This window comes from Sphaeramia orbicularis, chromosome 15 (assembly GCF_902148855.1).
Source record: "Sphaeramia orbicularis chromosome 15, fSphaOr1.1, whole genome shotgun sequence".
NCBI classification, from domain to species: Eukaryota; Metazoa; Chordata; class Actinopteri; order Kurtiformes; family Apogonidae; genus Sphaeramia; species Sphaeramia orbicularis.
In genome coordinates, this window is record NC_043971.1 from 20091457 (window position 1) to 20163545 (window position 72089).

The following is a 72089-nucleotide window of genomic DNA, read 5'->3' on the forward strand; positions in this document are numbered from 1 at the left end:
ATTTTTGATGAATTTTGATGGTCTAATAATTTTTTTCCACGTCTGTATATATATAAATAAATATGCATGAGAAACAAAGTGATGTGAATAGAATAAATAGGTGATTACTACTTTCTTTTAAAGTGTTTTAATTGAAAATATGAAGATATATAAGCATCACTCTTTAACCCACTCTGTAAAGTATGTTTAACATAACATAGGAATGATAAAAAAAAAAAAAAAAAAGATAAAAGACAGGCACAGGATTTTAACAAGAAGTCTGACTTGAGTGAATGTTTACATGCACAAAATATTCAGTTTTGTCCCCCATTCCAACAAAAGACAAAATTCCTTAATCTCTTTGCATGGCCGATAAAAATGAGAATCCTTGTTTACATGCAGCTGTGCATCTACATGTTAAAAGAATTCACTGGTGGATGTTCCGCTGTGTGAACTCAGTCGCCATATTCCTTCAAAAATCTTCTGGGAAAAATCAGTTTTTCAATATTTCTTACATCCAACTCTGTCATAATGTTTAGCTTTTCCTTGAATTCATCCATTTCTATCTGAATGCATCTTTCCCTCTGCTCCAGCTGATTGTAAACAATGGCTTCGTGTTGCAATTTGCAGTAAAACATGCAAATTACATTCATTTTCTCATAAAGAATCCTTACAAACGTCTGATAATATCAGCATATTCTACATGTCACAGCCCCAAAACGCTCCATTCAGAGAAAAATCCTAATTCAGATCATCCAAACAGAATACCCTGTTTACATAACACCTGTCAAACTCAGAATATTGTCAGATTCTGAAAAATAATGTGCATGTAAACATACTTCGTGAGACAAATGTGAATCTGGTGACAGTATGTTAAGTTGGTGTCTGACAAAACAGTCTCACTACAAACTTTAGACATTTATTTTTCTGAGCACCAGCAGGAAAATGACCATGTGATACTATCAGAACCGCTACTAAATGGACCTTGTGGTGAGGTTGTTTTGGCATCTACTTCATAAGTCAAGAATAAACATTTCCTGTTAACTTCACTATATGGTTTATCTCCATATGTGTTTGAATAATGCAATAAATTAGTTAGCAGTCAATTCAGATTATATTCACTAGATAAATTTGATACCTAGAGCATTATCCATAAGCACACTTTGCACTCTAATGGGTTTTGTTTATTATTTTAAAGTACTGATTTATCTTCTAATTGCAGATACTGGATAAAGCTGCAGTAAATATTTTTTAATGGAGGAAAACCAGCTCTAAATCTGAGCATATATAGTAAACTATCCTTTGGTAAGGTTGCTTAATATTGCAGACTGGGGGCCCTGCTAAGCAACTGTGCAGCAAAATGCAAAAATTGCTATTAAAGCTTACTCAAAGAATCTACGCCGGGCAAAATTAAGCATTACGCAACAGCGCAGACAGGAGTGAGATAAAGCCAGACACCAGGTACAGTACATGCTCTAGTTACACATTAAGGTCCATCGAAAGCACGACCTGCAGGCTGCGCAGAGACATCACCGAGTGTGATGAAACCGTTGGCTTGCCAACACACCGGCAGCAGCGTTCATCTTTGGACTTCAGTTCTTCAAAGTGTGACTCGACCAAGAAAGATTTGCTTTGGAGGGAAAGTCTGAGCATTATTGTGCAGTGTTAACCAGTGTGCAATATTCTTCTCCTTTAACTATGATTAAAGGATTATTACCATGATTAGCATTGTGTGCAAAACAATGCAGAATATACAGTTTGTGGCTATGGCTTTTTTTTCATCTCAAGTGAATGCTTAACTATTCTAAATAAGAAGATACATAAACCTTCTAGCAGCATCAGCTAACACACTAAAGTGAGAATTGAGAGGGATTCTTAAATGTCAATCCACCCTCAGTTTTTTGTGTGTGGTGCTTCCTGTAGATGGAGTCCCGTTGACATGTCCGTTTGTCGATACAGAGGAGCCATTCTGGTGTTCCTTTAAGGAAATGCTTTTCTTATTGTAAGCCTAGAGAAGGAAGAAGAAAAGAAAACAAATAGTACAACTGCGTTATTCACACAGATTTAAGGACTGAATGCACAGTACAGTCTAATTTTAACAGCTGATGGCAGAACAGTTTCAGACACTTGTTGGTAGCATCAGTTCATGCTACTTTGTGTCTCTATATCAGTGGTTCCAACCTTTTTTGGCTCGTGACCCCATTTTGACATCACAAATTTCTGGTGACCCCAGAAATTCAAAATGAAGACTTTTTTTTTCCCACTACAATGAATTTGTTTTTGATCATGTAATAGTTTGCTATACTATGTTGCAAATAAACATTAATTTTAGTCGACATTTAGTCTATATGTATTATAATGGACAGAGGCAGAAAAGCCAGGTGTAGATTACTGCACAAAGTGAGAATTTTATTTTCCTTGGTCAGGATATGTACAGTCAGTCCAGCTTGGATTTACAAAGCTGACAATTAATACTGAACAAACAATAACTCAAACTATGAATTATGAAAGAGCTGCAGCATCTGAAACTGACCACAATGAAAAATTTGAAAGATATACAGTACCACAGTGCTTCAGTTTCAGCTTGTCATGTCTTATGTACTGTGATTGATGACCAGTTTGGCATGGTTAACTGTAAAATCTAGATTGAAATATTTTTTATTATCATTTATTCATAACATTATAGCAACACAAACTCCAGAAATTATTCACAGAAAACTGTCATTTTTTGCTGATAAACATAATTATTGTACAAGACAAACCAGTGAAAAATGGTGTGTTCTGCCTTTAGGCAGAACAAATCAGTTACAGTGAACTGTTTTTTGTCAGGCCATGGTTGCATGGGATGGATTGACAGGGTTTCTGTTATTAGAAAATAACAAAAAATGTTTTCAAAAGAAATTAAAACTTTTCTTGTTTACACAGCAGGCATGAAATGGAAAGAGTATTGATAATATTGAAAGATGTCCTATGATTTGTATCAGACAGCTATTGTTTGGTGAAGGAGTACAAATCTATAGTACTTATTTTATTTTTATTGCATTGGGCTGTTGTATATGTGCCATCTGTGTGTGTGTGTGTGTGTGGGCGTGAATGGTGTAAGATGAATGTAAATAATTAAAATTGTAATGCAATGTAGAGGAGACCCAAGGAAGAATAGCAACTGATGATTCAGTTGCTGATGGGGATCTTAATAAATGAAATGAAATGATTGTTTCTTTCAACTCACCATATATTTTTTATTTGTACTTTTCACTAGAAAAGTTTGTAGTAATCACTAGAAATTTCAAGCGACCCCCACGGTTGAAAAAACCCTGCTCTATATGACTGAATCCAATAAAAGTTGATCACATTTACCATCAACTCAAGCTCAAAATGTAAAAACATACCTGAACGTAGAAGTTTGTGAACAGGATAATGAGCGTGACCATGTAACTTATTTGGAAGTACAGCCATCCCATGGGGAAGCCACACGGCCATATGACAGCACACATGGTCTGAGACACCGTTAAAAAGAACTGGACCTGTACAGGAAACATGATACACCTGCATGAGAAGGTGACAGGGAGAGTGCATGCCAAGATATTGATCCGGAGCTTAAAATAGATGATAGATAGAAAGATAAAGAAACATTACAAACAAAAACATTAAAAACAACATTCAAGTGCCATCATACTAAAAAGGAGGAGGGGGTCTGCTAAAAAAAAGCAAAGTGTTCATTTTTGATTATTCAAGGTGGTTATTGCAGAGGGGATGAAGGATTTTTATAGATGTTTTTGCGGGCCAGTGGAACCTTATAGTAGCAGCTGGAAGCAGTGGTGGAGGGGGTGAGAGAGGTCCTCTGTGATCAGGAAGGCCACCCTGATCACAGACCGGCTGTACAGTTCTGAGAGGGGGGTTTATGGTGCTCCAGTGATTTTGCTGGCCTGGTTAACTGTGCGGAAGAGTTTGGTCTTGTGTTTGGATGAGAGGAAACTGTACCATGAAGAGATGTTGAAGGTGAGTGTGGATTCAGTGGATGGATATGGTGTGGATTAATATCTCAAATGAACGACAAACGGCTTCCACTCAGTCGTACAGCTGGAGCAGGTGCTGCAGGAAACAATCACTGCACATCTACTTTTAAACAGCACTATCAGCGCCATCTGTAGTAAAAATCCTCACATAGACCAAAGGCTGTGTCATCACTTCCCTCTTTAAAGGAGGATAATGATAGATGATGCATCAGGATGAACCCACCAGCTGTAACTGTGTGATGTACTTCTTCCACCAGAGGTAAGGTCTCATGCTGGGGATGGCTGAGAGGCCGTAGTAGGAATACATCACGACATGGACGAAGCTGTTGAGGGAGGCGCCGAAGTATGCTGACCAGACACAGAAAAGACTTAAAAAGTTAGTCAGTGATCAGCTGAGTGACTGGCATTCAGATGAAAATAAGAGTAACAAACTTCATTAACAATACCTTAAACCAGGGGTGGGGTGTCAAAGTCATTTTGGTTCAGGGGCCATATTTAGCCCAACTTGATCTGATGCGGGCCAGACCAGTAAAATAATGACTTAATAAACTATGTATAATGACAAATCCAAGTTTTTCTTTTTATTTTAGTACAAAAAAACCCTAATTATATTATGAAAATATTTACATTTTACAAAAAAGATGTGAATAACCTGAAAAAACAGAAATGTCATTTGAAAAATTAGTGCAATTTTAACAATATTATGCCTCAACTTATTATTTTTACATGTACATTTACACACAGTGTTACATAAACATTTGGTAACAGGCAGAATATTGTTAAAAGTTTGGAGTTTGGAACTAAAATTTGAGCAGTTTCTACAATATTACATCTCTTATTATTAACAAAACTACAGATCACAGTGGATCTACAAATGCAAAAAACATTTAGTGACAGGCTGAATATTGTTAAAATTGCACATTTCGAGTTCATCTTTGTTTTCATTTATGTATTTCTTTGCATTTTATTGTGAAAGAATAATTTTGTAAATGTTAATATTTTCACAGTTTAATGTTATTTTTTTCACTGAAATTTTTCCACGTAATTTTTCACAAAGAAAATTTGTAGTTGTCATTATTTATGGGTTCATTGTGTTGTTATTTTTTTACTTTAGATCACATTGGTCTGTATGTGGAACCTGAACCAAAATGATTTGGACAACCTTGACTGTTCAGGTAAATTTTTGCACTTTCATCCTGCGGGCCGGAATGGAACTGTTGGCGGGCCAGATTTGGCCCCCGGGCCGCATGTTTGACATCTGTGCCTTAAACATTTACGCAAAACACTGATAAAAAGTCTGAAATATGTTCATAGATCAGATGTCACAAATGATTCTGAAGAAACTGAACATGTAGCAAAATTAACCCTAAAAGACCTGAACCATCTACTAATCTAAAATCATTAATGACTTTTGAACCAATAATCTTATTAATACATTTCATAATTCAGGCAAAAGAGAGTTTATCAGCTTGTCAGGGGTATCAGATAGACCGATTTGGATGTTCAAAGGCTCAACTCTATAATTTTCTGAAACACTGATTCACCAATAAAACCCACTTAATTTGAAAAATTAAAAAGTTACTTTCTCCAGTTTTCTCTTTTTTGTAATAATGAGATCTGCATTTACTCTGATCGTTTATGAACATCTACAAGATCATTGAATTAACCTATAAAGACCCAGTGCAACTTTTATGGCAGCTGCTAGATGGATTTTTCTTTTTTTTAAATGATATTATTTTATGTATTTTACATTATTCAGTGTAAATAATGTATTTTCCCCTATATTTAACTAAATGGTCATGTAGATGTTCATGAAAACCCAGAGTAGATTCAAAGGTTATTAAATAAAAAACAGAGAAACCTGAAGAAAAAGTGACTTTTTCAGCAAAATATATCATTAACTGAACATAAAAACAAGCCTCAAAAACCACTGTGATTGATCCAACTCCGTTGGTTTTAGTGGTGAATCATTGTTGTAGAAGATAATTGTGTTTCCATGGTAACTACAGAGCCTCTGAACATCCAAATGGGTCATATCTGATGACTATTTAAAGCTTAGAAACTACATTTTACATCAATTATTTACTTATATTGATAGGATTAGCGGATCAACAGATGTTAAACACTTGAGATCAGTAGATGCTTTTGGGCACCAGTGGCTCTTTATGGGTTAAATATAGGAAAATACCCAATTTTCACTGAAAAATGCAGAGAATAAAATAATAAATGTTGATAAATCATTAAAGGATGGTGAAATTTTAAGAAAAATTCATTTGAAAGTTGCCACAGAAATAGTTCTAGCAGTTTTATACAACTTTACCGGAAAAAAAAAAAATACTCTGAAGGACACAGCACAGGCAGCAGAGTTCAGGTCAATAAGTGTCACTTTGTGTCCTTTAAGGCTTTGTGGGCGAAACAGGCCATTATCAAGGCTAATGGGTTTAACATTAGAGGACCTGAATAATTTAGCTTGCCAGGTGGTCAAACAGTAAATGTGGTTACTGGAATAATTTAAGTCACTGGAGGGAGAGGTTGTTTTTTTTAAGCACTCACAATGGCCGCAGGGTACCCAGTTCATAACAAACCACCAGATATTCAGCATGCTGGCATGGTGGTAGATGTGAAGAACAGTGATCTGGTGATTATTCTTTCGTAGAATAAAGAAGAAGGTATCCATAAACTCAATGAGCTTGGAGAAGTAGTACCACCACAGCACATTTATGATCTGAAGAGATAGAGCAAAGCAAATAGAGTTAAGGAGAGAAATGCAGAATAAACGAAATACCTCCAAAAGAACAGCTGTATTTACATTTCAGAGTGCAAATAGGACCATTCCAAAAGGTCTCCAAAAATTCTAATACATACTTTATTATGTGCCAAGTGATAAGCAGACATTTACCCATATGCCTTTGAAAGTTCAGGATGAACCATAAAACAATTCAGTCGTCTACAGCAGTGAGACATTGATAACATTTTTAATCACCGCAGAACTGCAGAGCTTTGCACATTTTACTGTAAGCCTTGTTTTCACCTCTGCTGCAGTGCTCTGAAGAGAGTCATGATGACATGAGTCGGATTAAATTGACTCTGCAGTTTATCTGTGGGGATTTACAGGTACTGGCTAGTAGAAATCAGAGCAGCAGATTTAGGGGGAAAAAAAACATTTTGCTTGTTTGCTTTTGTACGCAAACACAATGTACTGTCTGCAACACAACACTGGGATATCCTACTGTTAAATAGCAAAAACAATCCTCAGCTAATAGTTCTCATAATTATATACACAGTAAAAGGTAAACCATAATTCTGACTCACCTTATTATCCACTTCCTGCGCACTGCGAGTGTCCTGACAGTAGAAATTGTATCCACCATAAAACACTGCAGTAACAAGCTGAAAATAAAGGAATGAAAAAAGGCCAAATAAACATTTCTACATACTTGAACACAATGTGACACACAAATACATTTTAAAAGGCTAACATGTCAGATTAACCATCTGACTTGCAGATCAAATGAGCCTACTTTCATCTGGAAGTTATTATATATTTTACGATTTTTTGACTGCATTCAACACAATCCAACCCTCCATGCTCATAGACAAGCTCCAAAGGATGGAGTCGATCCATCATGGGTTTCGAAGATCACAAACTACATGACAGGAAGACCACAATTCATTAGGCTGGAGAACTGTGCCTCCAGGACAGTAATGAGCTGCACTGGAGCTCCACAAGGGACCGTTTTGGCTCCCTTCATTATTGTACACAGTGGATTTAAATACAACTCTGACTGCTGTCATGTCCAAAAATACTCTGAATAAGCAGGAAGGTGAGTAAAAAGGACCTGACTAAAGCCTTCTGCCCATTTCTGAACATCTCCACAACCAAAGAAATGATGATATTTCTGGAAGTCTAGACACCTCTTCCACCAGTTAAGGTTCATGGTGTCAACACTGATGTGGTACTGACATAAAAATATCGCAACAGAACAGGATGGACTGGTCCTGGGACATAGATGCACTCTAGTAAAAAGGGACACGCTTAGTCATTTTTACTAAACTGTTTACATGTCGATTCCCTGGACTAGCGGAGAGTTGTTGGCTGATGTGCCCTTGAGCAAAGCATTTAACCCCCCCATTTGCTCCCCAGGTGGCTGACATGGTGAGCCCACTGCTCCTAGCATGTAGTGTGTGTGATGCATGATCTAGTGATGGGTTAAAGGCAGAAGTCAAATTTTGGTGTGGTGCATGTTTACATGAGTGAACCCCCACTAACAAAATAAAGATTCTATTCTATCTAAAGAGACTCAAGTTCTTTGTCAAACTGGTAACAAAAGCTGCCTCAGTGTTTTGAGAAAAGCTTGACTCACTGGGGGCTGTGGTGGTGCCCAGGAAGTTGGAAGATATCCTAGACCAGGGATCACTAACCCTGGTTCTCAAGAGCTACTATCCTGCATGTTTTAGATCAGGGGTGTCGAAATCCAGTCCTCGAGGGCCAGTTATCCTCCATGTTTTAGATATTTCCCTCTTTCAGTAGTAATTAGCGGATACAGAATATTTGACATCAGTAACTTAGTAACTTTAAAATCACAAATTTCTGGCGACCCCAGACATTCAAAACAGAGACATTTTTTGCTAAAATTAATTTGTTTTTGATCATGTAATAGTTTGCTATACTATGTTGCAAATAAACGTGAATGTTAGACAGCATTTAAGCTATATAATGTACATTATTATGGACAGAGGCAGAAAAGCCAGGTGTAGATTACTGCACAAAGTGAGAATTTTATTTTCCTTGGTCAGGATATGTACAGTCAGTCCAGCTTGTATTTACAAAGCTGACAATTAATACTGAACAAACAAGAACTCAAACTATGAATTATGAAAGAGCTGCAGCATCTGAAACTGACCACAATGAACATTTGACAGATAAACAGTACCACAGTGCTTCAGTTTCAGCTTCAGAGTTTGTCATGTCTTTTATGTATTGTGATTGTCTCTCTCAATTCACCATATATTTTTTATTAGCAAGTTTTTTTTTTTTTTTTATCTTTTACTAGAAATTTCAGGTGACCCCATTTGAATTCCAGGCGACCCCACGTGGGGTCCCAACCCCAAGATTGAAAAACACTGGACTAAGGTGTTGTACAGTCATTGGAGGGTTGTTAAAATTTCAGTCTTCCATCTTATTGAGGTGAATCATTCACTGCAGATGCTTCTGTTTAGTCATAATCACAGTTATAATAGTTTTGGGTTTTCATTATAGTTTAGTTTTATTCAGTTTTGACTTTTTTTCCTCCAATTCAGTTAGTTTTAACTCGTTTTAGAGTAGGTTTGCTAGTTTTTATTAGTTCATTTTTTTTCTGAATGCTTAGTTTTAGTATTAATTTTAGTTTTGTCGGATCTTTTATCGTCTTCACTGTCATATTCAAATAAATCCCAGACAGGACTCAGCTGCTTTCTCCCAACTTCAGTCTCCATGTTGCCAGGTAAAAAAGATTAGTAGACGACTCTAAACGAGAGGTGATGGATTATGAAGTGTCATATGGTGCCGCTAGCTAAATTTTCTAGAGCGAAATAAGTTGATTTCGTATCAATCTGACATTGACAAAGACAAAAACAAAAGGAATTTTATCCATAATTTTTATAAGTTTTAGTTAGTTTTATAAGCACACAACACAGTTTCAGTTAGTTATCAGTTAGTTTCAGTTAGTTTTTCTTTTATTTATAGTTTTTATTTATTTCAGTTCACAAAAATGTTTTTTCAATTCTAGTTTTCGTCGTTTTGTTAGTTTTCATTAATGATAATAACCTTGGTCAGAATGTGGTCAGGTGTGCTGGAAGAGGGAAACATCTAAAACAGGGGTGTCAAAATCCGGTCCTCAAGGGCCGGTATCCTGCATGTTTTAGATATTCCCCTCCTCTAGCCACACCTGGTTCAATTAATGATCAGCTCATCATCCAGCTCTGCAGAAGCCTGATAAAGAGGTAATGGCTTCCAGGTGTGGCTGGAAGAAGGAAAAATCTAAAAAGATGCAGGATACCGAACCTGGAGGACTGGATTTGAATGACCCTGCTCTACACCACATTCTGACTAAACACAGAAGCAGCTGCAGTGAATGATTCACCTCGATAAGATGGAAGACTGAAGGTTTAACAAACCCCTCATTCCCACTGCATGACTGTACAACACCTTAGACAAAGGACGAATAAACCAAGTTACTGATGTCAAATATTTTGTATCTACTAATTACTTGTTTTCATTTTATTTTGCTTTCCTTTTCTTTTATTCAGCTGATGGACATTGAATTTCCTCCTATGGATCATTAAAGCTTATCTGTACCTGTAGATAACAAATCAGACATCTGACAATCTGTCGGGTTGTGATGACTGATGATAAGTGACCTGATTTAAAGTCAAAACACTATAAACTCACTTTGTTGCTCAGAAGTGGTGATGCTGGCAGTTTCAGGTCATCTGGTAACATTAAGTCGATAATTACGCTAATGATTTTTTTATTCAGCCTGTACAAATATAAAATGCAATATATCTGCAATACTCAGTGCTGAATCAAAGAACCATTTTTTTAATAATCACAGTTTTTTATATGCATACTTATTTTATCTTCTATATTCTGTAGTTTTTATATGCCTATTTATTCTATCTTGTATATATCATCCTGTAAATACAATGCCTGTTTATATTTATTGCTGCTGCTGCCTGCTGAGCCAACTGCATTAATATTTAATTTTTGATGTAAAATCTGGAATGACAAATAAAGTCTAAGTCTAAATGTAGTACTACTTTCCATAATTTTGAAAGGGTTTTTTAGTGATTTATTCATTCATTCCTTTATTTTTAAAACATGAGGGGTCAGAAAGTGTTTTGAGCTTTAGTCCAACCAGTTATTTTTTATTACTAAATGATGAAGGCTTATTTTCATGGAGCTTACAACCCACAGATGAAAATACACAGTATAGAACAGTGGCATGCCCCTTTAAAGAACATTCAAATGCACAAGATGGTGTAGGTCAGTGCTGATTCACCAAATCAATATCGATCCACTGTCTTCATACGCTTCTGTGAAAGGATTTATAAACTTACTTAAGAGCCAACAAGCTGCCACTAGTTAAGAATCGGCGTCAGCTTGAAGTAAAATCACACACTTTATCGTGTAAACAGTAACAGAACAGCCTAACCTCACTAACTGAGTGCTGATTTGTTCTGCAAATCTAGTCTGACACCCTATAATAAGCACAATTCATCACAATCACTTTTAATCACAATCATTATGAGATTAACCGCTGTAGCCTGGAAAGTTGACAACAAAAACTGCCATGTGTCCTTTGATTTATATCAGGTGGAATTGATTTTGGACTGCTAAAAGTTCACCCCAGTGCCAGGGCATTGTCAGTACAGGGTACAACCTTTAATGAATCACAGCCCATAGTCCTGTGGGACCTTATGCAATGCAGACAAAAAGACAAGAAAGCTGCTTCTGCCAGCTGGGATCGAAAGGACAGTACAGATATTTAGACATGTGCAAAACTACAATGGGTACGGTTACGTGATGTTTTTTAAATCCGATTTATTTTTCCAGAAGAAATTAATCTGGAGCTAAAGTACTTTCTCTTCTGTTTACATGGAAATGTTAAACCCAAATAAAGGTTTACATGAGAAATGTTAATTCGGTTCTCGGAGCCCTTCTGTTAGCTTAGCTTAGCATAGTCACTGCATTTCCATGGTCACACGTAGCCAGTTTTTTAAAGGTGATTTGTTGTCTTTTGTAAGTGATTTTGTGAAATCCGATTCTCCCTAATTATTTCTTTAGATCCGCGACTTACTGCACTCATACAATCTTGGGACTGTTGTGTTGATGGAAGTTGGAAAATCTTTTTGTTGGAAGGGATGCATGCGCTAAATTAGCTTTGCTTTACCGTTTTAGCTTTGCATTAGTTTTTATTTCCCAAGATTTTATTAGTGCAGTAAGTCACATCGCCATGATTTGAGCCTCAATTTGTGATCATATCGACCCCACCAGACTAAAGTAATGATCAGGGAGAATTGAATTTCACAAAATCACTTATAAAATACTACGAATCACCTATAAGAGCCTGGCTACGTCTGACCATAGGAATGAAGCAATTATGCTAAGCTAGGCTAAGCTAAGCTAACGGAAGGGCTGCAAGAACAAGGCAATTGGTGCACTGCAGTGCAAACTGTTTTGCCCACTTATCGAACTCATTAGTGCATGACAAATGAATGAATAAAAAACAAGTGGTGAACTCTTCCTTCAGGGTTTTCGAGGCTGGTAGATCCCATCAGAATAGCCCACTGGAATGGTTTGGGTTGACTAGACTGCATTGCATATTCTTCCGCCAGTGCAGAATGTGTGCGTCATCGTGACAGGACAAGACAACGAGCATGTGCAGAACGGCAGGAATAAAGTCCAAACGGAATAAAGGGTTTACATGTTCGAGGAATAATTTAGCCCAGATTCAAAAGTGGATTAAACCAGTGACTTTAATCAGGTTTAAATTTTATCCGAACTTTTCTTTTTCAACTGGAATAAGGTGTTTACATGGGCATCTGAAATAGGATCTAACCTTTAATCAGATTAAACCAGGAATAAAAGTTGTCATGGAAACGCACGGACTGTCTGGTTCTTATAACAAGCTAATTACAAAACAAGACACAACTGCTATAAGTACAGAGGATTACTGATTAAACTGATTCAGCCTAAATGAGTGAATTCAGCTGACACCTTAAATGTTTACATCAGTGCATAGCTCACTTTCACTTATTTAGTCACAGCTGTGTATAAAAAAAGACATTTTCCAGCAAACAATAGGCGGCTGTGCTGATGTCTGTGAGGGCATATGATGCATTTGATGACTAAAACAATGAGTCTGTCAGATTCCAACTGTGTCCCTCTCACACCCTGAGAGCACTGTCATGGTAGCTTACTGAGACTGTGTTTTGCACGGGCATCAATATGCATTTGGGTCCGATCAAGCCAAAGTGAATATCAACATGAAAAAGTACATTTGCATACATCATTTATAAAGCGGGCTCATTTTTTAGCTAAAGATCTCTATTTTATGGAACCGTAATTCTTTTTAAAATACTTGTAGCACTTGTAGAAAAAAGTTACAAAAGATTTGATCAATTGCACTTTTTACACCATAGCCTCAGACATAAAAATATAGCTCGAATTTGACGCTAAATATTATATCTATAAATTTATTCAATCTGTCACATTTAAAAAGGCCATCTGTGAACTGTTACCAAGAAACTACTTTATTTATAAAATATCAGTATGGACCACCACAAGTTGTAAATAACACGGTTAGTATTAAATACATTAAATAAAGAATTGTGATTATATCTGACTGGTTGTTTTAAAAAATAAGTCAACATTTTGGGTGATACATACAATGGTAAAGAGTCGTCCACGTGTTACTATGGCAACCTGTCCACATGTTACCACATTCTCATGTCAATAAAACAGAGACTTCTCAATATTTTACTCCAAAATTTATTCTCAGCATAGTTGAACATAATATCCAAAAGGTTTTGTCCTACTTGATATCAGTTTCTGTCAAGAACCGCATGTTTTGAACGTTTGCGTAAAGCTTAAAAAAATTGATGTCTGTTTCGAGTCCACATGTTACCAAGCAGTAATTTGGTATTTTTCACCTAAAAATTTTATCTCCCCAAATTTTGTTATATACATTATGTTAAAGTGCTTATAAATACCTAGTCAAATATGCATAATACATGCATGTAAGTTACATGAAAGAGACAGTTGAACACAAAATGTGTCCAGGTGTTACCTTTTGATCGGACCTATTATCGACTTTTGATAATCCATTGCCTAGAAAAACAAGCAGCCACAGCCTGATCATTCTTGTTGACCCTCATGGGGGTGATGTCAGGTCACATGAAAATTTTGTGGAAAGGACCAACATGATGGTAGAAAAACTGGTTTGCAGCTTATACAACTTTTTTTTGGAGATCTATAAAGATTTAAGAAAATGCCTCATGGTTAAAAGACTCAAAATGATAAACAGCAGAAAAAAATGTGGCAATCTCAGAGTTTGATAAGGACCTTTTTCAAAATTAGATGGTACATGTTAAAAAAATTAAGGGTATTGCAAATGCTAGCATCAGATCAGCTTCCATGTGAACACTCTGATAAGAATATTTTCAACTGGAGTGAAGAAAAATGCATTTGTCCATGTAATCACATTCAGGTCAGCTCCCTCATCTAATACAATTATGTTAATGAAACACATAGAGTGAGCTTCCAGATCTGGTTCAGAACCCTCCCTATTATTTTCCTCTGTGTGAAGTGAGGCGTCACATCGATTTCTCAGGCCCACTTTAACACATCTTGCAGTGCGTGAGTGTTTACCTCATAGAACATGTAGAAAGACAGGAGCGTGAGGCCCAGATTGTAGAGTACCAGGAGGCCTCTGCAGGAGTAAGGCTGCCTGTGTTTCATGTACTTGGGCCCCATCCACACGATCAGAAGGTACATGACTGTGAGTGCAAAGGTTGGTGGGTAGTTGTCCAGCAGTAGCCATCCTCGCACCCGCTGATCTAAAATACGGTGATAAAGAATCCAGTTTTTACAGCTAGATCAGGGTGGCCTCACTTGCAACCGCAGCTGAACTTGAGAAATGAAAAGCGGCAGCGCGTACTCAGGAATGTTTGCTCAACATCTACAAAAGTTAACGGCAGGAAGGTGGAAAAAAAAAACAAATGGCATGTGCATGTGGATGTTCCTGGATTCTATACAGCATGTAATGACCGACTTAGGTCAAAGGTTTGAGGAAATATTTACCTTTACTGCTGCCATCAGTGTTAATTTAACTGTAATTCTCTGGTGAGTTTATCAAGTCATTGCAGAATGGTGCAACATTTTGGGAGACAACACACACACACACACACACAAACACACACACACACCAAGAGAAACCTATTTCAGCAGCTACTAAGAGGAAAATAATGACTTACCTCTGGGACCCATCCATGACTCTAAGTAGGTGTTTAGTTTGTGATTAAATGTCTCCATTTGTCACCTGAAAATAATGCATGAAAAGGATCATTTTAACTTAAAGAAACAGAGCCTTTTTAAGCCTTAATGTTATAAATATGCCAACAACATTAAGTCACAGTCATTAGTTCACTACATGGTCATAATGACATATGATATGTTCTAGTTATTCAGTGTAAAGCTGTGAATATTTTCTGGTAATGCAGAAGAAACATTAGCGTCCCACTAGAGTTGCTTTTGCTGCATGAAAAAAAATCAGTTCAAGATTCGATCTCTTGGCTGTTGGACAAGTCCTTGGTTGCTTTGTGTTTTCAGTGAAGTAGAGAGAATGAACCAAAACTAATGTTACAACGCTGGAAAAAAAATCAAAATCTTACCAAGTGTATTTTTCTCATTTCTAGTCAAAATATCTCATCACAATTAAAATAAGACATAATCACCTAAAAAGTAACTTTTCAGTGAGATATTAGGACTTATTTTTACACAATAGATCTTGAAAATCTTATTTCAAGAAATTTTATCAAGATAATTTCACAATTTTTACATTGGCAGTTTTATTTTTTAGCTTAATTTAAGATTTTTTTTTTTGCTTAATTCAGGCAAAAAAAATCTGCCAATGGAACAAGTGAAAGTTATCTTTTTAGGTGATTATGTCTTATTTTAAGTGTGATGGGATATTTTGACTAGAAATGAGAAAAATACACTTGGTAAGATTTGGATTTTTTTCCAGTGAATGACCTCAACCACAGCTACTACATCAACTACAAGTTAAAAGTAGACTGCAGACCTCACCTAATCACTTAAAAAGATCATTTTCACTTGTTCTATTGGCAGATTTTTTTTTGCCTGAATTAAGCAAAAAAAATCTTGAATTAAAAAAAAAAAAAATCTGCCAATGGAACAAGTGAAAATTATCTTGGTAAGATTTCTTGAAATAAGATTTTCAAGATCTATTGTCCAAAAATGCGTTCTTATACCTCACTGAAAAATTACTCTTTAGGTGATAATGTCTTATTTTAAGTGTGATGAGATATTTTGACAAGAAATGAAAAAAATACACTTGGTAAGATTTTGATTTTTTTTCCAGTGAATGATTTCAACCACAGCTACCACATCAACTACAACAAGTTAAAAGTAGACTGCAGACCTCCTCCAAGGCCAATAGTCCACATTCTTAATCAACTACATGCAAACACAAATAGCTTTGTTTTCTCCTATTTATCACTTTGTGCCTCTGGTTACAAACATCTTTGCTCTAATTTGTCACTTAACGGTTAGTTCAGTTCCTTTAAATTACATGCTTGGTGAACCTGCAGAAACATAAACATTCTGTTCGTGTTTTTTCATTGTGTGTGTTTATGAATAAGTTAATCCACTCTTTATTTTGTACATGTTTGAGTCTTGAGGAGAGATTAGAAAGATGACCACAACAAGAATGTGGAGAGGATGACGGCAGCATGATATCAGAAAGATCTAGAACAGGCTACTACTGGTAACGATAAAAAAAGATTAGCTGTGCGACAGGGCTAATGAGGTCAACAGTTCAACTCTGATGACACTGCCACACCCAGTAAAGCCCCTCCCACCCACACTCCTTTCATTTTTACGGCAGCTCAATCCTGATACATGCCTTTAAATTCCTAATGACTGAACCTGCCTTCTACTCCAACCCTGACCCTAACCCTGTGTACCCCCCCACCACAGCAGCTACACCCTCCCACACACCTGAAGACCTGGCACTATCAGTAACAAGAGTGAGGATGAAACTGTGGAAACTGTGCCCTGGGAGGGTAGCTGACCCAGATAAGGTGCGTTTGAGGCTACCTAAGGACTGTTCTTTAAGTCGGTTGGAGGGGGCCCCAGCTCTGTGGAAAACATGTATTATACCAGTTCCCAGGGTATGACATTTCCTAAGACCCCATGACCCCCTGCAGTCTGCACACAAAGAACACACTGGAATGGATAATACTGTTCTCTACATGCTACACCAAACCCTACTCTCATCTGGACGACTCTGGCAGTTACGTGAGGATTATGCGCTTTCATTTTTCCAAGCATATTCGATCCAATCCAATTGAATGTTCCAACTCGAAGTGACTAGTTCCTTTGTTTACTAGCTCACAGACTATTTGACAGGAAGACCAAATGTTATCAGCTTGGGGAACTGGGTTGCTGGGACAGTAGTGAGCAGCACTGGACCTCCTCAAAGGACTACCATGTTGGCTTTTAGGAGCCAGAAGTGACCATATGTGGACCAAATAGGTCACAGGTGTCAAACATGCGGCCCGGGGGCCAAATCTGGCTCGCCAAAGGTTCCATTCCAGCCCGCAGGATGAAAGTGCAAAAATGAACTTGAACAGTCAAGGTTATCCAAATCATTTTGATTCAGGTTCCACATACAGACCAATGTGATCTACAGTAAAAACAAGAAAAGCACTCGGAGGGTGCAGACCTCCGCCAAGACAGCTCTGCCTCCCGTGCATGTTTGTTTGTTTGTTTGTGATCAACACCAAAATTTAATCACTTCTTCCTTGTGCCAGTATCAACATTTCTTGAAAATTTCATGAAAATCCATCCATGACTTTTTGAGTTATCTTGCTAACAAACAAACAAACACGCACACACGCACACAAAGCAAAGCTATCACAATACCTCCTGACGGAGGCAATAACACAATAACCCATAAATAATGACAATGACAAGTTTTCTTTGTGAAAAATTATGTGGAAAAAATTTAAGTGAAAAAAATAACATTACAATGTGAAAATATTAACATTTACAAAACTATTCTTTCACAATAAAATGCAAATAAATACATAAATAAAACAAAGATGAACAACGTGAAATGTGCAATTTTAAGAATATTCTGCCTGTTACTATATGTTTGGTGCATTTATAGATCCACTGTGATCTGTGGTTGTGTTAATAATAAGAGATGGAATATTGTAGAAATTGTTCAAATTTTAGCTCCAAACTCCAAAATTTTAACAATATTCTGCCTGTTACCAAATGTTTATGTAACAGTGTGTGTAAATGCACATGTATAAATAATATGTTGAGGCATAATATTGTTAAAATTGCACTAATTTTTCAAATGAAATTTCTGTTTTTTCAGGTTATTCACAGCTTTTTTGGAAAATGTAAATATTTTCATAATTTAATTGGGTTTTTTCATACTAAAACAAAATGAAAAACTTGGATTTGTCATTATTTATAGCTTATTAAGTCTTTATTTTACTGATCTGGCCCGCTTGAGATCAAATTGGGCTAAATATGGCCCCTGAACCAAAATGAGTTTGACACCCCTGAAATAGGTGGAACCATGGGAACCTGAGAGGTCAGAAGTGAGCTAATGCTAGGTGCTAGGTCACTGGTCTTGTAAAGAGGTAAAACTTCATAAAGAACTGTATAATAAAGTCCACTTTACAGTCTTGTTGGGTGGAAGATTTTAACCATAAGACGGGCACATGAGCAGTCATACCTCTCAGTCAAAGTCCAACACGGCAGACACAAAAGACATCTACTTAGCCTCAGATCTAATTATTCATTCATTCATTTACTGAACTGCTTAGTTCTTGAGAGGGTTGCAGGGATAGCAGAGCCTATCCCAGCTACAAACAGGAAAAGGTGGAATATGACCTAAAAGTGTTGCCAGTTCATTACAGGATGGACATCTAATTAAGTACACATTTAAAGATGAACCACTTAAAAGGGTTGAAATAAAATGGGTGAGACTAGATTGAGTCCTGGAAAAAACTGAGTTTAGTGTAAGTCTATGGTAGCGAGGGCTGTTCAGAGCCAGACCTAGTGTTCATCAGCTTTACATTAGCTTTATTTTGGAGCTGAGATCTCTGCCCTTTGGTTTAGGCCAAACACCACTTGGCATTTCAGCCACATAGGTAACATGGGCCCTATTAAAGAGGCTGATCTGGTTTAGTGGGTAGATTTTGGGGTTGAAAGACTAGGGTTCAATTCTTGCAGGTTTTAAACCAACTGAAATACAGGTGGAGTTCAAGGAGTTTACCGTCATGACCTGTCAGTTACACACATTATCAGCTGACTCACACATCAAACACTGCTGTGATCATATTCATACACCTTTTTTCATATCATTTGTCTTTTGCACCCTCATTCTTATTTATCAGCAGCTACAACACTATCTAAAGTAAACATACTTCTGATTTCATAGGTTCATTAGTCTTTACATTCAACCACACTAAACATGCACATTTAATTTATTTGGAATCATTAATATTTTTAATGGTTACCTTGAAGGTGCATCAGTAACATTCCAGTTTATTTCAGTTTCCTGCTGGTGTAAATGTTGACTGCTAAAAGAACTGCAGTAAGTCCAGGAGGAGAGTTAAATGATTTCACCTGAGCATGGACCATACCAATGGTTTACTAAATAGAAGGGGTGGCATTATCAGAGTCTGTTGAGCTCTGTAATAAAGATTATTTTGCTATGTGTTATAAATTTAATGTATTTTACTTGATTAAGTTGCTGGGGAGCTGTTTGGAAGTTGTGTCTATTGTAACTGTCTTTTTTTTTTTTTTTTTTTTTTTAAATCTATCCCTGCCTTGTGTTTGTTTATGGTTTGGCCTGTAACTATATAAGTCTTCCCTTGTGTATTTCTATTTGAGAGCAGTTACTTGATGTTATGAGGTTTAGTTTTTATTTCAGTTGATTTTTTTGTACAATATGGTACGTGCATTTCTGTAAAATAAATCATTCTTTTTTTTGCAAGTTTCAACCTGTGTCTCAGTCACAGGAGAGCATTTGAGGTGAACTACAAAATACACAATCCTTTTCAGAGTTTGTGACGGACAGGAAAGCATTTTGCATTACAAATAGTTTTCGTCATATTCAGATATGAGCCGAGTTCATCTGCATGGCTCCTTGAGTCTTAAACAGCAGTCCTGTAGAATTGAGAATAAACTCTACTGGATATTTTTTTTTTTTTTTTTTTTTTTTACAAAAAGAAGGTAAATTAATACATGACTAGTATTGCCACATTAGGCACAAACTAGACAAGCAGGGATGCACAAAACACCACCACATATCAATTGAGATAAAACCATTCAACAGTGATTTTTAATGCTTTCAGATTTTTAACTTTAAAGAGATCTAAGGGACTTGACTTTTCATATATTACGTTGATAGGAAGCTACAGGACAGACTGTTATATGGCAAGGGGGTGGGATTAAATAAGTTATACTTCCTCCCACTCCTTTTCGAATGTGCAAATGAAGTCATGTATATATATGTTTTGTTTCTGTTTTTTTGTTTTCTTCCATGACTTCTCACTACCTGTTTTATTTTTAAGAACTAAGTAAGATTACTTTGTCTTGTTGCATATTTAAAATAAACTAAACTAAAAAAAAAAATGCTTTCAGATTGTTAACATAGATCTGTAACGCACCCATACAAAGGCCGTGTTGTGACATTTCCTTCAAAAAGTCGTATTTTTCTACAGAGGTTACTTCCATATCTACTGCTTTACTCATACACAGTCCATGTATTTTGCTGAAGCCATAGACTCATTGGCTGCACTTGTGACACTCAGATCAACTATGTGATATGAAGCAGAAGACCGTTTACATGACTGAGGGAACGCCTGGATAATCGCAGCATGGTCATTTTTCCTCATACCGTGCAATAACATTCTAAGGTGTTATCCAGAGCCTGTTTTGTCCACTCCTTTCTCATGGAAATTTAAGCAGCAGAGCATAAAGCACATAGTGACATTTAAAACTGTCCTACAGAAAAAGCAGCAATCTGGTTTTATTTGATTAAATGTTCTCGAAGCTGAGCACAACTTCCCCGCAGCTGATTTTCTTTCGGATACTCTGATAAATCTCAGGCGGCCATAATTTATCATCTTAGACATATTTGCACAACCATGCAACCCTTTACAGTGTTTGCAGGAACGTGTATCAGGCTTTGGACTCGTTTTACCTGTTTCTGTGTCTATTTCCACATGTCTAATAGTCTCTTATATAATCTACACATGCTTTGAGTTTTTTTCTAAAGCACAATTCAGATTTTTTGGTGGAATCTGATTTTTGTGTGTGCTCATTCATATTATATATTAAATGCGACTTCTATCAGTTTTGAGTATGAACTGAATGCGACCCTGAAGTGACCCGCATGCGCAAAAGAGGTCCTGATGTTATATGTGACCACGCAGGCACGCACTGTGTTTACAGAAGTAACACTCCTGGGACGCAGAATTGTGACTTTTGTTGCATATCAATGGCGTAAAGGTCGGATAAACGCGACCTAGCTGTTTAGACTGCAGTTGAATTGCAAAATATCAGATACGCATCAGATTTAGGACCACATATGAAAGTGGCCTGGGCCAGATTTGAAAAAATCAGATTTGTGCTGTTCAAACTGTCTTTAACAGATCAGATACAGGTCACATATGGGCAAAAAATCTGATTTGAGCCACATTTGCCTGCAGTTTGAACTGGGGCCTGACCGATTAATCGGCCGGGCCGATTATAGCATGCCACCGATTAATCAACATCGGCCAATATGTAGCCGATGTATTAACTTTTTTGCTGCGCGGAGATTCTGTCGCTCGCTGCTTATGTGCTGCCCAGAGAGTTAGAGGAACAGTAAAGCGAGTTAGTTTCACTTTCACCCCTGCTCGGACAATGACGCTATCACCCACACACCCCTGAAAATCACGGACCCCTCCCCCGTCTTATGAAGTATTCACCCCCCACACGCACACACCCATGTCCGTGCAGTTCCTGTCTACTTCACAGTTTCATTCTGCAGGCAGGCATGGGTATTAATAGTGTAGGGGAGACCGGGGACAGTTATAACACAGGTCAGTTGTAACTCTTGCAATTGCTCCAATCAGGAACAACTTAGGACTCATCCAATTCACTCTGCACATGCTCAGTTTAGTCCTTAGTCCACATGGGCAGTTGTAGTGCCATGAGGCAGACACACCAAAATTTGTGAGAGAAAACATAATTTTGTGGTAAGTCATATTTTTTGCTCTAATTATTTTTGTGATTGCATAGTTTTCATTTGAAAGTTGTGTAAATTATCTTTGTCAGATAAACAAAGATTTATGCAACTGTTAATCCACCTGTCCACAATTATCTAATAAAAGATTATTGTATCCTGTGTAGATCAGAGTTCTTATTTCATATATCGGCCATATATCGGTTATCGGCCAATATCGGATATCGGCCGATATATTGGATATCGGCTTTTTTTAGCCCCCAATATCGGTATCAGCATCAGCCCCAAAAATCCCATATCGGTCAGGCTCTAGTTTGAACATAGCCTAATAGTTTCTAATGTAATTTACACATACTTTCAGTTTTTTTCTACCTATGAAACTATTAGGCTACGTTCAAACTGCAGGTAAATGTGGCAGAAATCCAATTTTTTTGCTCATATGTGACCTGTATCCGATCTGTTTGTACAGCACAAATCTGATTTTTTTCAAATCCAACCTAGGCCACTTTCATATGTGGTCCTAAATCCAATATGTATCTAATATTTTGCAATCTGACGTCAGTCTGAATGGTCAGGTTGCATATATCCGACCTTCACGTCATTGAAATGAGACAAACGTCACAATTCTGCGTCCCTCTACATTTACTTCCATAAACACAGTGCGTGCCTGCGTGGTCACATATTACGCCAGGACCTCTTTTGCGCATGCGGGTCACTTTAGGGTCACATTCAGTTCATACTCAAAACTGATAGAAGTCGCATTTAATGTGTAATATGAACGAGCACACAAAAAAATCGGATTTCACTCAAAAATACGAATTATGCATTAAGACCTGCTGTCTGAATGTAGCCTAAGACTAATCTAAGACTAACTGCTGACTAACGGGGCTTTTTGGAGTCATTTTTATCTTTATAACAACTAAACCGTTTCTGAAATTTGGATGTTTGCATGAAAGATAAGGAGTATCCAAGATATTCAGACACTAGAACCACCTGTAAATGCTGCTGAATATTTGGGTATAACCATGTTATTCCATCCCATAAACAGGAGTAACTAATAACCTAATAAATGTAAGTAAATACATGTATTGCAGCACACATTTGAGGTGCTGGTTTATCTGAGTATTTTTGTTTTCTGCAGCTTTATACTTCTGCTCCACATGTTCCTGTTTGTGATTATGATCTTGTATTTCGCAGCTCTACCTTGAGGCCTTCTGCATTGCACAGCACCTGCCTGAGACTCTGTATTTTTGTCCCATATTATAACTCTAACACCTACTTGCTCCTCCAAAATTGGAGTACGTCTTTGTTCTATATTTCTAGTGATGCGTTTAAAGGCTACACATCTGTCAGGTCATGCACAGATACACCAGTGGACAGCTTCTCTACACCTACATATACATGGCACGAAACTAAATACTTTAGCTTGTTTCTCTACAGAGACCTTTTAGGACACAGAGAATATAATAAATCAATCTGATAGCCTTATATTTTGACTGCACACAGTTCATAAACTGTTTGACTTACACCGTATTTGTTTTGCGCACAAAAATAAAGCGACAATAAGGCGGCAATAAAGTTTTATCATGTTAACAGAGTAACCTTGGACTCTACAGGCGGAAATGTGAGCAGGTCTATCAAATTTAGCTAAAGCATCTCAATTCAATCTGCATATGGCTCTTGAATGCCTTTGCAGTCATATGATATTGAAATATAGATATAAGCACTGAGAAGGACACCCGTGATGTGTTTAAATACATTTCTTTTAATTAATTCAATCCTGTATTGCTGTTTTTTTTTTTTTATCGTAAACTCTAAATCACAGGTGTCAAACATGCGGCCCGGGGGCCAAATCCGGCCCGCCAAAGGGTCCAATCTGGCCCATGGGATAAATATGTGAAATGCAAAAATTACACTAAGATATTAACAATCATTTTAGTTCAGGTTCCACATTCAGAACAATTCAATCTCAAGTGGGTCAAACCAGTAAAATACTATCATTATAATCTATAAATACTCACAACTCCAATTTTTTTCTCATAGTAAATGTAAATATTTTCATGTATTTACACTAAAACAAAGTATAATTTAAAAAAAAGTGAATAACTTGAACAAATATGAGCAACCTGAAATGTTTTAAGAGAAATAAGCACAGCGTTAACAATATTGTGCCTGATATTAAATATTTTTGTGTATTTGTAGACCCGCTGTGATCTGTAAGTTATAATGAACATGTGAAAATGATCAACTGAAGCAGAATATTGTTAAAATTACACTTATTGTTTGAGTTTGTTCATGTTCTTCACATTGTTTGAAAGAATAGTTTGTAGATGTAAATATTTTCTTTGTGTAATTTGACTTTTTTCACTCTAAAACACAGAGAAAATTTTGGAGTTGACCTTATTTATATATTATTATGTTATTATTTTACTGGTTCAGCCCACTGCAGATCAAATTTAGCTGAACGAGGCCCCTGAACTAAAATGACTTTGACACCTATGCTCTAAATCTTACAGCGCTAAATCTTTGTAATCAAGGTAATAATAATAATAGCAAATAACTAATATTTTATCTATGATCGGTTGTTTACAGGGAAAAAAATATGGCTTATTCTGATCAACCCCAGTGGAGTAATCTCTATGCTCTGATTATCAAAGATGCATTAGGCTGTACCAAAACATGATAATCTGCAGGGCCTTAATCAGAGCATGATGAGCCACAACAGCAGAGCAAGTTAGCAGCCAGTGTCGGGACTAATGCAGGGTAAATTCATGCAAAATGTGCCATTAACTGTCAAAAAAGAGCAGCGTCGTCCCTGAACAGCAGCGAGACCTGAGTCTAGTCACCACCGCCAGAAAAACACCAGGGTTTCATCACTGTGGCTGATTTATTCAAGCAAATTCTGCACTTTGAGAAGAGTGGACAATAGAATACATAACATGAGAGTTTATGAAGTATGTGTAGCTTCTATGGGTTTCAGATGTCTGGTTGTTTCAGACATATTAGTGTGCGTGACTGTCATATGAAAGTATGCAGATTGTATATGATTTTTGCCTCTGTGTAGTGTGACTGCATGACTGGATACTGATTATGAGTAGAATGACAAGTATGTAGCTTCGATAAACAAGTGCCCTATAGGCCTTCCGCAGAGTTTCATGGCAGGAGGAGTCACAGTATGCGGGTGTATGTAGGGTAAATGTGAAGTACAAGCAAACGGAATTATTGCAGATTGTGGTGTTTCTTTGCACTGTCATACTTTTTGTAACATTAGATTTTTTTTTTTTAAAGTACATTATTTTGAAATGCATTACAGTATTTTCAATGTAACCTTTATTTCAGGATAGCTACATGTGGTATTGTCAGTTTTTGTTTTTTGTTTTTTATCACAATTATAGTAAACTCTTGGTACGATTGGGGTAATAGAAAGTGTAAGAAAGTATTGATAAAATATTGTGATGTTATGTTTTGTGAAATTAAACTGATTCTTGCATTTTTGTTCTTATTGCACTAGAGATATTGCTATGATGGGATTAAATGTGCTTATACAGATTTTATGAAGATTATGGTGTTTTGTTTTGTTTTTTTGCACTATGACAGTTTTCCTAACATTAGATTTTTAAAAAGATTTGGATAATAATAAAACACAGAATTTATGAGTGTAAGAAAGTATCGATAAACCCAATTATTGCGATATGATGTTTTGCGAAATTAAACTAGTTCATGCATTTTTCTTTTATTTTACACAGATTTTATGCAGATGATGTTGTTTCATTGAGGTATGCTAGTTTTCCTAACATTAGATATTAAGTCTTGGTAAAATTGGGGCAATGATAAGTCACAATATGCAGGGGTGTAAGAAAGTATCAATAAACTTCATTATTGCCACATTACATTTTAATAAAAGTATGTTATTTTATAATACATTTCAGAATATTGAATCATAACCCTTGTATCATGATAGAAGCTTCATGTAGTATTGTCAGGTTTTTGCCACAAATAGTATTATGTAATACTGTAGATAAAAGACTGTTGATTAAATTGTATTAATAATAAGTAACAGTATGCAGAGGTGTAAGAAAATATTGATGAAATTGATTAATGGATTGTGAAATTAAACTAATTATTGCATTTTGTTGTATTTTTTTATGTATAGCTTCTGTTTCTTTGCACTATGACATTAGATTTTAATAAAAGTACATTATGTTGTATCTTAGTATATTGAATCATAACCCTTTTAGCAGCTACATATGGTATAGCCATGGTCTTGCCACAAATAGTAATATATAATATTGAAGATTCTTGGTAAAATGGGGCTAATTATAAGTCAAGTATGTAGCAAAGTAAGAAAATATCGATAAACTTGATCACTGCAATATGAAATTAAATTCTTGCATTTTTATTCTATGACATGATAAACTTATTTCTTAAATAGATTCTATGCAGATGGATTTACTTATAAGTATATGGTCTTTTAGGATGCATCTCAGTATACTGGGTCATCATATTCCCTGCATCAGTATCTACAGTTGCAGAAAAAATTAATAGACCATCAAAAGTCATCAAAAACAATGGTTATGCAATCAAGTACTAACTCCTGTGTGTATCATGTGACTAAAACAGACAGAAAAGAAAACATGGAATGCCTAAAAGTACTGTTTTTGTCAGTACAATGTCATAGATATTGATGTAAGAACTGAAGTGATTTTGGTTATCATCAAGAAAACCATGGAAAATGAATAGATATTAGCTCTGAAATTAAACTACTATGAACTATTTTTGTTGTTATCATTATATTTGTACAAAAAAGTACCTTTAGTTGTACCAGGCATTAAAATGAACAAGAAACTGAAGAAAACAAGGGTGGCCTAATATTTTTTTCTGCGACTGTACATGATATTGTCAAGTTTTTGACACAAATAGTGTCATTAACTCCACAAACGTAATAAAAATGTGTAGTTTTTAACATAATACTCCCACACATGTAATAACAGTCATCTTCCACATTTTCCCACAGTGTGCTCCTATACTCTCTATTGTTATCATAATCATATCCATATATTTTATTTACATGGTTCAAACATAGACTTCTATTATACTTAAGGAGAATAAATAATATCAGTTCATACTGAAGCTTTTATAATAAAACCTTTACAACATTTTGGCCCATTCTGTTTTGTTCCTCCACTTATATTTGTAATTAAACACCTATTAATCTGCAATTAGTATCACGTGGTGTAACTGCCACATTTGATCATTCTAAAAAAGGCAAGAATATATGGGAAGAAAAAGAAAGATGAATGAGTATTCATGCATGCATGACTTAAATGTATGTGAGGTACTCATTTATTACATTTGTGGGAACTTATTACAGTTTTGGAAACTGAAGATTTTCACCCACAAAAGTAATAAATATTGTGTTTGTCAGAAATGAGGTATTACGTTTGTGGATGGCAACTTTTATTATATTTTATTTGTGGGATTATTACATTAAAATCTGCACATTTTTATTACATTTACGGTTTATTACATTTGTGGGGTTAACAAGTGTTATATAATAATATTAAAATAAGAAAAAAAAATGTCTGGAAGGTTTGTAATTTTGCAGTTTGTGCATGTGATTTTTCAGACTAAAACTATTATGTAAAAGAAGTTTGTCTCTGTCATTGCTGTTAAATATGGACTCACCATCTTTTTTTTAGAACAGAACAGAATAGAATAGAATAGAATAGAATAGACTTAATTGCCATTTGCACAGATACATAGTAATATAGGCGCATTGGAATTCTTGTGCGTTTCCCTGAGTCAGAAAAGGAGCTAAGTAAAGACATGACAAGAACAGACAGATACCAAAACATAAACACAGCTAAAACACACAAACAAAAAACAGTTATTGCACATACAGCTCAGATACGCATTTGTAAAATAGAGTATTATAGAAAAAGAGCAACTGTAATAATAATAATAATAATAAAAGTCCTGAGAGGGAACAAACAAGTTATTACACATTTGAATTAAAAGTACTGGGATATTCTGACATTTATGTGTAAAATGACTCTAATTATGGTCCTGCAGTTTGACGGATCCGTTCTAAATAAGTGAGAATATTGCATCTGCGCCGCCTCAGTGTAATCCCGGTAAGTACTTTCGATCAGGGTCGTATTTTAACTGCACTTTTACGCACTATACGGCACCAAAGAGCGGTGGAACTAAAAAAGATGTGAGCACTGAGCTGATGGCGCTGATCTTATTACATCATCCGCTTAAATCTGTCGAATGAAACTTCCACAGGAGATAAAATAAATAATAAATAATATATATTAAAAAAAAAAAAAAAAACAACAACCCTCTAAACTTATCGCATCCCGTCGATGCCCATCCATGCTCAGTAACAGTAGAGGTCACCGCTTCAGCATCACCGCCATGCGCGCTGCATCATTTAGAATAAAAAGCGTGATTTGACAGAAAAAAGCCTTACCATAAAGTCTGGATCGAGTGCGTCGGACTTTGGGGAGGTGGGCGGGGGGGTTGCAGCTGCGGTTGTATAGGCTGTCCTACCTTTCTACAGACGGAGGGAGAAAAAGCGGCTGTGTAACCTTGGCTGTGGCCGCTCGGTCTGAGCACAATGTGCAGCCTTGTCGCTCAGTGGAAAATAGTGGGAGGACCGCGCAGACTACTGGCCCAGTGCCCTGCAGGAGGGTTAGAGCCGGGAGGTGACCCGGCGTGTTGCAAGCACACAACACCCTCACACAGATGACATCAGGACTGTATCTGTGCCCTCCTGTTATTACACTTGCACAGGCCATTTGGTGTAATTCATTAACCCGAGGCATGAGAGGAGCGTGTGCGTGGAAGCAGCCTGAGGTCACACCGACACATCCCCCTCCCCCCCTTACACATACACATATTTATGAAAAAAAAAAAAAAAAAAAAATCAAAATCAGCGCAAAACTACAGCTATATATAGAAATGCCACGAACTCCATATGCATTCTTTGTGCAAACCTGTGTGCATTTTGCAGCGTTAGTGAAAATACTGACAAACTGCAACCCTGCAAAGAAATCTGGAGTCAAGTAATTACATTTCACAGAGCCAGAAGTGGAAATAATTACCAGAAAAGAAAATAAATGACTCTCACTAGTAATTTACATTTAACCCATACCATACATAAAGACCCAGTGCTACTTTTGTGTCAGTGTCCAAATGATTTTTTTTTTCTCTCTGTTTTAACTCTTTAACCCTTTCATGCATTGTGGTCACTCCAGTGGACACTTCTTCTCCAGCTGTTCTCTTGTATATTCATAGGTTTTGTTGTTTTAGTTCCATATGAGCCAACACAGTGGACACTTATGCAACATCCCATAATACACTGCAGTTCATACCATTACTATAACTTTGCTGTTCTTGATAAACCTGATCTGCAGTAACATGTTTAAGTGTAAATCAGTTGTTATTTGTTAGACAAAAAGAGTTGTTTTTTGCATATTATATGAGGTAATAACTAGTATTAGAGTATGGTAAAATATGAGAAAACATCAAATTAGCAGCCTTAAAAATGTTTTTATTTCATTGTTTTCATTTCACTTTCTGATATTGGGTTTTAAATACGTATTAATTTACTTAAAAAATTAAATGCATGGACATTTTTGTAACTCCATGAAAAAAAAAAAAAACTCCATCGCAATTTTTTTTTAATGCCTAAGGAGGTATGAAAACACTCCAGAAAAAAAAAAATCTTGACCAAGGTTCTCATAATTCATGCGTGAAAGGGTTAAAGCCTGGTGTGTCATCCCAGATAGCAAATATTTTGGCAGTATTATGGCATTCATTTGACATTTTTGGCTTTCTTTTGGCATTATGAAAACCTTTAGGCTTAACTATGGTATGATTAAGGTTATCCATAATAGATATGGACGCACCAGCAGTATAATAAGGCTGAGTTATGGCATATGTGTGGTTAACCAAAAGACTGGGCAAAGAGCAGGATCAAGTATAAGGATGGTATGGCATGTTTATGGCAAACCAGAAGACTGACTAAAGAGTGGCAACATCTTTTCTGGGACAATTATGGCTATATTTTGGAAGTGCGCAATTACTTTTGGGTGAATTTTGGCTTCCTTCTGGTTTGATTTTGGCTTGTCTATTTTGGGCCATTTAGGGCCCATACATCCGCCCTGAACTTTGCCAAAATGGCATGCCATTTTTGTGCCAAATTTAAGCCATAATGATTTTGCTATCTGGGATCGCTGACACATCCTTCACATATGCAGTTTGGATGGTTGTAACTCAGTGTTTTTCAACCTTGGGGTCAGGACCCCACCTGGAATTCAAATGGGGTTGCCTGAAATTTCTAGTAATTGATAAAAATTAAGAAAAAACTTATTAATAAAAACTATATGGTGAGTTGACAGAGACAATTCCAATACATAAAAAGACATGACAAACTGTGAAGCTGAAACTGAAGCACTGTGGTTCTGTTTATCTTTCAAATGTTCATTGTGGTCGGTTTCAGATACTGCAGCTCTTTCATAATTCATAGTTTGAGTTCTTGTTTGTTCAGTATTAATTGTCAGCCTTGTAAATACAAGCTGGACCAAGGAAAATAAAATTCTCCCTTTGTGCAGTAATCTACACCTGGCTTTTCTGCCTTTGTCCGCAGTAATATACATTATATAGACTAAATGTCGTCTAAAATTAACCTTTATTTGCAACATAGTAGAGCAAACTATTACATGATCAAAAACAAATTAATTTTAGAAAAAAAAGTCTCTGTTTTGAATGTTTGGGGTCGACACAAATTTGTGATGTTAAAATGGGGTCACGAGCCAAAAAAGGTTGGGAACCACTGGTGTAACTCTTTCACTGTTTTTGCAATTGGAAAAATTCCAACTGTTTCTGAAACCTGAGACATTGTGCTTTATAGGTTTTATCGGGTCATTATGGTAATTTCACTCACCCCTGTACTAGAAGCTGGAGAAGAAGCCGTTTAGCAGTATTATAACATGCAGTAAACTGTAAATGACTGCTAAATTTTGAAAGTTCTAAGTGCTCTGGAAAAATGGGCAAAAGGATTCACTCACAGCATATTTTTTAACCTTTTTAATAGTCAAAATAAGAAAGAAGTCCAGACCAGACCATTTTAAGCTTAGGGTTTAAAAGGTTAATTTTTCTTAGATGATTTATCACCATTTATTTATAACATTATCTTCTGTATTCAGCTTTTTTTTTCTGTAAATCATGTATTTCCTTATATTTAATTTCTTATATTTACAAATTTGCAATTTGCAATTAATTAATTAACAAACACAGACTATCACGATTTGGAGATATCATATTCAGTAATAATTGTATTTGTTGTAAATAATTAAAGTGCACATGAATATTATACAGCAAGAGACCACTGCAATTTCCTGTGAAATCAGCATGCCTGTATGTATGACAGCCACTTCATTCCAGTGTCTGTTGAATTCCAACCCAAGCACACTTTATTCTAATGAATAAACACCTGAGCCATGTCTTATTTAAGAAGAAGAAGTATAAAAACCACTACTGTATTCATCATTATCTTCTTACAATTGGCAAAAACAGTGCTATTAGTGCTGCAAAAGTAATTGGAATCCAAAAATAACTATTAAAAACTACTGGACTTCTGCTCTGACATTGTTCCCAAACTCTGAGGACTGGTTTTTCTATCAGGACAGTTCTCCTGGCCTCAGCTAGGTCAATAAAGGTGTGGATGACGGACCACCAGATGAAGACCCTGTCATGTCCAGCCCAATCTGCAGACCTGAGCCCACTTTGAAAACTTCTGGAGGAACATGGAGGGTCACAAGCCATGGAACATTGCTGAGCTTCTTGAATTTCTCTGCCAGGAGCTGCATAAAGTCATCCAACAGCCAAGACACATGAAAGCTGCAATTAAAGATCAGGGTTATTCCACCAAATATTGGTGTCTGAACTTTTCCCAAGTTACAACATTAGTATTGTGCTGTTTAGAAATGCATATGAACTGGTTTTCTTTGCATTATTTGAGGTCTGAAAACACTGCATCTTTTTGTCATTTTGACCATGTGTCGCGTTCCGCAAATACATGCTCTAAATAAAAATATTTTTATTTGAAATTTGGGAGAAATGTTGTCAGTAGTTTAGAGAATGAAACAAAATAGTTAATTTCACTCAAACACATACCTATAAATGGTAAAATCAGAGGAAGTGAGAATTTTGTAGTGATCTCTTATTTTTTTTTCCTGGAGTTGTAGTTTATATTAAAAAAAAGGTTGATTATGCAAATCTGACTGTGTGTGAGGTGACTAAAGAACTGTATGGTGAACGGTTTGCATGGATGTTTTGTGTTATTGCAAAAATGTACAAAAAAAAAAAAAAGGTGTCAAAGCAGAGGAAGGAATCAATTTAATTATGAGTTTGTAAAAAGGGGGTGGGGGTCTATAGGTTATACTTCTTCCCACTCCTTTTTGAGCGCAGGTAGTTTTGTTTGTCATTGTCATGTTGTCCTTTGTTATCTGATGATTTTATGTACTCAAAATACAACTGAACTAACTAACTAACTAACTAACTAACTAACTAACTAACTAACTAACTAACTAACTAACTAACTAACTAACTAACTAACTATATTTTATTCACAAAAACCAAGAGTAAATTCAATGTTGTTATATCAAAACAAAGAAAACGCCAGAAAAAGGGCCTTTTTCAGTAAAATCTATCATTAACTGAACATAAACCCAGTGTCTCCATCCACTATCATTGATCCAACTCCATGGGTTTTACTGGTGAATCAATGTTGTAGAAGATGATGGTGTTTCCATGGTAACTACAGAGCCTCTGAACGTCCAAATGGGTCATATCTGATGACCATGAAAAGATGATAAACTGTATTTTACAGCAATTATTTACATGTATTGATAGGATTAATGGATCAACAGGTATTAAATATTGTATGTTAGTAGATGCTGTTGGTCGGCAGTGGTTGTTTGGATCTTTATCGGTTAAATGAATGATCACATAGGTCTGAAAATAGTTGGATTAATGTGACAAAGTAGTAAAATAGTCAGCATTTGTTGTAATATGACTTTATTTTGTGCAAATGTGAGGTAAAAATCTGCCAAAAGACACATACAACATTGTTGCTTCACAAATATAATAAAAAAAATAGGTGTTTAAATGACCACTTAACGACCTAGAACTAATACTATGGTGAGTTCTAAATGTTTTTATTCTACATTAACTTTTTCTAAATGAGTCTTCTTTGTTTATTATAATATTATCCTCTGTATCTTGCTTTTTTCAGTGTATTTTCCTATATTTAATTTACTGATCATATGGACGCTCATAAAATCTCAGAGCAAATTCAAAGATTATTTTATCGAAACATAAAAACTGAAGAAAAAGTGACTATTTCATCATGATCTTAACATCAAACAAGTGTCTCCATCCACTGTCATTCATCAAACTACATGGGTTTTACTGGTGAATCAGTGTTGGAGAAAATACCAGTGTTTCCACGTTCACTACAAAGCCTCTGAACGTCCAAATGGGTCACATGTGATGATGCTGAAAAGCTGAGAAACTGCATTTGAACTGCATTATTAAAGATATTGATAGGATTAGTGATTCAAAAGTTACTAAATGTTTAAGATCAGCAGATGCTTTTAGTTGCCGGTGGCTTTTTAGGGTTAATAATATTTGTGGGTCATGTTGAAAAACTGTTAATATATTGACTTTATACGTAAAATTCCAGGTGTATGTTGGGTTTTATCTGAAATATCTGCTGTTAAATAATTTAGAGGAGTAAAAGTTACAGCACTTCATATAATAATAGGAATATAAAAAATAAATAACACACATGTGAAGTTTGTGTAGATAATAAACCTGTATAAAAGCATAAAGGTTAAAAGGTTAACTCATTTTATTATCCCTGCAGGGAAATTCAGTCTGTACATTTTCCATATCCTAATACAAACAGCACATAGTCATTTAATCTGATGGATTCTGTCGAGTAGTGATTACAGTGCATTTTTTTTTCTAACTAAAGCCATGATGATATGAAGGTCAGGGGTTCATGAGGCTGATGATGCATAGAGGTCAGTGTAGATACTTTCATTTATTGAAAAAATATATAGTGAATGTGCACAGCAAGGTTATAATAGTTTTGGATTTTTCATTATAGTTTAGTTTTATTTAGTTTGGACTTCTTTTTCTCTAATTCAGTTAGTTTTAATTAGTTTTTAGAGCAGGTTTGCTAGTTTTTATTAGTTTTTGTTATTTTCTAAATGCTCAGTTTTAGTTTAGTTTTAGTATTTTTATATCTTTTATCTTCTTCGCTGTCGTATTCAAATAAATCCCAGACAGGACTCTGCTGCTTTCTCCCAACTTTAGTCTCCATGTTTTCAGGTAGAGTGGGAACCAGAAGACGACTGTAAACCACAAGTGACGAGAAGTGACATACTGTTAAATATCTAGCTAAAATTGCTTGAGGGAAATAAATCGATTTCATATTAATCCGACATTGACAAAGACGAAAACGAAGGGAATTTTATCCATAATTTTTATACGTTTTAGTTATTTTTGTAAGCACACAATACAGTTTCAGTTAGTTATCGTTTTTTTTTCTTTTAATTATAGTTTTTATTTATTTCAGTTAACGAAAATGTTTTTACAGTTCTAGTTTTCGTCATTTCGTTAGTTTTTGTTAACGATAATAACCTTGGTGCACAGTTGCATTTCCACTGGTATTTTGCAAAATAAAGGTAGCTTCTTCTTATCTTACTCCAGTGGTTCTCAAACTTTTTACAGTGGAGTACCCCCTGAAATATACTTTTTTAGCCAAGTACCCCCAACTCTCACTTCAGCATTTCTGATTGAAAAAAATTAGGCAAAATTTGTTCCTGTGCCAAAGGTGTCTGTTCATATTTTCAAAACTTTGTAAATAAACAACATATACTTAATTGTGATCTGGGGTGCCGCTTAGCAATTCTGGGCCCCGTAAGAGGTTAATGTTGTGGGCCCTTCATAAAATAAAAGTATCTGTAAATTTGTTGGGGGGTGGGGGGTGTTTAATAAGTACTGTAACTGGTGTGAAACTGTAAGCGAAACTTCACTTTGGACGTCCGACTCCTGGCTTCTATGCCACTCTTTTACTCTGGAGCTTACACGAAATTTTCACAATTTCTAACCTATATCCACTGGGCCCCCTGGGAATGCTGGGCCCCATGAATTTGTCATGTTTACCCCCCCTTTACTGTGCCCCAGCCATTAGGGGTCCGGCACTGTGATCACTGCACTACATGCAAAAAAGGAAAATAAGTGCTTTAACTAAAAACAAAAAACATACACAGCATCCAAATCCAAACTAAGGGACCCGCCCACCCACCCACCATGCCCCCCAAACACTCCAAGTGCAAGGAAATGTATGTGCAAATTGGCAATGGGAAAAATAAAAACCATACAAAAGACTTAGTAGGGGAAGAAAAAACTTGGAAAGCAATAAAGTGGAGGGAAAAAAAACACAGGAAAAAATTTAGTGGGATAAAAAAAAAAAACAGGAAAAAAAATTGTGGGGAAAAAACCCAGGAAAAAAATTTAGTGGGAGGAAAAAAACAGGAAAAAAATTTAGTGGGGAAAAAAAAAAAAAAAAAACAGGAAACAGACTTAGTCCGTTTTAAACAGTCCTAAATACCTCACATATCACTATTTGATACCTTTGGGATTATTGGGAATTGTCTTCTTCCCTGGAGTCTCTGTGCTTTATTGTCTCAGGTTTTCCCTGGATCATCTCTGGACCTGCTGCTGTGGTCCTGCTTCTCTCCTGCCTTCATCATCATCATCATCATCATCATCATCATCATCACTCACTTATCCATATATGGGGGGTATTCCATAAGTGCTGTAACTGGCATGAATCTGAAAGTGAAACTTCACTTTAGATGTCTGACTCCTGGCTTCTATGCCTCTTTTTCTCCAGAGCTTACACAAAATTTTCCACATCTTCTAACCCATATCCACTGGGTCCCTTAGGAATGCTGGGCCCCATGAATTTGTCATGTTTACCCCCTCTTTGCAGCATCCCAGACTGTAAAATATAAAAAAATAAAAACATTTTAAAAGTAAATTTCATGTGCAAAATATAAACTGAAAAGTACCCACTTTAATTGTTAAGAAAAATAAATAAATTGGTCATTAATTAATAAGTGAACCTTTCATCAACAAAAAATAACTACTTAGCTACTCAAATAAACTAATTTTGAATAAGATAAAATAGAAATATTCTTAAAATGTTACCAAAGCTTAAACAAGATGATTGACAATAAAACTATTATATGAATGTATTTATTGTGTTTTATATTTCAGCATTAATTCTCATTATTTATTTTGTGTTTGGTACATGATGACTTATTTAATGTATTTTTCAAAAACAAACAAACAAAAAAAAAAACTCAACTGCCCCTGGGCTTCTTCCAAGAGCCCCTGGGGGTATACAGAATATCAGAAATACCAGAAAAGTAAAGTACCTTTAAAAGTCAAATATTTGGAGTATAAAGTGACATAAAACTCACATACACAATAATTAGGAATATTATTTCATACATCTTTTTGGCCCTGAGTCTAATTTAAAGAAAGGTGGATCTGGGCCTCAGTCTTATGTATTTTGCAGCAAAAGTGACTCTTCTGTGTCTTTGTCAATATTATGAAGACAAATGGTCTGTGTTTGTTGTTTGCGCTAAAATAATCTAAAGTAAGAAGGTCAAACTGTGCTTCACTCTGATTGTTTATGTTAGAAAAAGACAGAAGCACTTTCTTATAAACACACTGAGGCATGAAAACAGTCTCAATAACTCTATTCTAGCTGAACTCCTATTAATATTATACATACAGTAATATTAACAGATTATCTAATGATAGTAAGTTAGAGAATCACATTAATTCAGGAGATGTTTTTCATCTTAATGTAAAGCTTTTTCATGTTAATTTCCAGCATGTTGGTTCTAGTTTATAAGAGTTTTACACTATTTTTCCCCGTCTTCTGAACGTGTCAGTACAAGATGTGAAAACCCAATGCCTCAAGGTATTAAGACTCATTTCCCAGACCTCTATGTTTAATTAAATCTCATTTGTGATGGGAAACGATGACTGTTATCTGCTGTCAGAGGACGTCCGTATCCTCCATATCCATTAACTCTGGTCTAGGAGGAAAAACACAGTAGATTTCCTCCTGTCAGTGCGCGTCAGTGTTAAAACTGCACATCAACGACGCCATCATGTGGTGGAAAAACAAGTCAATACTGGGCACTGGACATCTGATGCAAAGTTTGAGGAAGTGTGTTGAAACACAGGTGTAATTTCATAGCGTATTTGCAGGTTATTTTAATACAGTTCAACAGACACTGACTGTATCATTCCGTATTTCAGTTATTTGAGCTCACCAAAACTTTGCATAGTTGTGACAATCCTCTTCCCGCACCTATGAGTATGTTTTTATATTTCAGCAATAAACTTGGCATATCAAATCTGTCCTGTACGAGCAGTAAAATGGTTAAAATCTTACTTGCTCTCAAATCTGGCTCGTAGACCAACTCCACCCTTGTTTTCTTTTTGTTTAATTGTTTATGCCTGATGAGTGCCATATCTTCTAATATTATTGCTTCTATTTGTTTATTCTCAGATTGGGATGCATTACCCAAGAATTTATAGGGTGGGTATTGTATTTATGTTATATAGAAAATCCAAAAGCATTGTTTTTTTTCTTGTATGACTGTCACTTTTATTTATTTATTTATTTTTCATAGATTCCAATAAAAAGAACATTGAAAAAGGTAACAAAAAATGACTAAAATCCAATAAAAGTTACTTTCATTATTCCTAATAACCCCAAGTTTTTGGGTTTTTTTTTTTGCTGGGACTGTTACCTGGAGATGTATTAGAGCAAGGGTGTCAAAGTCATTTTGGTTTAGGGGCCACATTTAGCCCAATTTCATCCCCAGTGGGCCAGACCAGTGAAATAATAGCATAATAACCTATAAATAATGACAACTTCAAATTTTTTAGTGCGAAACATAACAACATTAGATAATAACATTAGATGATGAAACTATTTCTATCCAAAACAAAAAAGATGTGAATAACTGAAAAAAAAAAAAGAAATTTCTGAAGAAAAACAAGTACAATTTTATCAATATTCTGCCTCAACTTATGATTTCTACATGTGCATTACAGATCAGATCTACCAAGACACAAAACAGGCAGAATATTGTTAAAATTACACTTATTTTTCTTTAGACATTCCAGGTTGTTCATATTTGTTCAGGTTATTGACGTTTTATTGTTAAAGGATATCAGAATTTAATGTTCTTTGCAATAAATCAAAGAGAAAAATATGGTGTTGCCATTATTTAGAGGCATAATATCATATTATTTTTCTCACATTAAACCAAGAAGAAAATTTGGAGTCATTATTTCTAGGTTATTATGCTGTTATTTTTGAGTTTGATGCCCTTGACTGTTAATATCTTCAGGGTAATTTTTGCATTTTGCACTTTGTAAATTCCTCCTGCGGGCCACATTGGAACCTTTAGCGGGCCGGTTTTGGCACCCGGGCCACATGTTTGACACCTGTGTATGAGAGAAAGAAGACAATTACCTCTTTAAAATTCTTATAATTGCTTCCAAAAAGGCCATTACAAGGAACTGGCTCAAAACTGATGCACCCTGTGAGGATCAGTGGCTATAACAGAGGAAATCTACTCTATGGAAAGACTGACTTATTACCTACGGCTCAAGGAACATATCTTCATAAAGCGTTGCAGAAAATGGCTGGACTATAAACAAAAAAGAGCATAATTACTACTGTGTGTCATTTAAATATTTTGTGTTCAACCAGTGACCCCTAGCTTCTGTGTTGTAATGTCTGTTGATAAAACAAATAAAAATAAAGTATATCTATGTACTAAAAAAAAAAAATCCAATAAAAGTTAATAGATGTACCTGATGTTTGTTAATGTAAAGATAAACACGATAAAGACACTTTAAGTGCAATTATGCTACGACATAAAATCATAAATCATCAACTGAAATATCCGTGTCATAACAACCCTGAGGTGGAGTTAAGTCTTAAAAGAGGGTCAGTGCCGATCATCAGCCTCCTGAACTCTAACTGACGGCAAAATACCACTTGTAGCAACTTCTTTTCCCACAGATTGGGGCCTGTCCGTTCATAAACGCCTGAGGGTGAACTGTGATGTAGAACAGACGAGCCTCTGTTAGTCATCTGCTAGATGACGGCGAGTCTCCCCTCCAGGCGTCATCGTTTCATGTAACCGGTGACTACAGAAAAATGTCAAACTGCTGCTTTGAGGCTAAGACTTAAGAATTCAGGACATGTTCATGGGGGCCGGTGACGATTAAGGGTGTGAGAAAATATCAGTTCTGCAATATATCGTGATATTTCATGTCACAACACTGTATCGACATTAAAAAGTACTGTATTGATATTTTTAGGTATTTATTCAAATGCAGATATGGCGGAGGTTCATTTTTGTTTTTTGGTCTTCTTTATTGTTTATATCTTATTAATTATTATTTTACACAGTTTTATTATATAATGGTTATTTGAAGCATTCTAAAAGCACTTTTTACTGTCTGAGAGGCAGATGTTAGTTCCTTTGTTGGGATCGCACAAAAATAATGTAATGATGCTAGTTATGAACTAAGAGAATATGAACATTTGAGCAAGATCTTAATCTGTAATGTCTGTAAAACATAATTTAAGCTTTAACACAGGAACATTTTGTGATATAGCATTAGATCCTGGTGTGATCAAATAAAAATGTGTTTAGTATTTGTGCATTTCTGGTGTAATTCAGTTCTTCCAGGAAATAATCATTTAAAAAAAATAAACAAAAAATTGCCTTTTTAACAGTATCATGAAAATATCAGTTCTGCAATATATCACGATATTTCATTTCACAATACTGTATCGTTATTAAAAAGTACTGTATTGATATTTTTAGGTATTTATTCAAATGCAGATATGGCGGAGGTTTTTTGGTTTTCTTTATTGTTTATATTTTATTTATTATTTTACACTGTTTTATTAAATAATGGTTATTTGAAGCATCCTTAAAGTGCTTTTTACTGTCTGAGAGGTAGATGTTAGTTCCTTTGTTGGGATTGCACAAAAATAATGTACTGATGCAAGTTATGAACTAATAGAATATGAACATTTGAGCAAGAGCTTAATCTGTAATGTCTGTAAAACCTAATTTAACACAGGAACATTTTGTGATATAGCATTAGATCCTGTTGTGATCAAATAAAAATGTGTTTAGTATTTGTGCATTTCTGGTGTAATTAAATTCTTCCAGGAAATAATCATTTAAAAAAAACAGAACAAACAAAAAATTGCCTTTTTAACAGTGTCATGATATATCGTACCGTGATCCTAGTATTGTGATTTGTATCGTATCGCCACATTCTTGCCAATACACACCCCTAGTGATGATGAAGACCCATGTGGCTCAAACTAAACAATTCAACCGATTCAACGTGTGAAATGTCAGCACAGCACTGCCTTCCAGTTGTACAGATTTATTTGAAGCAGCATCACATTGCACACAATGGTTCGTCATCCTCACCTGAATGCAACACTATCTTCAAGGTCCAACTACGATGTAAGCAGAGCAAAGCAAACAGATGTCTTAAAAGTGAAAAAAAACAAAACAAAACAAAACGTACAAACATAAGAAGCTACCAAATGCAAAGAAAGCTCATATCCAGAAATAAAAATAGTTAACATACACAGTGTTAATGTTTTCAAGAGCAGAAGTACAGTATATACAGAACACAGGATTAAAAGCAGACTACTATACAACTCTTTTCTACATTTACATTCTCACACACACAGGCTTAATTTCCAGAGAAAAATAAATACACATCTGATTTCTATTACACAACCTTTTGTATGTCTTAACACTATTAAAATAATTGTGTAATCATAAAAATCTGATACAGTATATATATGTACATACATTTTATGCCGGTGTGTTCGTCATGACGCACACATGCTGTTTTGCATTCTCTTGAGATTGGACCGCTTTCCTTCTGAGCCTCACGTTTGGTCTTTCTTCACATGCTGAAGATGCGTTTCTGCTGCGTCCCCCTCATTTGAACCTGTTCAGAGGGTTTCCTAAGAGCTCGGGGCACTGCTCTTCGCCCCTTGCGATCCGGTCGCACTTTCGGAACAGGTCGTAGTTGATCTTGTCGGTTATGACGCTGTCCTGCTTGTACTGCGGGTGCTTTGCGACGAACTCCCTCATCCACTTGGCCATGGTCATCACTTCACCTGTTGGAAGTCCGAAAGAGAACGTTGAGTCAAAGCTGCACGAATAGAAGTAGAGCTGCAACCGATTAATCGACTAGGTGCTTGAAGTCAATACAAAAAGTCCCGTTTCGATTAATCGACTCGAATTGATTGAAGGGAAATATTCTATTGCAGTTTTCCTGAATTGAAGCTTCTTTGTGCGTCACAATAAGCGTCCGTGTGAAACACAACAGTGGAACCAATGTTTAACAGCAGAGAAATGAAGGAAACAAAGCTTTGATTCAGGAGAATTGTGGTTGAATGATTTTTTCGGATCACTGAGTCGATTAATCGGTTGAAGCTCTAAATAGAAGGATCCCTAAAGTCACCAGATGATACAACAGGGTTTCTGCAGGTATCAGCAAATTTAATTTAATGCTCTTTTTAATGCCACTTTAAACAGATTTAATGCCCACGTCCAACTGCAGATACAGTTTTATATATAGTTTTCTAATGGTTTACCTTCGACAGGCTTTAAGCAGGTTCTGAATAGTTCCTCCTCCAATCACTTCTGCTGAAACTTGCATTTTCCCATTTTTCTGACATTTGCTAATATTCCTTCCACTCTTTCGCCACGGGAATGAGCACGCTTACATAGGCCATAAACAAGAGCCAATTAAAGGGGTCAGCCTATTAATCACACTATAATTACGACCAAAATTATTACATGTTTATATAATCAAAATAAACCATGAATAACAATGCTTTTTTTTTTCCCATCAAGTGTATTTCATTTTTTAATGCCTCTGGACATCAAATTTAATGCTTTTAATGCCATTTAAAGACCCTAATTTTCACCAAACCTATTTAATGACTTTTAATGCTTTTTAATGACCGACATAAACCCTGTACAAAGGTTTGGAAAGAAGTCTGAGAGTGTCATTTGTGCTGTAATGGTTGTGTGGGAGATGAATTCTGTGTTTTATTTGAGTGTACAGGTCATTGAATTTAGGCAAAAGTATTTGCCAAAAATACTACTCACAGCATCCATCAATGTACAAACTTACAATGCTTCTTCAGTCCGAACAACCAAAAACAATCCAAAAATTACGGGCATATTTGAAAAGGGTTTTACCTATTTTTCAATGAACTGTGTTATTATTGAGTGGATATTATTTTTTCTGTTATGACATAATGTTTGTGCTCCATACCATGTATTTGGTGATGAGCAAATTGAAATAAAATGAAAAGATTTTTAAAAGTCCATCAAAATACAATCGATAATAAAATAAAGAAATCTTATGCTATGTTCCCACTGCAGGTCTTGATACTTCATTCATTCATTACAATTTAAATGTGACTGCCATCAGACTCATGTGTGAACAATCTAAGAATAAGAATACAGCTTTATTGTCAATGCAAATACTATTGTGCAATGAAATTTGGTTTAACATTGTGTAAGGTGCTCAGGTAAATACACACATCAGTTACACAGTCAAGAATCCATACAGTCCTGAAGTGACGTTGCAAGTGCAGAAGAAGCGATATCACACAAAGCACATTTTAAGGAAGGAAATATGGGTCTTGCCTTCTCCAGTGCAGAATTGTGATGTCTGTTGCATTTCAATGACATGAAAGTTGAATGAAATGCAACATGACCATTCAAACTGAAGTTGCATTGCAAAACATCAGATATGTATCCGATTTAAGATCACATATGAAAGTAGTTTGGGTCTGATTGGAAAAAAAAAAAAAAGAGGAATTGGGTTTGTGCTGTTCAGACTGTCATCGGTCATATATGGGCAAAAAAGTCAGACTTGGGCCACTTTTCCCTGCTGTGTACATGTAGCATTAGTGTCGTCATGCTGTCCGTTAGTGTTTCTTTACCTGAGGCGCGTTTCTTGATGAGCTTCAGGTAGTTTAAAATGGTGCACCTGGTGTCCACGTCCACCTCCATGTTTTCCAGATAGCAGTTAAGGATTGGGATGAGGCCTTGGAAAACTCCCTCCTATTATTACAACAAAATCATACGAGCTATATTAATGACAAAATTAAGCTAATAATAACAACAACAAGTGCTGCCAGGCACAACACTCTCTCCCCCCCGCACATACTGTTGCTTTTTTTGACACCGATCTACTCTTTCATCCATATTCAATATTTGTTAAATATAAAAATTATTTATGTGGCAAGTTTTAAGTAAATTGATGTTTTTATAGACATTTGAAATTTCGCCCATTATAAGTAAATGGGAGAAGAAAAGAAGTTTAAAAATTAAACAAAAATTTTCAAAAACAAGCCATCACTAAAATTTATCTCCATACCTCTGCAATGTTTTAAGTAAATTCAGTTAAAATTTATGTTTTTATAGCAATTTGAAATTTTGTCCATTATAAGTAAATGGGAAAAGAAAAGATTTTAGAAATTCTCACAAAATTTGAAGTTTGATCTACTTTTCCCAAAAATGTTATGACATCTATTCTGGGTCACTGGGAATCTACAGGGGTTGGACAAAATAATGGAAACACCTTAAAAAAATCAACAAAATATAATTTAATATGGTGTAGGTCCGCCTTTTGCCGCAATTACAGCCTCAGTTCTCCGAGGTATTGATTCATACAACTTGTGAATTGTTTCCAAAGGAATTTTAAGCCATTCTTCAGTTAGAATACCCTCCAACTCTTTTAGAGACGATGGCGGTGGAAATCGACGTCTTACTTGAATCTCTAAAACTGACAATAAATGCTCAATAATGTTGAGGTCTGGGGACTGTGCCGGCCATACGAGATGCTCAACTTCATTAGAATGTTCCTCATGCCATTCTTCAACAATTCTAGCTGTATGGATTGGGGCATTATCATCTTGAGGTGAAGGTGTTTCCATTATTTTGTCCAACCCCTGTATAAACCCAACTTGGTATGAATTCAACCAATAGTTTTGTTGCTAAAGTGTTAACAAACAAACTGAACCAAAAACAACACCCACTGCTTCCCCTTCAGGGGGTGGGTAATAATACTAATACTAATAAAGTGGGAGGCGATCCTTACTTTTCCGTTGATGATTGTGTCAATGCTCATCAGCGTGTACTCCTCGTTGCCACAGTCCGTCTCCAGGCCGTTTTGTGCAGAAGCGGTGCCATCAAGGCCTGGGTTGCAGCCTGTTGGTGCAGAGTAAAAATATAATAGCTTCTGATTATATTAAAACTGTAGGAGGTGGAAGTCAGTGAAAACATGCCAGAATGTAGAAATACACCTTTGCAACTCTCTCTTCTTTATGACATTATTTTGTGTTGTTACAGAAAAATGACAAATATCATGGTTATGGGAGCTGCCATGTTGCTGTAAACAGTAATTAAAACTGTGTTGGAATGAATCTCTGCAGCCTTTTCTTCTCAGACCACTTGGTAATTATGGGATTTTTACCCAACAATGACCAACTGTCACCTCCAAGCTTTTGTTGAGGTGCTGTTGAACGCACCTTTAAAGATGTCCTTCCTGAAGTAAAACATTCCCTCTTGGACAGCATTTCTTTTCTGGGCGACCTTCATGTTTTCATCCACCTGTTGAAACATGAGTGTTTCTGTTGTTAGACGCCAATTCACGTGACTTGACAACGCATCAATAAAAAGCTTCAACTGCTGTTTGCACCTTTGACAATGGAATTAAGAAGTCCAGCTTGTAGGACAGGATCACTCTGGTGAGCAGCACCACAAAGACCACATAGGCAGCATTTTCAAAGTCGGTGAGCTGCACCTGAAAAAGAACAAACACTGTGTAAAAACTATCAATCATAACTCAACCAACAGGGCTCCTACAGGTTTCTACAAGTTAAATTTGGGACTTTTGAAAACTACTTTGAACAGAATTGAATGCCTATTTCACAGCCATACTGGCAAAAATTCGTGACTCCTAGAATTCAGGAAAATGTATCTATTTACTCCAGTGCCTTGATTCCCATTTCCCTCACTCACTTCTCACCAAAGGCTGCCAACTTAGCGATAACTGCCTCCTAATTCCAATATAAATTTTTGGGTTGGAACTGGTCAAACTGAGCAGACTGACATTAATTTCTTTGCAGCTTGGACATTTCCCAGACACATTTAAACAGCAAACAAGTTTACGGCAACATAAATTAAGACCTATCATGTCATATTTAATACCTTTTAAAGACTTTTTTAAGGTACTAAACACAGATTTGTAAATTCAAGACTTAAGACTTTGTAAGACCCCATGGGACCCCTGCAACCATAAATCAGCAGCTATAGTGGTTTGTACCTCCATGGGACGAAACTCAACCCTCCAGCCAATATCAGAATTCGGAGGCGGCGGTTTGAACCTCATCGTCTGCCAGTTGGTCGACTGGAGGTTCTGTTTGAAGACAAAGTTACATAAATGCACGTCACATGAAGCACGGACCACTTTAACCAATCCAATGTCTTCTTCAGGTGAAAACAGCCAAACTCACCTCAAAGTGATCAGACTCGTTCTCGTCATCCAGGTGGATTTTCTCCTCAAATACAGAGAGTGGATCTCTGATGAACAGATGAGCTATGTGTTGAGCCAGCAGCTTGTCGATTCCTATAAACACGACTGGTTAGTTATTTCTGATAACATATCCAATGCACTATGTCTGTATTCATTAAAATGAAAGTACCTCCGGCCAGCAGCTGTTTGTAGATCTCCTCATCTATCGTCAAATCGATGTCGTTGTATTTTTCACCACAGCTGGAGAGGTAGCTGTCGATGGAGTCATACCTTGATTTGAAGATTCTGTATTTGTTATTTTTCAACGGCTGCGAAAAAAAAACAACAAAGAAATGATTTATTATTTTTATTTTACACACTGAAGGATAAATTTCACACAAGTCAAAATAAAAGATTGAACAAAGATCTAAGGTGTTGTGGAGTTTACGATAACCAGCACAAGGAAAGACTGGCTTTTCTACTATTCTAGTTCTACTTCCTCCATGGAGGTTATGTTTTCACTTGTTTGTTCTGCTGTTTATTTGCATGACTACACAAGGATGATCAGATAGGTTTTAGCAAAGCAGAACTCATGACATTTATGAGCAGCCTCGGGAAAAAAGGTGGCTCTCTCAGCAGCCACTTTTACCGAGATGCTGAAAAAAAGGTGAGATGGTGATTCCACCTTTTTTCCACCATTGACTGATTTCCACAGCCGAGCCAAAGGAGTAACAGAGGGGAGACAGGCTGGAGTTTTACACAGCAGACCTGTGTTCTGGAATCAAAGGGACGGGGATGCAGCGCAGTGTATAGTGTGATGTATAACTTGCACGTCGGAAATACCCTGAGCATAGTGGTGTTGCTAACCTCTCCAGAGTCTTTCACTGTTCCACAAATTTTAGCATGAATAGAGTCCTCCACCCGAAGTGACAACAGCTCGCGGTCCTCAGCGTCTCCCCAGTTCGACATCTTTTTGGTTGTATTGATGTTTGTTTACTGTAGATGGCCAGTGCTCATTTTTAAATCCCCCAGCGCGGGGGTTGCACATGCAAAACTTCATCAAAACAACACCTTGGTTGCAGAGAGAGGCATGTTCTGGAATCATGATTCCACCTTTATCATGGCTCTGTTACTACCTTCAGAGGCCTTACAGAGCCGTGACAGAGTGGGACCAAATGACCCCACCATTTTGGCATCGTTCTGAAATAAAGGCGAAATATTCCCATAACAGAAGTGCTGTGTAAAAGGGGCTAATGTACTGACTTCGATGTTTACACCAGCACATTTCATCCAAATTCAGTCACAACTGGTGAAAGTGTCATAAGCGTCATATTGGCTGAGAATCTTGTTTATTAAATGAACCCAAGATGGTGCCCCTTTTGTAACAACTTCCTGTCCCTGTCTTTTATACCTATGTTAAGTGTTTATAAAATGACTACCATGACTTTTATGGCCATCTGCTCACCTTCAGTCCACGTTCTTCCTGTGTCCTGTCATCCACTGAGGCGGAAATAACTCCCCAGCGACAATCAATATCTGACACATAGCCTCTGTAGAAGGGTGACGCGGCGCTCAGGGCCATCTGATAGAACAGAGCACACGGACTTTAACAGAAGTGCTTCAAACAGTTTTGCAGATAAAAACCATTACTGAAGAAACAAAACCATAGACTTTTGTGTCTGACTCCATTATAACAAAGCCATGACAATATCATACATGAACACCTTACTCACCACTGGAGAACAGTGATAAGCTCTTCATGCAGTGGCTATTTTAAAATGATCTGAGTAAAGGCCTGCATAAGTAGTTATATAACAGCCCTTCTAAAAATGAGGTCAGGTAAATAACCATAACACTGGGTAACGAGTGTTATTTATCTACTCACCACAATAGGGCAGAATGTTGCTAGTTGGTCATAAAGGTATCTTGCCTCATCGATGCTGCAAGCTTGGAATGTAACCTTCAAAAACACAATAAAACCTATGCTGAAGTGCATTTATACATTACTCATTGTGACCGTGAAGTTCCAGCTCCACTAAATTCAAATGACGGCAGGTTGTTGCACCACCTGATTTACTTCATTGTCTGAAAATAAAGGGACAGTTCACGTGCTCTGTCTGCTTCTTCAATACCTGCAGGCAGCAGTTGCCCATGCCGAAGCCCATGGCGTCCATGTAGATGTGGTCAGGCAGAACCGCTCTGGCTGCTTCGCCGTCGTCCTCAGGGAACACCTCCACGAAAGGAGACGGAGTGCACTTGTCTTTAAAGACTGAAACGTAAACCAAGATATTTATTGAGATTATGATATTTACTTAGACTATACAATAATTTTAGTCACTTACTGTTAATTACTCACCGTACTTAAGAGATTATTTGTAGTTTTATTGTCGAGTTGTGGATAGGCAGATGCATAGTGTATGTTTATTTTTATATTTTTTATTCTACTTATCTTAAATACTCTTGATCATTTCACTCTTATTCCACTGTTCTTGTACTCTGCTGTTGTAATGCTGCCATTAATGAACCGTTTTAAAATATTTCACTGGTCTTTGTTCATACAATTAAGAAATTATCAAAGTATACATTTATAATAAGTCTTACAGGTCACTTTTATTAAAATCCTGATGGAAAATACTTCCTATTGAAGTAATTCTCATTAAAGGGATTATATGTAGTATTAATATTTTAAGCTCTCAACATCAGGGGGAAGTCATGTACACACTTAGGATGAACAAAATCACAAACAAATCAACGCTATGTACCCACAGAGTGTATCACTCTCTGAATAAAAGTATAAAAATTATAGTTTCCACACATATATAAAGGTATCATTAAGTTTTTTCTTCACATGCTGTGTCAACTGTTAGTTTACATATAGCTCTGTTTTCAGACAGAAAACTGCCACATGAAAATCAAAATCACCTTGTTTTGTGCTCTAATTCTGCAGCTGCACTATGTATGGTTTCAATCATCCAAACAAGGTAAAAAACATCTCAGTTTAATCTGAATTGAGGATCAGCAAATGGAAAACTTAATAATGTTATACCTTCATGAACATCATAATGAAACTCCACTGTGTAGAGGAAACGCCATGATTTCAGTATCAAACTCTATTCTTTTCATTTAGAGCTGCGTCCAGTGATGAAAACAACAGCAGCGCTTATAGCTTTTATCATATTGCTACTTCTACGACTATTGGAGTATGAGACCAGCAGACTGACTCACTACTCCCTCTAGTGGTCACGTAAATCCATGAGACCCTGGGTGTAAGTATATTCGGTTTATATCTGTACAATCCAATACATTGGCATCTTTGGCAAATTCTTTATTCTAAACATTCTAATGGTAATTAAAAAAAATATTTTAAAGTACAAATACTACATACAGCCCTTTTAACTGAATTACGATGGTGTTTATTCCTTACTTGGCACATTGATCACAACTTTCTCTCCTCTTCTGTGACGTACATTTCTGGTGAGGGTGCTACAAAAAAAAGGAAAAATAAATAAATAAATGTACATAAATAAATAATAAAACACACAAATGAACACATTCCATAAACAGTACATTCCAAAAGAAAGGAACTGGAGGACCCTGTATAGTTGCATTATGTTTACTGTGTAGAGTGCTTTAGCTTAATGTTTTATTGCCACATTTTACAATGCAGTGAAGTCCAGTCTGTGTTCTATTGAGGCCAACCTGAATCTCGGGTGTCTGTTGATGGCTTCATCTGGGAAAAACAGTGACTTCGACACTCCCTTCTCAACAGGTGTCGGCCGGCACTCTGGTTTGGTAAAACCTGGACAACCTAACCTACACAAATATCAAATATCAGAGGTCAAATATCAACACATGCAAGACAAATGTTCACTGCTTTTACAATCAACAAGAAGCACCATGGTTTTATGAAAGTGTAAAAACTCTGCTCCATCAAAATATGGATGAGGTTTTTCTGATTTTCACATTTGCTATTCAGGCTGGTTATATAAAAAATCAATTCAATTACTGACAAAACCTTTTTTAGACACATTTCTTGCTCAAAAACAAATCAAAATACAATCTCTTTATTTGTCAAACTATATTCCTAGGTTTTCTCCACAAGTTTAAGGCTGCAGTGCAGTTCTTAAACCATTTTCATATCCATGTCGTACAAATTAATGTAAAATCAATGTGTAAAACATTAAATGACTTTTTAAATATAATGGTTAAAATGCACATCTTTAGCTGGTTTTTTCCACCAGTTTTTTGGGTGTTGTCTATCGTTCCTATCATGTTTATACACATATGGTAAGAATATCGGTCCAATTTTTTATTGAAAAGAGTACCAATGTATTGCATGACAACAACAAACTCTCCCATCTCTTCACCTAACCCTCTCAAAAACCTAAGGAAAACCCTTGATTCACTGTAAATATGTTTCTCCAGTCACTGCCAATCAGTGGGTTTTTAAAAATAAAAAAAATAATAATGAAGTGGCTACTGCCACAGTACTGTGGGACTGTTTTCTCATTTGTCTATTACCACAGAGCCTATCAGCGCCCTCGATATATCATGCGCAAACTGGTAACCTTTCACCCTGCTGCCACAGTACTGTGGCAATAAGCATCACACATGCCGTGTGCCTATCCGGTTACAGGAAGCTGCTTTGTGCACCTATTCACACTTGCAGTTTCAGAGTGCAGGCAAACAACATGACAAGTGGCGACTGTTTTGCCTCATACGAGGAATTTGCCCTGGTTTTTGCTGAATATAAATCAGCCACCAAGACAACATTCAGAGTGCAGAATTCGGATCATATGATTGGCTCTGTGGCAATACACCAACCAGTATTTCACGCCACAGTACTGTGACAGTAGCCATTACATAAAAATAAAGAAAACCAAACCTGTACAAAGCAGGAACTGTGGACATGGCTCTCTCCCTCTTCTTAATTCCCTTTCACTTATCACTCTTATCTTTTATTCTTTCAATTTTGCTGCTGTTATTTTACCTCTAAGTACTTTTCACATAAAGATGCATTTTTTTTTTAACTCTTAGTGTTTGTGCTTTTCCTATTGTAATTGTGTTTTCCTGTCATCACAGTAAATGTCCCTGGTGTTGAGCTAATAAAAGCTTATCTTATCTTATAGAAAACATTGATATAAAGAGAAAATTGGTAACATCAGTGTCCACACTAGGCAAAATAAATGAACAAGTGAACAAAGAATCAGGTTTTTGGCCTCATCTTCCAGCCCTCATTAAAACAAATGAAAGCAGGTTAAAACGAGGTCAGCATAAACCCCAGTACCTTGGGAATGAGGTGATGGTGCAGAGCGTCTCGTTGTGGTTCAGGACAGATGAAGCCTCCCGTCGTCGCTTCCCCATGTTTCCCTCCACAGTGTTGAACTCGGACATCGTCCCGCCGTACGGTTGCCCTGGAGTTCCTTCAATCATGTAGCTGCCATATTCAGGCCTCCAAAGCGTGGGGTGACTGCGAAAATATAAATATGTTATGGAAACATCTCACTCTCGAGGCTCATTAAGGCAGAAGGAAAACACTACCTCGGTAACCTTTCTGATTAAATAAACTGACCTTCTACTTTTCCCTTTATCGCAGGTTGCCCATAATCTTGGCACAGCAAACAAACGCAATGTATTAGTGCCTCACAGTGTGCTCTTTGGTTTGTGCGACAGAGGGGCAGTAATGAGGAATGCATCGGCTCTACTATTCCCACTGCCACTGGTATTTCCCCTGGGTGAAGTCGGCTCCACAGATTTAGACCGACGTCATGTGCAGATAGAAAACAAAACACTCACGAGCTTGTACAAACACATTTCCACTGCCCGCAGAGAGTTCCTCTTCACGTTTTTAAAGAAATGTTCTGACGGTTCGGGCTTGCACAACAGCATTCCCAGGAGGAACTCCGACTGTTTTCACTGTCAAATGTGCCCCCGGGAAAACAGCATACATTACCTTTATGTGTGAAACCAACAGAGTGTGAACTCCTCTTAAAGTTTAGATGGTGTTTTTGTAACCTTCAGTACTTGCACATCAATTGCTGCATGCAATATGAACAATAAATGAATAAAAAGATGTAAAAATCAATAGTCATATTCAGACACTGCCTCTGCTCCAGTAAATTCTATATAAAAAAACATACAATGAATAAACACATTAGTTATAACTGCAGTAGCGTCACAGCAAAAGCAAATTACCAGTAAAAAAAATATCACATTACCTCTATATTCCACCATGAAAACAACTTCATTGAGCAGCTCCAGCCTGTACTAATGTCAACATCACGCGGATTTTTTTTTGTTGTTTAAATAAAACCCTTTTTGTCCTCAGTCAACACTGTTCCTTTTTCAATAAGTCAGTCTCATTTGACCAAATAAAAACATCTGTGTGAGTAAAATGGGTGTGTTAGAATAAATACCTGTCTGTTTACATTACCCATCATTAATGGGAGTCATTCTCAGCAGCTCTATTCACCTATTACAACTACTTTTCATATGATTTGAGATGAACATTTGTAAAGTTGCAAAAAAGAGAAAATGAATTAAGAGTTTAAGGTGAGTAAACTAAGGTGTGTTACAATGGGGTTACACATGGCTGTAATAAATGAAGTAGAAGAAGTAGCTTTCCATCTAAAAGGGCCTTGAGGCAAAAGCTACTTCAAAGTAGAGTTATCTATCTATCTATCTATCTATCTATCTATCTATCTATCTATCTATCTATCTATATCTATATCTATATATATATATATATATATATATATATATAAATAGAATTAAAATGATTAACTGAGGCTCTCTCAAAAATCACGAAAAACACCTGAATAGCAAAATTGTGATTATTCCTCTAAAGATTTTTCCTGCACAATGAAACCTAGACACACAACCTGTTTGCTTGTGATATATTAGCTGTGAATGTGTTTCCCCAGTCACATATGGCATGGAGTTTTAATAAAAGGAAGGCTATTTTAAAGTGTAGTTTTCAGTTCATGTAGCAAAAACAGTGGATTAAAAATCAGAAATTGTCCAAACTATTGGCAAAATAAAGAAAAATTTTTTTTTTCATAATCACATCTGTTTTACATCAATTGTGCTTTAAAATGTTTTTGTGAATTTTACTGCTTCCATAACCATTTTTAAGCATGCAGCAACTTCAAAATATGCATTTAACAGATTTACAGAAACAAATTGGAGTGAAAACCATCTAACAATATGAACTTGATTTAAAAAACAAAAAACATACGCATGTGAGTCATGGTTCTATCTTTTGACATGTGATAGTTGCAACTGCTCTTAGAAGAATTGCTTTGAAATTATTTATTCACTTAGTTAATGCATGGACTGGTCATAAGAAGACTGTTCGTCAATTACTTTAAGTGAAGTTCATTTATAACTTACCTACCCTCATAGAGTTACTAATTTTCCAAACTGTCAGTCATTTAAGAAATTGCAAGGTTTTCGCCTGTTTTTTCTCCTCGGGAAAAACATCACATTAATTTACACTCAATTTAAAATAAACTAACATGAAGTAACTCAAGAGGAAACCGGAGGTGCAGTGACACATTATTTTCATGTGCAGACAGCCTCAAAACTGGCAAAAAACCCAGATAAAGTCAGAACATTACGGAGTGGTTGACACTGGGAATGAGGAAGCAAAGTGAAGCCTGAAGGAACACATCAGAATGAAACCTAGTCGACTGATCTAGGTGTGATGAGCTGATGGCGTTCGTGATGACAGCTCAAAGCTTCAGCCTTGACAGGAAAACTTAAGGCTACGATACTAGAAATATACATGACTTCCCTTTTCACACATTTGCAAACAGTGCACAGGTACAATATCGCTTTTCTTTCTTTTTTTTTTTTTTTTTTTTTTTAAGCGTTAATGTATGCATTGCTTTGCAATGTTTGCATTATGTCATGTGTTGAACGTCTTTTGACTATGTATTATCAGAGTTAAATTCTCTTTGCCTGCTTGTTTTTTTATTTTTTTGTTGGCTGTAAAACACCATTCTGATAACTGCGACACAAATGAAGCTTGTGACATTTATTATTATCATTACACTACCACAAAAGTCATCTGTAAATCTGATTTTACTAGACTGACTGTTCAAATTAGTAGTTTAATCATATTGTTAAAGACAGTATACAACTACCAGTTTAAATCTGTTTTTTGTCTAGTGGTGTTCAGGCTTCTGCCGGTTTGTACAAGACTCTGACACATATTTGTTCGTAACATCTTCACAAAACAACAAAATCATCTGACCAGCAGCAGGAAAAACAAATAGACTAAGAATACTTTATGACAGCAACATTTACAAAGCATGTGTTGAGCATCAATACATCGAACTCACTTCTTGTTTAATGAAATATCTGTTTTATCATCAATCACTGTTTTTCTTCCTGTGTCACCCTCCAAAATAAACTTCTGTGGATGAAGGTTGGGTGTGTAATAATAAAGTCTTCCTGTGTGTGATAAACACATTCTAGTCTTTTATCAACTCTGCAGTGTTGCTTCAAGTCATTATCATTAATATGAATAACTTTTAAGTCACTCTACTTCCTCATTATGACACAAAACAATCACACTGTCACTGCTGCAGATGTGGGAATGACTGAATGACATGATTTTTAGAAAAGGATGAGGAATAAAACCTCAAAATTTTTCCAATGATTGACTTCAGGCAGTAACTTCTCACCCAAATGAGGAATAGTGTGTGCTTATGAGCTAAATTGGGCCGTGAGTGATGAGATACACAACAGATAAAACACACAATAATCTCAAGTAATTGTCTTAGTTTAATAGTGTACTAAGGTATAGTTTTTTAGCTGAGTGTTAAGACATGTGTGGATAGTTTACTTACTTGGGGTTTATCTTTTCACCCTGCTCTTGGAGAGTTTCCAACACATCTCCACCATTCAGGACAAGTCGCACCTTCTCATCCTTGTCATCCAACTCCACTAACATATACTCGACCTGAAAATAAATAATTCAAAACAAACAGCATGCGAGTCGCGTTGGCGCACAAAAAAAAAACACTGCGTAACACCCAGAGCTTCACTCTTTCAACTTCTACACAAGGTTTTCAATCGGTGCACAAAAAGACACCTTTTTCAAGATCAGACTGGGACGCCATCACATCAATTCCAATTCATCAGTTATGTTTCCTTGACTTTGACTCTGCTACCCTGTAATCCCCTGTCTGAAAGAGGGATTAATCTATAACAACAGCATTCCACATTGTTGGAAATCAAAACACTTTGTTCAAGCTGCAGCACACGGACATTTGTGGACCAGTGGGCAAAAAGTGGAAATAAAAATTAGTGTGACATTCTGCAGAAAGGGCTTATGAGCAAAATCAATAGAAGGCTTTATTTTGAAGTTTATTCTCCAGGGAGTGGTTGAATAAAGCCTCATATTATTTTGTATTACTGGACAAATAGAAAGAATAAAAATGCATCTTTAGTTTGAGCCATTATCTAAAAAAACTGAGTGAAACAGGGGTGTCATGATCAGTTATGTCACTTATAAGTAGGCATAACAGGCCTTTTATCCAACCTAACAGCACCTGAACATTAAGACCTGCTTTTTCTAAGTTAAGAGCATTTCAGTTTTAATTCTACACTAATAAAATAGTGGTTTCATCCCCCTGATTAATAAAACACAGCTGTTACATCATACACAACCATCATGTCTGACAGATGAAGTCATATTTTCCACATGTTAGATGATTTTAGGTGAAAATCTGCTTCTGTCGGTCTTACCTCGTCGCCCCATTTCAGCACATCTTTCTGACGATCTTTCACCTTGTTGTAGATGTTAAGAAACTGGATGATGCCATGTTTCCTGATGTGGTCAGCACACTTCTTGGTTTCTTCCCAGTTCAGCGGAGACCCTTGTGACAGTAAACCCATCGCACAGACAGGCTACACTTCCCCGATGCTGCTTTTACTGAACTTGCACGCCGAGTCTGTGCTAGCTAGCTTCTTAGTCCAACTCGCACGGAGCTAGCATGAAGTCCCGGCGCAAACTAGCGGCACGGTGTGGGTCCTCAAGATGCTTTCAGGGACTCCACGGGATGGTTTCAGGTCTGTAGTTAAACGGCGTGGACTGTCTGTAACCTTTACCGTTCATCCAGTAGAGGAAGGCCCCTGCTCATCACTTGCTAACGTTAGCAACGCAAAGCAAACGCATGAGCTGATAATGCTAATGCCTCAAAACAACCGACGAGTTAATGAGTGCCGGCTAGCCTTGACGCGGTTAACGACCACGGACTGAACCCGTCAGCGTGCCGCTCTGTGATGGAATGACAGTGAGGTTGAACCGGTAGTAGGTCGGTTTTTGTCAAACCAATCTGCTTCACAGAGTCAGGCTGCGTTGCATATATGTACGCCCTCCTCATTTTACGCTGCCCTCGAGACACACGTGACCCCGTCAGGCGGAGCGGTGCGACGTCATGGTAATGACTCAGCATTCTTGACTCCACTCCGCCCACTGACCTGCCAATCAAAGCCTGCCGGTGGTGCGTTCAAGTACTGTCGAGAACAATATCCTATCAGCAGTGAAAACTAAGTTCAGTTCAGGGGCCACATGAGATCTGTTTGATGTCAGTTGGGTCGGACCATTAAAATAACAATATTATGTGGTGAAAGTAAAGCCAATCATTTTCATATGTTTTGGGACTGCCCTCATATTTTGCCTTTTTGGCAGGCTTTGAAGAAAAGCATGGAGAAAATTTTCAAAGTCCAACTTCCATTCACATTTGAATCTACAGGGTGTCCCATAAGTCTCCATACATAGGAAAAATAAACGTTTCTTGACATAAACCATTTTTATTTATATAATATGCTCTATATGACTGCCATTTTGTCGGGAACACATTTCAATGCGTGTCTGCTGAAGAACTATAAAGAAGAAATATAAAGAAATACATGTTAGAACCATATATGTATGGAATGTATTATGTCTCCTATGTATGGAGACTTATGGGACACCCTGTATATACTTGGGAAAAGAGAACCAGGGGATAACACATTCACAGGGTAAATATCTATTCAGAATATTGTCAGTCGCAGGTAAAAAAAAAATTTAAAAAAAGCCATCACTAGGAGGTGGCTAAAAAAGGATGCACCAAAAATGGAGAACTGGATAGACATTATACGTGACATCTATAGGATGGAGAAGCTGACTTTGTCTGTCAGACTTGATTCAGACAAATTTACAAAGTATTGGAAAAACTGGGTTGATTTTATAAGACTATTAAGAGCGGATTTTACTTGATCAGAGTAATGTACATTTAGATCCATGTAAACCCTGGGTTTGTGCTACACTTTAAATGCTCAATGTTCATCTTATAGAGGGGAAAAGAATGGAATGTGAAATATATGTGTTATTTCCCTTTAACTATATTTTGGGTTGCTTTGTATACTTTTACTATTTTTGTCAATGCTCCCCTGTTTGAGTATGTTTTGTGTTTTTGTGTTTTTGTTTATTTTTTTTTCTTTACACACATAGAAGTCATGTAAACTATGTAAAATGCTAAGATGATGCTGACTGAAAAAATAATAATAAAAAGATAATTACAAAAAAATAAAATAACAATATTAGAACCTATAATTAATGACAACTCCAAGTTTTTTCTCTTTGTATTACAGCAAAAATGTTGAATTAGTAAAACTATGAGAATGTTTATATTTACTAGCTATCTTTACACAAAAAACTGAATAAACCGAGCAACCATGAACAACCTGAAACTCCTTTGAAAAAAATAAGTGCAATTTTAACAAAATTATGCCTCAATTTATCATTTATACATTTTTATAAGTGCATACAGATCATAGTGGATCTACAAAGGTGCAAAACATTTAGTAACAGGCAAAATATTGTTAACATTTTGGATTTTGGAACTAACTTGAAACTGTAAGAAAAAAGAACATTTTAGCCTTTGGTTTTCTTAAAGCCTTTATATCGTCACCCAATGAAAGGTTTATGCCACAGCTGCCCTAAATTAAATTCATTGAGAAAATGCAAAATATCTTGTTTTCTTGTAGAATGCTACTTTTAAAAAGTGATTTAGTCCAAAAACAAATAATTTATTGGTTTTCGTTACCAAAAAGTACAATTATCAAATTTTCTGATAGGTTTTGTTTTAAGAAGCTCTTTAACCAAAATGGTATTTTTAATGCTAGAATACAATTATTATCATCTTCCATGACTTTTCCGTATTTACTGTTTTACAAAAAAATAGAAAAAAAAAGAAAAAAAAACAGTGAACTGCATTATTATTTCTTGATTAAGATGTCATATTGTAGTTATTTACTTGCATTCCTCAGCAGAAAATTTTGTTTTAGTGGTTGAATGTTGCACTTGATTAATTTGTGATTTGAACCCATTGAGCCGGCTCAAATTTGGGAATAAAAAGGTGAGTTCAGTTTGATATTCCTCATTGCTGTTGCTGCTAAAATGTTGAGAGCTTTCTGATAATTAAAGAGTCTGCATTAAAGCACTTCATGATCCTTAATGGTCTCTATAAACTTTCTTAAGCACTGTATGTTTTTGTATTTTTATAAAATTGCTGCTTACCATTTTTCTATGTGGATGTACTGTATGTGGCTTCAAGACCAGCTGTTTTCCAGTTCTTCTTTAAATCTTGTACAGATGGTGAATTGACAGTAAAGCTGCTTTCAACTTTAAAGTGCAAGGCAAGGCAAGGTAAATTTATTTATATAGCACCATTCATACACAAGGCAATTCAAAGTGCTTTACAAAGGCATAAAATTACATTAAAATCACCGAGAATAAAACATTAAACAAGAGGAGAGTGCAGAAAAGATAAAAAATAATGATGGAAATTAAAACAGGAATAAAAGACAGTTAAAAGAACAGACTAAAATTAACAATTTAATGTTAAATCAATCAAGTTAAAATTGTGAGTTGAACCTGAAATTGTGAGTTTCAGGTTTGAACTGAAAAAAACTATTCTAATCAAAGGCAGCTGTAAATAAATGAGTCTTTCACCTTGATTTAAAAGAACTGAGAGTTTCAGCAGACCTGCAGTTTTCAGGTAGTTTGTTCCAGATGTGTGGAACAAAAAAACCTAAAAGTTGCTTCTCCCTGTTTGGGTCTGACTCTGGGGAAAGAGAGCAAACCTGTGCCAGAGGATCTGAGCGGTTTGGATGGTTCATACAGTAAAAGGAGGTCACTGATGTATTTGAGCCTTGAACTTTTCACAGCTTTACAAAGTCTTTTAAAGTCTGTCCACTGAGGGACAGGAAGCCAGAGTAAAGACCTCAGAACTGGTGTGATGTGGTCAACTTTTTTGGTTCTAGTGAGGACTGGAGCAGCAGCATTTTGGATCAGCTGCAGTTGTTAGATGGACTTTTTAGTCAGACCTGTAAAGACACCGTTACAGTTGTCTAATCAACTAAAGGTAAATGCATGAACCAGTTTTTCCAGGTCCTACTGAGTCAAGTCCTTTAATCCTACAGATATTCTTCAGGTGGTAGTAAGCTGTGTTTGTAATGGTCTTAACATGGTTTTGAAAGTTGAGGTCTGAGTCCATGACTACACCCAGATTTCTGGCCTGACAACTGGTTTTTAGTTGTAACAGAGCTCTGTGCCGACTTTTGATCGCTCGTATTTTGGTCCAAAAACAACTACCTTTGTTTTGTTTATGTTAAGCTGAAGGAAATTGTGGCTCATCCTTTCATTTATTGGCTCTATACATTTACCCAGGACCTGTATGGGACCATGGTCACCTGATGACACTGAGATATAAAGCTGTGTGTCATCAGCATAGTTATGATAGCTTATTTTGTTGTGTCTTATGATCTGAGCCAGTGGAAGCATGTAGATATTAAATAAAAGAGGTCCCAGGATGGAACCTTGGGGAACTCCACGTTATTTTTCTCTGCTCATATTTAAAATTACCTATTGACACAAAAAAGCCCCTATCTTTCAGATAAGAAGCAAACCAGTCTAGTACTGTGCCAGAGAGTCCCCCTCCCAGTTTTACAGTTGGTCCAGTAATATACTATGGTCAAAGCGTCAAACACAGCACTGAGATCCAACAGTATTAGGACAGAGGTTCTGTCAAGCTGTAACATGTGAACACATTTCCTGTTCAACATTCTCTGTCATGTAAGCAGAGTAAGTTATATGCATGTATTATACATATTTGACTAGGTATTTATAAGCACTTTAACATTATGTATAACCAAAATTTGGGGAGCTACAATTTTTTGGTGAAAAATGTCAAATTACTGCTCGGTAACACGTGGACTTGAAACGGACATCAATTTTTTAAGCTTTACGCAAACACTCAAAACATGTGGTTCTCGACAGAAATTTATACCACGTAGGACAAAACTGTTTAGATATTATGGTCAACTATGCTGAAAATAAATTTTGGAGTAAAATATTGAAAAGTCATGAGAATGTGGTAACACGTGGACAGGTTGCCATAGTAACACATGGACGACTCTTTACCATTGTATAAATCACCCAAAATGTTGACTTATTTTTTTAAAACAACAAGCCGGATATAATCACAATGCTTTGTTTAATGTATTTAATACTAACCTTGTGTTATTTACAACTTGTGGTGGTTCATACTGATAGAGGTAAATTACAAATAAAAAGTAATTTCTCAGTAACAGTTCACAGATAATCTTTTTAAATCTGACCTGTGTATAAATTCACAAACTTCATCATTCAGAATTTTAATTTTTCAAAGTAATAGACAGTCTTTTGCATGTCTTTTTGTTAATTAAACGCAGCCTAGCAGAGGGTTCAGAACTTTTTCTGTACTGTGTAAGTGGTATTTTAAAAAGAATAACAGTTCCTTAAAATAGAGATCTTTACCTAAAAAATGAGCCCACTTGATAAATGATGTGTGCAAATGTACTTTTTCATGTTGAGGTTTACTTTCACTTGATCAGACCCACAAGTAAAGGAATGAACTGTATCAGAGGATCTAGAACCCGTGGTTCCCTCACAGGTCAATGTGCTAGTTTGGTAAATAATTATGATAAGGGTTTGTATAATCCAACCTTAGGTGGCGTTTTGGCAGACAGAATAGGAAAATCAGTTGTTGCAAAGCATAACTCTAATTACCATAGCTTAACTACAGGTAAAGAGCTTCAAATGTACTGTAAAAAGTAGCATGAAGTTCACATTCAGCGCCAATGTATGCACTCTTAATGACAAAGCAGGCGAGTTTGAACTGATAACCCTACTTCAGTGCTGATAATAGTGTTCAGACCTGTTACCACATTCTAAAAATAAACCCCCACAAGTCAAATTTATGCATTCTTGCATCTGAGACATTTGAGTCAGAATGCAGTTGGTGGTAGTTCTGCTGTGCTGTTCACCACCCTTGAAAATATTACAGGGAAAACATTTTCATATCATAGATATGCAACAAACCTCCCAATAAAGCAAAGTAACACAAATAATAATGTAGTGCTTCCCTTTAGAATACTTAATGTGTCTGTTTCAATCAATAAATCTACAAGGTAGGGACTCAACTATCTCAACTTTTCTAATTCCACAGTGGGTTCAACTATTACTTATTGTCCTATATAAAGACTCTCCTCTATGAACTGTGCTCACAGTGTCATAGCTGCTCCAACCCTTTGAGCTTTTCTTAATCATAAAGTTTGCTTTTATTGTTATTTTTTGGCAGAAATCACCTACCTATTATGCTACTATTGATCTTTGCTCATGTGCAGGTATTTATTTTCCCTTATTTGTCCATTAGGGCCTACAGATAACATTATCTTGATTCCAACAAGTTCCTCAACTTTCTTTTCATTTCCCTTTTTATCCACCGTTCAATATCAATGAATGCACTTCTAGGCTGATTGTGTAATCTGGAATGATTAAGCTTTTGGGAGAAGCTATAGCTTACAGTCCACTGATGGGGTAGTAAAATACGTAAAAGGAATGCAACCCTTATCTCCCTAATAGGCTCAAGGATTCTTACATAAAAGTTAATATTATATTGGTTTGAGTTTACATGCTTTCATTTCACTGCATTTACTGTCACTTTTTACTACATGACTAATCTCAAGATCTTTTTATACTCAGTGTGTTATATAAACACACTGTAATAAAAAAAATGACAGTAACAATGATGACAGCGCATGGAAGTGCAGGATTATCAGGAGCTCTTGAATGTACTGTAAGAACAGAAAGTCACTGTAATAATGACACAGCAAAATTAAATGGTAGTAGGTGTGGACAAACTAGGTTAAAGGCCTGGAAGTTTACTGAACTCTGGCCTTAATTCCACACATTTTTTGACATATGCGGGTAATGTTATTAAGTTTAGATGAGGGGAGTCAAACATACGGCCTATGGGCTAAAACTAGCCCGCCAAAGGGTCCAATACGGTCCCTCGGATGAATTTGCAAATTAAAATTAAAAAATCAAACAGAAGACATTCACCACCAAGGGTGTCACTGAGTCTTGACGAGGTGTTTTGATAGTTAAGTACTATATATTTCAGTTCCAGATGCCTGTTTCTAAATGTTTATGCCTTTATAGATCCACCGTGATCTGTAAAGGCAAACACACACCAACCTGATTTTCAGTGGTCAGACGTCATGGGGCAGTCTGACTAGGTTGGTGACATGAGTCTTTTTGGTGTGTTCTGTGCGATCAGCCGTCGTTAATGCCGTCGCCAGTCTTTTTGGCCAATTCAACATGTGTAATTGGCCACTACCAGTCCTTTAGTTGGACCAGTCTGATTGGTTGAGGGATAGCCCTTGACTAGTGAATCAGTGAACGAGAAGTTTCCATGTGAATATAGCTACGCCAAGGTACTTCACACTATTTTTGTCTTCTATAATTGGCCATTAACTGCTCATACTATATCTGATTGAGTGCCAGTTAGTGTTGCCTATGGATTTCATTCATTCCATGAAGTGAACACTGTTAGCATTGTTAGCTAGCTACACACTTTTTTGATCATTTTAGGGAGACGAGAGCCAACTGATTAGTCGAGCTACCTTTTCTTGTGACGATCGGCAGTCGGGTCGGTGTGTCTTCACCCTTAGTTGTAATGAACATGTCTATATGATGAGCTGAGGCATACTATTGTTAAAATTCACTTATTTTTCTTAAGAAATTTCAGGTTGTTCTTGGTTGTTCAGGTAATTCCCATTTTTTGGGAAAGGATACATTTTCATAACTGAATTTTACTCTTTTTGGACTAAAACAATACAAAAGATTAAGAGTTGGTACAATTTTTTCGTAGAGTTTCAAGTTAGTTTCAAACTCCTCATTCTTTAACAATATTATGCCTGTTACTGAATGTTTTGTACCTTTGTATTATGATCTGTATTTCACCTGTATAAATGATAAGTTGAGGCATAATATCATTAAAATTGCACTTATTTTACGTAAGAAACGTCAGGTTGTTGATGGTTTTTCAGGGTATTCACAGTTTTTGTGAAAGGAGACCTGGTAAATGTCAATTTTCATTATTTAATTTTCTTTTTTTTGTTGTAAAACTAAGAGAAAAATGTATTCATAGGTTGTTATGCTATTATTTTACTGGTCCAGCCTGCTTGAGCTGTATGTGGTCCCTGAACTATGTTGACTTTAGATAGCTCAGTCTGGGTGATGAGCAAACCTAAGTCTGTGACCTCAAGATTATTGACCCAAGACTAATAAACTACAAACAGACCACACATTATGACCAATGTTTTCCTCTGTCTTATCATTTGGTACCACTGGTGAATGTAACTGAATGTAACTGTGGGATGGTCGATACCAGTCAGTGCCAGCTGGTGGTCAGTCCTTTGCCCTTTTTATGAATCTGTTCCAAAATGCAACGGTTTCATCCTGGTTCACTCCCCAGCATTCCACCAGGTTTAATGAAAAACAGCAGCTTTTGTGTATTACTGCTGACAGACAGACAGACAGACAGACAGACAGACAGACAAGAGTGATTCTAGCCTAAAGCATCGTATCTCATTTTTACCATAGTCAAAAAAAAGTCAATATACATTCTAACTCAGATAACTAGAGCCGATTGATCTGGTCAAATACAGAGACAGGCAATCCAAGTTAATGTTTTAGCAATTAAAAAACCCCCACCAAGATTAAGGAGTTCTTTACTGTGTGAACTGAAAACATTATCATAAAATCTAGCCTGAAGAGGTAGATGAAAACCTGTGTAACCTGTTGGAGTTAAGTCACAGGCCCCTTTTACACAGCACTTCTGTTATGGAAATATTTCATCTTCATTCCGAAACGAAGTCTGTGTAAACAAAATGGTGGGAACATTTGGTCCCACCTTTATCGCAGCTTTGAAACGCCTCTGGAGGTAGTAACAGAGCCATGATAAATGTAGAATCAGAACGCTATGTAAAAGGAACATCTCTCGTTCCGTGCCAGGATGTACAATAAACAAACATATCAACACAATCAGAAAGATGTCGAACTGGGGAGACACCATGATCCACGAACTGTTGTCACTTTGGGCAGAGAACTCTATCCATGCTAATATTTGTGAAATGATGAAAGACGGGCCATGTTTGGAGAAGTTAGCAACACCACTATGCTCGGGGTATTTCTGACATGCAAGTTATACATCACACTATACAGGTCCGATGTGTAAAAGTCCAGCCTGTCTCACCTCTGTTATTTCTTTGGCTTGACTGTGTAAATCAATCAATGGTGGCAAAAAGGTGGAATCACCATTTCACCTTTTTCCAGGATCTCTGTGTGAAAGTGGCAACTGATGTTCCAACCACTTATCACAGGAAACTTCAACAAGTCGACCCTTCTGGTCAATCCAACAAGACGGGCTGGAGTGTGAAGCTTTTAATATGAATAGTGCAAGCTCAAAAGCTCATTGCGCATACTAGAGGATCTTGCAAATTCTCACTGTTATGCATTCGTTGTTAACACAGTATGTTAATGACTTGATAACAATTAGCTTTAATAGCACTGGGCGACACTAATTTTAAAAGATGTGAATGATTAAAACCACAATGGCCCTGGTACAGATACAGATGAACTTTATTGATTTAAAGACCCTAGTGTTACTTCTGTGGCAGTTCCCAAAATGATTTTTTCTCTCTATTTAACCTTTCTGTAGTTATTTATCACCATTTATTGTAATATTATTCTCTTTACTTTTGTGTGTTTAAGTGAAAAATCTGGTATTTTCCTATATTTAATTTACTGATCATGTAGATGTTTATCAAAGCTCAGATTAAAGTTGACGGTTACGATATCAAAACAAAGGTGAAGAAAAGGTGACTTTTTTTTTTAGCTAAATATGTCATTAACTGACCATGAAATAAGTGTCTCCAGCCACTATTGTGTCAAACTCCATGGGTTTTACTGGTGAATCAATGTTGTAGAAGATGACAGTGTTTCCACATTCACCATGGAGCTTCTGAATGTCCAAATGAGTCATATCTGATGACCATGAAAAGATGACAAACTGCATTTTATACCAGTTATGTACATGTATTGATAGAATTAGTGGATCAACAGGTATTAAACATTTTAGATCAGTAGATGATTTTGGTCGCTAGTGGATGTTTGGGTCTTTATGGGTTAAATCAGCTCAATAAAATAAAAAGAAAGACTGAATTGTGAGACTGATCTATTGTACACTCTGATGACAGTGGCCATGAAGGATCTTTTATAACCTCACAGTCCTCCATAGTTGTCCACTGCAGCTGCTCTTCTGGTTTATCAGAATAAGATGAAGAGGGTGATCTGGATTTTATAGATAATTTATTTACCCCCAGGTGGAGATTCATTGTCCATCAATTCAACCAAAAAAAAGATGCAACATAAAATGACAACAAATAATATGTGGATTATTTTACAAGATATTTTAGTCAATATTTTAGTTTTGCTGTACAATCTGATGGCAGAAGGGTAGAAGGTTCTTCTTTAATGCTCAGTCCTGCATCTAATTGATCTGAATCATCCACTTCAGCTGCTTCTCTGGTTGGTCAAAATGTGGTGTTAGAGGATGAACTGAATGGTCCAGGATTCCCTCGACCTTCCTCCATGTGCATCTGTACACCACAGTGCCCACAGTGTCCAGCCTCTCTCCAAAAACAGAGCCAACTTTTTAGACCAGTTTGTTGTTTTGCGTCCTTTTGCCTGATGCTACCTCCTCAGTGGAAACAGCATAAAAGAGATCACTGGCTATAACCGACAGTTAGGGCAGATGTCAAAGAACTCAGACCTCCTCAGGAAAGATAGCTGACTCTGTTCCTTTTGATAAAGTGCATCTGTGTTCAGAGACCAGTCCATTTTGTTATCACAAGATATTTTCAACCTCAGTGTCCACCCCACATATGTTGACTGGCCGTAGAGGGAGGGGGCTTGGACTTTCTGAAATCCACCATCATTCTATTTATACTATTACATGGTGCTTTTGGCTAACCACATTAGAATGAACAAGGCTACACTGACTCATGGTGTTTTAAAATGTCCACTCCAAGAACAGGTGTTCTGGCTGATTACACCTTCAACCACATTGGTGGAAAAGCTTAAGCCAGTGTTTTTCAACCTTGGGGTAGGGACCTGGAATTCAAATGGGGTCGCTTGAAATTTCTAGAAATTGATAAAAAAACAAAACAAAACAAAAAACGTACTAATAAATAATATATGGTGAGCTGAGAGAGACAATCACAATACATAAAAGACATGACAAACTCTGAAGCTGAAAGTGAAGCACTGTGGTACTGTTTATCTTTCAAATGTTCATTGTGGTCAGTTTCAGATACTGCAGCTCTTTCATAATTCATAGTTTGAGTTATTGTTTTTTCAGTATTAATTTACAGCCTTGTAAATATAAGCTGGACCGACTGTACATATCCTGACCAAGGAAAATAAAATTCTCACTTTGTGCAGTAATCTACACCTGGCTTTTCTGCCTCCATCCATAATAATATACATTACATAGCCTAAATGTCATCTAAAATTAACATTTATTTGCAACATAGTATTGCAAACTATTACATGATCAAAAACAAATTAATGTTAGCAAAAAAAAAAAAAAAAGAAAAGTCTATGTTTTAAATGTCTGGGGTCGCCAGAAATTTGATGTTAAAATGGGGTCATGAGCCAAAAAAGGTTGGGAACCACTGGCTTAAGCACACCTGTGGACCCTGATTGCTCTGTGAAACATAAAGTGAGGAACCTTGACATGTAAGCAGCAGTTCAAATCAATGTGTTCGTGGACATTGCAGCAACACACTATAGCATATTTCTGTTTATTTCTGGGGTTTCTGGGAATCCTCATGTTTCTTTCCGTCTAAAATTTCCTTCCACGTTGCCTCAGAAAACTTCAGTGCTCCTCTCCTGCTCATCGACAGTCACTAACCTACTAAGCGCCTCGTGTCTTCTTCTGTGGCATTTTTGACGGTTAGCAAACCTCCTTCAAGGTGCTTAAAGAAGTAAATTAATGCCACCAACTGGACTGGAGTGTGACTTGAGAGGGTGTTCAATATATGAGCAAAAAGTTTCAAGTCCAGTTTTCTCAGATGAACTTAGATTTATACTTTTTTAGGAGAAAATGAGCAAATACTCAAAGTACATGAGTTAAATTACCAAGATAGTGAGTCATAAGTATGCTAATATGATTTATGCAACCACAAGTATTACCTTTTAGAGTGTAGAAGAAAGTTTAAGTGTATCACAGATGTCTACGTTTTATGTAAAATAGTACAAGCACAAAAGCTCTAGCCAGTGTCTACCTCAGTATGCATAATAAATGAGCTTGCAGATCATTGTTACACATTTCACATTAACAAATTAGAGACAGATTCAATAACTCCATTTGGCTGCAGAATTATTGTGTAAATGCCAGCGAGGTTCATGTTATTTATCAGGAGTCCAAGGTGTTCTAACCTGCCCTTATGTAAAAACTAAAAGATAGCCTATATAGATATTGGTAGCCTAAGTCTAAGTCTTTTTTTTTTTTCAGGTCATATCCAGTGATGCAAAATGAAGCAGCATTGTTAGGAGAGAAAAGTTATTTAGAAAGTTACTAAGTGACTTAGGCAATTATTCTATGAAGCTAAAGGTATGTAAAATGATGCAAATGCTTTGCTCTTTGAGGATGACAGTGTCTACCTGTTAAGATTTCTGATGTGGAGACAATGAACTGAACTAAGTAAAACCAGTTCTTGTTCTTGGTTCAAGCAGTGAGCACATTTTAAGTTTGTACCATCCAGACACTTTCCAATCATGTCAAGCTGTAGTACTGTGCAAAACTCCTAGACCAACATTAGGTTTGTTGGTTTAGTAAAATTTGAATGACCACACATATGCATGTCTCAGCCTCTGTGTTAAGAAGCAATCTGGATGGGAAGTATGTACAACAGTAAAAACAAAAGTTTCAGGGCTAAAAAACAGCAAAAACCAAAGAGGTAGTATTCAGTGTGACTTCCCTTTGGATTCCTTATGTCTTTAACTCCCTTGTTCAGATAATTTGAGACTTATTGCATAAACTTTCCACATGTTTGTGTTGTCTCTTGTCATGGGGTCAGGGGTCAGACTAAAAAGTGAATTTAACCTTTAGAACCAATTTAGTTTTTCATGTGTCTTTTAAGGTTGTGCACACATTTTCTGTATTTTCTTGTTGGACCAGAAGAAAAGAGAAGGAGAAATAAATATGTATGCTCATTTCAACCCTGCAAAAACAATAAGGCTAAAGGTGGCATAAGATTTTAGCACAGTAATCTATATCTCCCAAAAGACAAAAAGAAACACTTAAAACTTTGCAAAAAGAGTTTAAAAAAAACTGTGTCATGTCAGTTATGGCAATCAGAATCCAACCTTTCTTTCTATTTTGCCTTTTTTTTTTTTTGGAAGATTTTGAAAAAATGAACACAGCTCAAAGTGACACTTCATCTCTTTAATTTAAAAACAAACAAAACATTAAAAGACATGAGCAATCATACTTCCAGAAAAGCTCAGGCTGACAACGTAAGTACCAAGTTGCATTTTTCTTTTTGTTTTTTTACAAAATAGTGTATTATTGTCACATTTAAACCATTCAGTCTTCACCATTCCATCATTTTCCCAACAGAACCTTCTTCGTCTTTTCACTGCTAGTGTTTGACAATCACACAACATACATATCAAGACTAATGTATGCTGCTCTGTACATGACAGCCATGTAGAAAGACTGCAGTCATAATGTGATGAATCGAAATATGAATCACCAGCACCAACTCCTGGCAGGTGATGCCAAAACTTATTCTAGCTCCAGCTTTTTGCCTCTTTATTCTGTTCAAGTATCTGAGACTCACAGTACCTATAGTTACCATAAACTTTTACATCATTAACCATTATGTGGTGAACAGTCAGTAATGTATCATTGATTCAGTAGATAAAAACAGTTATGTTACAGCATTTCAATTTCCATTTTTGCATCTCTATTTAAGGTCAAATGAACTTTTTGCTGCAGAAACAGAAAACAGGCTTTTGGATTTTACAAACTAGCTTGGACCCAAAGGAAATTTCTTTCTAAAAGTAATAAAATAGGTACGAGAGACCTTACTATGTCCAGTTTGTCTATGTGGTGATGGTGTTGCAGCAGTAAAATCACATTTAACTTTATTAATTCTTCTTTTAAATGCAAAAGATTTAAGAAAATTAAGATAAGAGGTTTTTTTTTTTTTAAACATTATCAATCAAAATCAGTATTTTATGCTTGAAAATGACTTTTGGGATGATTTAGATTTATGAAATAGACAAGCTAGAGACATTTAAACAGTAAAGTACATCATAATCCCATCATAAACCTTTATATACTGACTGGTGCAGAAGAAACTGAACTGGCTCTGGACTCTCGTGTTTTTCTTGTGGGTATGTTTACAACGCAGCATGAAATGCCGACTGTAGCTTCTGGCAATTCGTCGTCTTCAGTCCATTCATTGAGGTCAGGATTGTAAACCTGAATGCATTTCTTGTACTTCTTCTCACCCTCGTTCCATCCTCCGAGGAGATAGACCTTGTTGTTCAAAATGGAAATACCTGCTGTGCTCACCCCTGTGTGAAGAGGTGCACAGTAGCTCCACTGGCCGCTGTGAGGGTTGTAAGACTCGACGGCGAGGACATCCACCCTCTCCCCACGACCTCCCAGCTGACTGCCACCGATGACGTAGGCCCGGTCTCCCACCGTGGCGGCGCAGTGCCAGCCTCGAGGTGTGCTCAGGCTGCTCTTATCCTGCCAGGTGTCGGTGGATGGGTCGTAAGAACACACAGCTCTGGAGTAGGCGTTGTTGATGTAACCTCCAGATACAAGGATCTTGCCGTCGATGAGGGAGCTACCATGGCAGCAGCGGGGCACCTCCATAGGTGCTTTCATCTGCCACTGGTTGGAGGAGGGTACGTAGCACTCCACTGAGGCCTGAACACCGTCGGCGTTTCGTCCACCGATGGCAAACAAGAGACCGTTGAAGGTGTTGAGGCTGAAGTGTGTGCGTCTTTGGATCATGTTGTTCAGGTGAATCCAGTTGTTGAAGCGAGGATCATACCTGCAAAACATGAGAGGGGTTAACAGTTATTTTCTAATTTTACAGAAGTATCAAATAGATCTTAAATGTGACTTACTTAAACCTTAAGTGCTTACCTGCAGAAGTTGCTGACAGCGTGTTTAGCCTGGTTTCTTGCATCATTCTGGTCCTCACCACCTGCCACATACAGGAAGCCATCCAAGACTGCCACACACTGGTTAAAGCTCTTAGCTGGCATTTCTGTCAGCTTATTCCACACATTGTCAGCGTCCCTGTACAGGACATCTTTGCTAAGAGATTTCTCTGTCAAGGCTGGGCGTCCACCAACCGTGAGTATTACCTTTAGGCCACCACGTACTTTTGTTCTGCGTGACTGAAGGATATTCTGTTGGTATGGCAGCAGATGGTAATTCATGGCATCAACAAGGAGACGGTGGCACTCAGAGTCTTGCATCATTCTGGGCACACTCTGGACATGATTTACCAGGTCTTGAGCAGAGATGGTGCCAAAGCGAATGTGAGTTAGGAGATCTGCAGCATACTTCAACCTCTTCTCGTCAAAGTCTAACCACTTCATGGCAATCTGGAAGGCTGTGACTTCAGAGGGGAGCTGCAAGGAATCATCTGAGAGGAAGTCACTGATCTGCTCATAAGTAAGCTTCAGGAACTGCTCCATCTCAGAAAACTCAATGAAGTTCTCCCGCATGAACTTCTGAGCAGCCTCTTTGGTTTCTTTCAGGTCATAGGCATCAGCAATATTGGCCACGTACATGCAGTTCTCAACGCTGAGCTCCTGCATGAGGAAATCACTGCACATCTTCACTAAGGTGCCGATCTGCAACAGTATGGCTGCAGCGATAGTGCTGCCGATGCTGTACAGTGACAGGGTCAGCTTTCCAGAGTATGCATATGTGATTGCTGTGGCGAGACCAACAGGCGAGAGGTCACTCAAGTCAATCTTCTGGAGTGCAGAATCCTTCTTCAAGATGTTACGAATGTACTCGCTGCAGGAAGCCATGACAACCTTGTGTACATCGAATGACTTTGACTTGGTGGCAACTGTCAGGTCACAGAGGAAGCTTTCATGCCTCATGGTGCTCAATCCTTCCAGGAGGTTGGGGGCATACACAGAATCTGTAACTTCAGTTGAGATGCAGCTGAAGCCATTTCCTCCTTCCAACAGGGTGTTCAGCCCATTGATCTTGTTAATGGGGCTATCCTCAACCATTATTGTCATCTCATTTATGTCTCCTTTACTCTTTTTGGTTGCTTTGTTCTTTTTTGGTGCCATGGCTGTTGTGGCAGTACACAGCCCAGACTTTCTGAAATATAACAAATGAATAAAAAGCATCAGACTTTAAAGACAAGTTCAACTATAAGACAACAGACAGAGATTGATGCACTAAAGCAAAGATATATCAGTGAGTCAGACCAGGTCTTTAACTACTATTAAGTTATGACAAGTGCAGAGACAGTATCACAGTCTCATACTGAAGAACTGACAGATTTAATCTTTTGTATGGCTGTGGATGCCACAACCACAAGCCTAATCATTATAAATATGGCCTATTTTCAAATATCAGTTTAAAATAGCAAAATAATTAAGTTGTCTTTCTTAAGGTGTGTATTCTTATTGTGAGGCTTAGCTATCTCAGGTCAAACTTACTCAATTTGTTCTTCAAGCAATTTTGCAGTAACTATGAGCTCATTTTACAACTTACTGGTATTTAGACTCTACGAGCCGCCAAAAGGTTTTGAAACACGTGCGCTACTAGGTGAT

General features: G+C 36.6%; 3 protein-coding genes and 1 long non-coding RNA gene across 6 annotated transcripts in view; 1 reads left to right on the forward strand and 3 right to left on the reverse strand.

The window, feature by feature from the left end:
- Positions 1 to 370: 370 nt before the first annotated feature.
- elovl5 (ELOVL fatty acid elongase 5) lies at positions 371 to 28758 on the reverse strand. 3 transcript variants are annotated; one of them, XM_030155415.1, is made up of 8 exons: positions 28592 to 28758; positions 15012 to 15076; positions 14407 to 14594; positions 7308 to 7385; positions 6549 to 6720; positions 4219 to 4343; positions 3369 to 3503; positions 371 to 1987 (listed from the first exon to the last, which is right to left on the reverse strand). In XM_030155415.1, the coding sequence occupies exons 2-8, from the start codon at positions 15067 to 15069 to the stop codon at positions 1862 to 1864; spliced, it is 882 nt and encodes a 293-aa protein (XP_030011275.1). In that variant the 5' UTR covers positions 15070 to 15076; positions 28592 to 28758; the 3' UTR covers positions 371 to 1861. The 3 variants fall into 3 exon arrangements, with proteins under 3 accessions (XP_030011275.1, XP_030011274.1, XP_030011276.1); XM_030155414.1 differs by having other exon boundaries at positions 28512 to 28757; XM_030155416.1 differs by lacking the exon at positions 28592 to 28758 and adding an exon at positions 19320 to 19487.
- An 11859-nt stretch (positions 28759 to 40617) lies between these two features.
- On the reverse strand, positions 40618 to 55714 carry gclc (glutamate-cysteine ligase, catalytic subunit). Its single transcript, XM_030155413.1, has 16 exons — positions 55565 to 55714; positions 54664 to 54776; positions 51096 to 51278; positions 49508 to 49621; positions 49233 to 49291; positions 47941 to 48077; positions 47694 to 47768; positions 47274 to 47390; positions 45999 to 46137; positions 45810 to 45922; positions 45620 to 45712; positions 44993 to 45097; positions 44823 to 44904; positions 44393 to 44502; positions 43233 to 43353; positions 40618 to 41387 (listed from the first exon to the last, which is right to left on the reverse strand). Exons 1-16 carry the CDS (start codon positions 55712 to 55714, stop codon positions 41206 to 41208), a joined length of 1893 nt encoding a protein of 630 aa, XP_030011273.1. The 3' UTR covers positions 40618 to 41205.
- LOC115433860 (uncharacterized) lies at positions 44668 to 59710 on the forward strand. The gene is made up of 3 exons (XR_003937436.1): positions 44668 to 44679; positions 49476 to 49479; positions 59594 to 59710. It is a non-coding gene; the product is annotated as an uncharacterized LOC115433860 (long non-coding RNA).
- Positions 59711 to 68688: 8978 nt separating this feature from the next.
- Positions 68689 to 72089, reverse strand: part of klhl31 (kelch-like family member 31) — a 3990-nt gene continuing 589 nt past the window's right edge. Inside the window, exons 2-3 of the mRNA XM_030156900.1 lie at positions 70426 to 71631; positions 68689 to 70330 (exon numbers count right to left, since the gene is read on the reverse strand). Coding sequence (XP_030012760.1) covers positions 69598 to 70330; positions 70426 to 71600 — 1908 coding nt within the window. The 5' untranslated portion in view covers positions 71601 to 71631 and the 3' untranslated portion in view covers positions 68689 to 69597. The remainder of the gene's footprint in view (positions 70331 to 70425; positions 71632 to 72089) is intronic.

Bases quoted from the DNA above. Each gene is read 5' to 3' on its own strand.
- elovl5 (XM_030155415.1), bottom strand. From the start codon at position 15,069: ATGGAGACATTTAATCACAAACTAAACACCTACTTAGAGTCATGGATG. The intron at 7,386-14,406 runs GTAAACACTCAC...CTTTATTTTCAG, and splicing joins CTTTCTACATGTTCTATGAG to CTTGTTACTGCAGTGTTTTA. The intron at 1,988-3,368 runs GTATGTTTTTAC...TTCCTTCTCTAG, and splicing joins TCACAAACTTCTACGTTCAG to GCTTACAATAAGAAAAGCAT.
- gclc (XM_030155413.1), bottom strand. From the start codon at position 55,714: ATGGGTTTACTGTCACAAGGGTCTCCGCTGAACTGGGAAGAAACCAAG. The intron at 49,292-49,507 runs GTTGGCCTCAAT...TTTTTTTTGTAG, and splicing joins AACAGACACCCGAGATTCAG to CACCCTCACCAGAAATGTAC. The intron at 41,388-43,232 runs GTAAAGAAACAC...GACTTCCAACAG, and splicing joins CATCAAGAAACGCGCCTCAG to GTGAAGTGATGACCATGGCC.